This window comes from Lepidochelys olivacea (assembly GCF_965140295.1).
Source record: "Lepidochelys olivacea isolate rLepOli2 genome assembly, chromosome: 24".
NCBI classification, from domain to species: domain Eukaryota; kingdom Metazoa; phylum Chordata; order Testudines; family Cheloniidae; genus Lepidochelys; species Lepidochelys olivacea.
Window position 1 is genome coordinate 10,240,872 of NC_140434.1, and position 71,925 is coordinate 10,312,796.

At 48.3% G+C, this 71,925-nt stretch overlaps 1 protein-coding gene across 2 annotated transcripts; it reads right to left on the reverse strand.

Annotated features, from left to right (window-relative positions):
* Positions 1-3,219: 3,219 nt before the first annotated feature.
* Positions 3,220-58,256, reverse strand: DCAF8 (DDB1 and CUL4 associated factor 8). 2 transcript variants are annotated; one of them, XM_084613291.1, is made up of 14 exons: positions 58,195-58,256; positions 57,203-57,273; positions 36,958-37,028; positions 34,738-35,411; positions 33,346-33,486; positions 31,405-31,499; positions 29,521-29,631; positions 26,174-26,246; positions 25,172-25,229; positions 24,503-24,610; positions 23,886-24,016; positions 6,264-6,383; positions 4,906-5,022; positions 3,220-4,464 (listed from the first exon to the last, which is right to left on the reverse strand). In XM_084613291.1, the coding sequence occupies exons 3-14, from the start codon at positions 37,004-37,006 to the stop codon at positions 4,351-4,353; spliced, it is 1,791 nt and encodes a 596-aa protein (XP_084469417.1). In that variant the 5' UTR covers positions 37,007-37,028; positions 57,203-57,273; positions 58,195-58,256; the 3' UTR covers positions 3,220-4,350. The 2 variants fall into 2 exon arrangements, with proteins under 2 accessions (XP_084469417.1, XP_084469416.1); XM_084613290.1 differs by having other exon boundaries at positions 58,101-58,241.
* Between the last annotated feature and the right edge of the window lie 13,669 nt (positions 58,257-71,925).

A 71,925-nucleotide genomic window follows, 5' to 3' on the forward strand; every position in this document is an offset into this window, starting at 1 on the left:
GGACAGCCACTGCCTCACTCTGGGGCTCCTCCCAGCCCTCTCGAGTCCTCTTCGGGGCAAGTAATCGTTCACACTCTGTGCCCAAGCAGGGCCCAGCCTGAGGGGGCCCTGAGCTCAGCTGGGGCAGGGACTGGCTCTCGCTCTGGGTGTCTGTGCAGGCCCAATGGGGCCTGGATCTCACATGGTGCCTCCAGGACAGGGTGCAATAATGAAAGGGGAGAGTCAATGGGCAGTGAGGTTACGCCCCATACACAGTAACGCTGAGCCTCTCCAAGCTGCCTAATGAACTCCTCAGCCCAGCATCCTGGCTGATGTGCATACAGGTGGTCTCATTACCCAGAGAACCAGGGGACCCACTGTGTGGACATTGGATCCCTGTGGCATCCTGGGGCAGGTAGTTCCAGAGGTTCCTATGAAACAGGCCTTTCCCCGTCTCTAGCGTCTGTAACTCTTCCCATCTGTGTTGTGTGCTTGGGTTTTGCAAGTCCCTGCAGCACCTGGCAAGGGGATCAGCCCTGTCCCTCCCCTGAGGCCGGGCTGCCTTCCAGAGCTCTCCTTGGGCAGGGGAGTGCTGGTGCAGGATGACCCAGCAGAGCTGCATTCCCAGGAGACGCTCCCGCTGTTTAGCAAATCAAAGGAACTAGGACAAAACAGCCACCCAAGCAAAACCGGAGCAGGAAGGAGGAGGGATGGCTGCAGCAGGAGGCAAAGGGACAAAGCTGAAAGGCACCAGGGAACGTGCCAAGGGAAAGGCAGCGGAGGCTGTGTCTGGAACAAGGCACGGTAGCCGCACAGCTCCCATGGCCCTCGGATTCATAGCACGATTAGGATGCCCCCAAAAGGGCTCAGAGCTGGGCACTACCCGCCCCAGGGGAGCTCTCTGGGGGCAGGGCCTGTCTCTTACAGGCTAAGAAGAGTGGGCTCAAGCTAAAGGGAGCCCCCTGTGACCGAGGCAATAGGCAGCACCCCCAGCCCAGCAGAGGCAAGGGCAGGGTTTACAGATGTAACCATGCCCCCAGCTGGGACCACAGGCCCACAGCTCCAGCAGCCCATTAACTCACAGGCAGGAGCAGACCTGAGAACCAAGCAGCCAGCCCCCAGCACTGAGAGTTATTTAGGGGAGCAGTGGTGGGAGGTATAACACCCCAGTAACATGTTTCAGGGCTGCAGGTTCAAGCTGGGGCAGTGGGTGGCTGGGAGCAGGAATTAATTTCTGGTTCTAGGAGCGGAGCCCTAGAGCACCACTGGACATGGCAATAACACGGGTCAACACCTGCTTGTGCCTCAGTTTCCCCATATTTCCAATCATAGTCCAACCCCAACTAAATCATCCCAGCCAGGGCTTTGTCAAGCCAGGCCTTAAAAACCTCTAAGGATGGAGATTCCACCACCTCCCTAGGCAACCCATTCCAGTGCTTCCCCACCCTCCTAGTGAAACAGTGTTTCTTAATATCCAACCTAAACCTCCCCCACTGCAACTTGAGACCATTGCTCCTTGTTCTGTCATCTGCCACCTCTGAGAACAGCTGAGCTCCATCCTCTTTGGAACCCCCCTTCAGGCAGTTGAGGGCTGCTCTCACTTCTCTTCTGCAAACTAAACAAGCCCATTTTCCTCAGCCTCTCCTCATAAGTCATGTGCCCCAGCTCCCAGGCTAAATTCACTGACAGGGTAAAGCACCCAGCCCTGCCACTGCAGAGGGGTGGGGAAGAAGCCAGGAAGGTAGGAACGGCAGAAGCTACGTGCCAGACCCAACAACCCGCCCCCCTCCCCCCCCACAGGCTGGGGGCCCCTAGGTAAGGTAAGGGGAGGAGCGTGTCTGAAGTGCAAGCAGCAGCTGGCTGAGCCCCAAACACTTGCCCAACCTGCATCGAGCCTGCCCCCTGGTAGAGGGGGGAACTGAGGCCGGAGAGAGGGGAGGGGACTTGGGCGAGATAGGAGTGAACAGGGCCAGCCAGGGTGGTACAAGAGACGCCGAGAGGGGGCTGGGGGAATGGCTGACATTTGGGCACTGAAGAGCAGAGAGGTTTTAAGGGGCAGACCATATATTACCCCTGTCTGCATGCAGCATAGGAGCCAGGAGCCCCATTCCCTGTCAGTGCTAGTGAAGTGTCAAGGGAAGTGGGGACTAGCCTAGGAAAGGGGGTTTCAGGCTGTGAGAACAGAGGGGGGTAGGGTCTACTGCCAACCCCAGGAGCCTTTTGCCTGAGAGCAGGGCAGGGTCATGGACAGCTGGAGAGGGGTAGGGGAGAGAAAGAGAAGAGAGTGCAGGGGGACATGGAGCCTGCTTTGTGGGGCACTGGGTAGGTTACCAGTCAGGGACACAGGAACCTTGGGGGCTATTTCTGCCTCCCCATGGTCCCCTACCCTCACACATTATAAAAGCAGAAAATGGTGAGACAGCAGGGAAGCCCTAGGACCTGTGGAGAGGACGTTGCCCACACTGGAGATGCGTAGTGCTTTCAGAGGGACTGGCAAATGCAGGGCAGAAGGAAAAAGGTGCCCTCTTTCCCTGCCCCCATGCCAGCAGGTAAACAGAGACTCTGCCCCTGCAGGAGCGGACAAAGCCCTTTATCTGGCAGGCAGGTGTAGAGCCTGGCAAAGCCAGAAGGAGGGGAAGGGAAGTGACAGGGGCAGGAAGCCCAAGGTAGAGTCTGCCCACACCCCGGTGCACCAGGTGTCCAAAAAAGAAATACGAACACCCAGAGCTCTGCCCGCTGGTCAGGGCCAGGAGAGAACCAAGTAGCACACAGTAGCTGGGTAGCTGGGTTGGAAGGATCCATTGCTCTGGTGGAGGAGAGCAGAAGGTGCGTCTACCACCCAAGAGAGCACCAAGCTCCCAGGGGCCGGTCTGTGCGTACAGACATGCGACTAAGAGGACGTAGGGCAGCTGGGTGCCTAGAAGCACCTCCCGGACGCTGAAGCCGCGTGGCTGCTCTGCTCCCAGCCTGGTGGGGAACTGGCCTTAGGGGGACACTGCTCTCCAAGCGGCTACAAGACAAGTAGAGGCACAGGGCAGGGGCCCAGCGCTGCACAATGGGCCAATCCTGCTCCAGCTAGGACCACAACATCGACCTCAACAGGAGAGCACAGCCTGCTCTGAAACCAAGAGCGGCAGCCATGGAAAAGCTCCAAGCTGCTGAGTCTAGTGTGGTGTAGAAGAGACGCTCACAGACAGACAGTCCTCGTCCCCCCACCACTGCAGCTCAGGCCCCTCTGGCTCTCGCTCAATTTTTTATTGCATTTATATATAATATATATTTAAACTTTTACAATAATTTTAACTTGATAACATCCAAGTTCAGTTTGGTTCGTTTGGTGTTTAATATATATAAAATTAGGCCTCTAAACAGTGATGGGGAACCTCCTGGCCACAGCTCCCAAAACAATAGATTTTCTTAAAAGTAACAGAAAATTAAAGGACCTTCCTTTACTCCCCTCTCCACTAAGAGGCTGATCCTACCACCCTTCCTCTGGCAAATAACTCCCCTCCACTGGAATCTTACCAGGGTAAGGACAGCAAGATCTGGGCCCTAGCTATCTATTTATTTGTCAAGAGGGTCTGGAGAAGGGGTCAAAACCAAGTGCAAATCACTGATATGTACAAACTAGGCAAGCATCTCTTTGCAAACACCCCTGTGCTGGGGCAGGAAGTAGGCATGACAACAGGTTCTGCATGAGTGATCCAAAACACAAGCTCTGTGGAGACGTTCTAGATCAGATATTCCTTTCATAGGAACCACTGGGGTGGGGGAGAACCCAACACAGAAAGGGAGGAAAGTCCCCAGTTTGAGAGAAGCAGAGTCAAAGATCTCTCAGGTGGGGGAAAATCCAAACCAAGAGAAGCACGAGACCGTGCCCCTCAAAGCACAAGCTTGCAGAATGCCTCTCAGGCCTACACCAACAGCTTGAGAGGAAGGGAAAAAAAAGAAAAACAACTCAATGCAGGCTCAAGAGAAGCTCTTGAGAAGAGGCATGCATGGAAGCCAAGCGCACCCTCCTCCGGAAAAATCTTCTAGTACCAAAAGAACACAGGCCTCTCCACAGGCCCCCTTCCTCCAGGCAGTTCCACATGGGGAGACCAGGGGCTAATGCTCTGTCTCTCACTTGCTCTGACACTCCGCCCCCTCCCCTTCCTGGCAAGGGCTCCTAAAGCCCCTAAAGCAAAGGCAAGTCCAAAGTGCAATCTTGCTGAGCTGGTCACCCCAGGGACCATGGGGGGGGGGGAGGAGGAGTTGGGGGTTCCTTAACATTCCAATAAAAAGCTGAAAGTGTTTGTTAGTAGAGATTTTTTTTTTTTTGTCTCCTCCCTTCACCCCATCCTTCCAAGGGGTTCTCTGTCCTCGGTGGCCTCATGAAGGCATGCACTGCACCCGATCTGGACCCTCCTCTTCATCGTCCGAGGTGTCAGAGGAGCTGGGGGACTCATCCGAGTCACCGTCTGTTGCTCCGGGTTCTCTTCGGCGCTGTCAAGAACAAACAGGATGTCAGCCCCGCCCCTTCAACCAGGCCCCGCCCCTTCAGTCTAGAGCTCGGATCCCTTTGCAAACAGCAAGTCCTGCAGCAACTCCTACAGAGGGCAGCCCAAAGTGTAAACAAGCCAAGGAGGAGATGAGTGGGGGAAAGGTTTGCAGGGGAGATGAGTGACAGGAGGCTGTCCCAGCTGTCTGGCCCTTCCCATCCTCAGACAGTTAATGGCTGAGCCAGGAACAGAACCTAGGAGTCCCAGCCCTATGCGCTAGGCACTAGCTTACACTACCTTCCAAGAGAAAGGGCATCCACCTGTTACACGCTGGGAAACTCAGACCCAGTCTCCTGGGAACAGAATCCCCGTTAGTGTTGGTCAAGGACACCCCAGAAAGCCAAGGGGTGCAGGAGGGGCACAGGCAAGCGGGACAGACACCTACCCTGTGATGACGTCTCTGTCGGAGATGGTGCATGAGGAACCACAGCATGTGGCTGTCAAACAGGTCAGTGTGATGCAAGCTGTCCTCGTCTCGCTCCCGCTTGTTCTTCTTGATCACCTAGAAACAAGAGCACCAGAGAGTGACAAGACAGCAGCTGCAGTGCAGAGATGTCACTGCCTGCCATCGCTCTGACACCAGATCAAGCCTGTTTATTCTGCGACAGAGTTCGACCCACCAAGAGAACATCAGGAGTCATCAGCTTGAGCAATGTGATCCAGAAAAACAACGCCAGGGAAGGAGAGCAGCCAGCAGCCTCTGTCCTTTGGGTGCCACCTAAGCTGCGGCTGGGATCCAAGTAGGCAGTGCCTTATGGCTGGGACTCTCCCTCCCTGGCGGAGGATGCTATCCACGTGCAGCTCCTAGGTTGCTGCTAGGAGAGCAGCACCAGCTGGACAGAGGACTCCACTTCCAAACTCGACTCATAAAGCTTGGCTGGGAGGCAAGAGAAGTGCAGCTATCCCGGGACAATTCCTTTCCTAGCTCCTTTCTCCAGCCCCCTCCCAGCAGAGTATAAGGGCAGCAAGGCAAGAACAACTGAAAAGCAAAAGCAGTCTGGCCCGAGCAGACATGGCCCTGATATTATCACAGTGCTCTCCAGTCAGAGCTCCTGAAGCCCTTCACAGCATTAGACCAACGACACACAAGGAGCTCCACCTTGGTGTTGTCAGCAGCACAGGGCAGGTTAGATTGGCAGTGAAAACACACCACTGGAGACGTAGGGAATAGAACGGAGCTCGTCTGATATGCATAGTCCAGGAGCTCAGCTCAAAGATGGGATCTGTGACCAAATGTGGTCAGGCCCTTTGGTTCTACCTGTCCCCTAAGCGACTGCACTTCCCACAGTGAAGCCCCCACAATACATGTATGCTGAAGAGCGCCAAAGCCACTCAGGCCATCTCAGCAGTTTTGGGAGATCTCCCATCCAAACACTGCCCAGGTGCTGCTGCCTGCTGGTACCTGACTTGGTAGCTACTTAGCTGTCGCCCTCAATACTGACTAAAGGGACTGAGAGCTCCTAATGTAACAGGTGCCAGGGGCAGATGGTGATTTGGAAAGCAAAGGAATCACTTAAGAGATTACAAAAGTGACAGGGGATGGATCACTTGATGATTACTTGTTCTGTTCATTCCCTCTGGGGCACCTGGCTTTGACCACTATTGGAAGACTGGATACTGGGCTAGATGGACCATTAGTCTGACCCAGTAGGGCCGTTCTTATGACAAGTCATCCCAAGAGCCAGGCAAGCAGCACACTGGCACCCAGAGGCATAGACAGCACTAGTTAGAGCCAGCTCTCACCTCCTTCAGTCCAGTGAGCTCAGTGGGCGCCTCCGCGGTCGGTGCCCAGATCTTGACATCATGATCCAGCCCGCTGGTGGCTAGGACAGGGAGGTGAGGGTGAGGCTCCAGGCAGTTTACCTGCAATGGAAACAATCTTGCAGTGAGAGCAGGCTCACGGGAAAGAGTCAGTGAAGGCAGCCCGGCAGACCCGTGAAGCACAGGACGGAGGCAGATGTCTAGGCGCAGATCAGCCCAGCACACTCTATATTAGAGCCCCCGGGTCTACTCTTGGCCCTGCCACTGGCTCAGTGATGGTGGGCAAATCACTTCCACTCTGACTTGGTTTCCCGATCTGTAAGCTGGGGACAGCACCGCTCAACACTCTGCAGTACGTAAAGCGCTTTGAGATCTACAGATAAGCTGCTAAGTATTTTGCACAGTTCTGAGTACACTCTTCAGCAGAATGAGCCCCACAGTTACAATCTAAGGTCTAGATTCTACTCCCACCTATGCTACAATCCTGCCCCATGACCCTGGCCAAGCCACCTGACCTCTGTGCCTCAGTTTCTCCATCTGTCCTACCTCAGAGCAGCATGAAGCTTGAGCCATTAATGGTTTATAGAGTGCTGAAGACAAGGAAACTGCCTGAGTTCTCAGCCCTACACAGGCATAACCAAGTTATTCACTCGCAGCAGCGTAGAGCTGTAGATGGCTGACTCACAGGTTTGGTGCGCTGTACCAAGGCTGTGTCACCGCACTTGATTAGCAATAAAGAGGTGCTGAAACAAATGCCTCTGATGTGGGAAGCAGCAAAAGGCTGCTCTGACTTTCTGCTGGGATTAGTCAAGTGCCATCGTGAACATTATTTCTTGCATGACACCATGGAAGAGGGGCCCTCAGAGGAAGCAGCCACCACTTGTGGATCTGTTTGTTTCAGACCCATTCCGGGGGGGAAGTCTGTAGTCTAGTTTCTCCTAGAGCTGCTCTAGCTGAGTGTAATGAACTCACACTTCCAGACAGTGCACCCAAAAAAAGGGTAAGCAGCAGACAGAACCAAGAGTGAGCTCAAGGGGAGTTAACGCTCGCCAATTAAGTTATACCCAAACCGTTTGCTACATCTTAAATAATTCATAAGATGACTGAATTCAGACAAGCAGGCATCCAAGGTCACATGTTCCGTGAGTCTAATGTGGTGACAAAGAAGGGAAAGCTAAAACCCAGAGGAGAATATTCAACACGCCAGTGAATTAGCTCAAGAACAGGGGAGGCGAAGTACACATTGAATAGCACATTGAAGTGTAAAAGGCAAAAGCTTAATAGTTTCATGAAAGTTGCTTGGAAACGAGTCTTCAGTCCAGATCCCTGGATTCAAAATTAGGTTATATGGAGATAGCAAAACACATCTGCTTATTAGATAGTTCGTTTAACCCTAAGTATTAAATACAGAGTATGTCCAACACTAACTAAAAAGTGGAACCAGCATTTTAGTCTAGATGGAGAGATGTAGCGATAACACCTCATTCAGTGTAAGTGACAGATGGGTCTCTCAGGGCAGGTCTTCACTACCCCGGGATCGGTGGGTAGTGATCCATTTATCGGGTCTAGACGAGACCTGATAAATCAATCCCTGAACGCGCTCCCTGTCGACTCCAGAACTCCAGCTCGCGAGAGGCGCGGAAGTGGAGTCGACGGGGGAGCAGCAGCAGTCAACTTGCCGCCGTCCTTACAGGCGGGTAAGTCAATCTTAGATATGCCGACTTCAGCTACGCTATTCGCATAGCTGAAGTTGCGTATCTTAGTTCGACCCCCCCACCCCAGTGTAGACCAGGGCTCACTAGACCAGACAGGCCCTGCTTGTCCACAGATTAGTGTTGCTAGCTGGGATATTGGAAAAAGCTGAGGTGTACAAGGCAAGGGCTAGAAGAAAGAAAGGCAAAGCTCATCTACAATAGGATTTGCTTTACCCAAGAGCCTCATTCGGATTCAGAATCCACTACACACCCACTTAACACATGCCTGCATGAGTACAGGACGCATGGTGGCTCTAACACAATACAATCCACATCCAGCCTGTTCACCGGGAACCTGCCACTGCACACGGTCAAGTGGTGAAAGCAACAACCAAGGCTCTACTTTCTAAACAAGTAAAAGCTAGTTTTAACAACATGCACCTCCCGAGATCTCCGAGTGCAATACTGAGCTGGTATTGACCAGGAAGAACTAGAAATGGACACCTGCACATTCACTACAAGGGGTGATCTCTGAAATTCATTCACAGTCATCCCATTGAAAACACACGTTTTGTGTTTCAGTGAAATCAGACACCTGAAGTAGGCCTTTACAGGTAGGAAAAAGCACCTCTTATTTTACATCACTCCTATGATTTACTGCATCTGTAATTACAGCGCTAGTAATTTATTACACCAGTAATAAAACACCTGACATGAACAAGCCAGTTTTATCAGTGACAGACTTTTTGATTAAGCTTCCGTGATAAGTCAGAGAGCATTCCAAACACAGTCAGGATTCAATGTTTCTATGAGTATTTCATACACGGTTCAATGCACAGTATCTTCCCGACAGCAAAATGTACTGTTCCAAAGAACAGTGTTCACAGGGAGTGGAAGAAGGTCCATCACTTGGGACGCATAATACAAACTTAGAGAATGCAAGATAAAGTGCCTTGTAGGGAATAATCCTGTGCAGACTGAGGAGAAATGAGCTTGCCCTCCACCCCATCCACCCATCGCCAATGGGTGTGATTCAACTGCATGGCCTTGCCCTACATGGGTTCTGTACCTTCTCCAGCATCCCACAGGTCAACACTTAGGACATGGGAACTCGGCAATGAACCTGAAGTGACTGGCTCAGCTAGTGCACATGAAAATACTTGGTTATAGCACATACAGAGGGCCCTGACAAGTCGCTTTTCCCTCTCTTGTGCATTTTGAGAACCAGTGAGGAGCAAAGAATTTATTGTTTGGGATACACAGTGCTGGAGGCCCAGTCAGACACATAAAACAGAGGCCTGGCAATTAACCATAAACCCTGAAACGCATCCCAGCTACGTAGATGGCTAAGCCATCCAGAGGATAAGGCTAGAGAGATCAGTTTTCAAAACCCTGGCATTTGCACTTACTTCCAAGAATGCCCATAAGCAGGAATGATTGAGGGAGGGAAGAACAATGAACAAGAGAGCTAAAGGGAAAGCAAGACGCACTCCTGTCTCCCACAGCTAGCTGCCGCTCCAATGTCACAGCACCATTCGCTAGCTGACTGGATTCCCAGCCAATAAACCCCATCTGTAGCAAAGCAAGTGTCTGAGGCCAATACAAAAAAATATGGCAGGTGTGTGGCACTGAGAAAGCGGACCACGAAAACGAGTTTAACTATAACCCACTGTATTGCTCAGTTACCCCTGGAGGTCTGGCTTTAATTCAATATACTACTTGTGGACACTGCCAAACAGAGTGAGCTGTTCTGATCAGCTCCTGGTAATAAACTCCTACAACACCCCACCTCCCTCATCGCACTTCACAATGTAATGGCATGACGTCACCTCCCTCCTATGGAAAGCCAATTTAAAAAACAAACAAACAAAATCTTTGCCAAGGACTACAGCTGAACTCTGACGTGGGACCCAAGGAAACAACTGGAAGCCAGGATACCAGTTCCCCTCATAATACTGAGGCCTTCTCACTCAGCACAAGCTTGAGCCATCCAAGGGCTCTAGACTGAACAGGTTCTCAGGACAAGGCAGGCAGCCTAGTGCAGAGGCAAAAATCATGGAGCTGGGAATCTGGCTGCCTGGGTTCTAGGCTTGGTTCTGGCACTTACTGACTGTGGGACCCTGGACAAGTCACTTTTCCTCTCCTTTGTAAAATGGGGATAACATATACCTCAAAAGAGACCTTGGGAGATACGGTTAACATGCACAGTTGTGAGGAAAGGTGCTATCTACTGCAAAGCATCCATAACCTATGAAGGTTGGGTGTGTACTTTCAGGCTTTTAGCCTCCAGTTCGGAACCGTTGCTGGGTGTCCTCACAGCCCGATGGCTGTTATCCTCTAGTGCCGTTACGATGTAATCTACTCACAAATCTCCCTTTCAGAGGAGAGGTATTGCCCAACTGTGTATCTGCTCAGCACCAGTTCTCATTGCCATTATAATCCAGCCCTGCAACAGCAGGAAATTAGCATCTCTCTTGGCTCTGGATGGGAGCCTATGCAGTGTCCTAGGCCAGGCTTGAGTAGAAGCCAGGATCAGATCCCCATGGAATTTCAGGGAGAATAAAGAATGCAGGAAGCAGGAGACCCCTAGTACCACCAGAACTACATCTCTGTGCCATCTGACCCTGCGTGGTGCTGTCACATCTTAGGCTCACTGTGAGGATACAGTAGGAAAACAGGTTTCAGAGTAGCAGCCATGTTAGTTTGTATCTGCAAAAAGAAAAGGAGGACTTGTGGCACCTTAGAGACTAACACGTTTATTTGAGCATAAGCTTTCGTGAGCTACAGCTCATTTCATCGGATGCATACAGTGGAAAATACAGTGGGGAGATTTATATACACAGAGAACATGAAACAATGGGTGTTACCATACACACTGTAACGAGAGTGATCAGGTAAGGTGAGCTATTACCAGCAGGAGAGCGGGGGAAAAAACCTTTTGTAGTGATAATCAAGGTGGGCCATTTCCAGCACTTGACAAGAACATCTGAGAAACAGTGCGGCGGGGGAATAAACATGGGGAAATAGTTTTACTTTGTGTAATGACCCATCTACTCCCAGTCTTTATTCAAGCCTAAGTTAATTGTATCCAGTTTGCAAATTAATTCCAATTCAGCAGTCTCTCACTGGAGTCTGTTTTTGAAGTAGGAAAACAAACACTCCTCAGCTTTCATATTGCTACCACCAGATGCAGCTCCCAGCACAGTACAAGATCAGTGGTACTGGAGACCACATGGGCCTGAGCAGCACTGGGTTGGAACTGGACAGCCATGAAATCGGTCTCCTGGTGCTAACAGGGTCAGTGCACCAGAACACACTGCTGAATGGATGAGGGGGTGTTACACAGGCAAAGGGAGGTGGTAAATAGCAGCCCAGGAAGCTACAGCTGGTAAGGGCAGCGAAGTAGCCAGGAGGGTAAGCTGTGGCACAGAAGCTCATGGGAAGGGCAGCAATTGCCTTGTTAAAAGAGCTGCTTTTGGAGGTTCTAGTTATATGGGGTCTTTTGTGCGGAAAGTTGCCAGGACACTAATCAAGCCTCAGCAGCCTGCGAGGCGGATAATGTCTGACTCATCCAAGTGGATACAGCAAAATCTGTGACAGAGCTGAAAACAGGACCCAGCCCCCACTACCAACTCCCTTCCTACCCACCAGGAATATCCAGAAACTCAAACACTAAACAGCAGCAAATTAGTGCTCCCATTGAGATGGCCACACTGGATTCTGCTCTTCAGTGCTAGGTTCGGCTGCTTGGGCTCAGAGCTGAAGGGGGAAGAAGCACGTAGACCACCAGTTACCACATCATGGGGTGAACACACTCTCCAGTGTTAAGCCCAAGAGGCCAGTTACGGCAGCCCGCCTAATACTTTGTCCAAAAGCTACACAGGCTAGAGCGAAGAGAAAAGGGTTTGGGACCCCAGGACTGGTCCTGCCTCCACCCCCTTCTCTAAGGATTATGATGGCAGCTGCACAGCCCTTCAAGGGTATATTCACATCATGAGGGTGTTTATACTGAAGCCACCACCTGTGACAATCTGGTCACCTGTCCTTGTAGCCAAAACAGGGAAGAGTTTCTCTGACATGGGTAAAAACGACCAATGAAACCTTGTGAAAGGGCCAGTCTCACATCCAGTGTGGCAAGCCAGCACTACTTTGATGGGTCTTGCGCTCTCTCTTCTTGGGGAGGGTTCAGGGCACCATTTCTTGCCCCTGAACTGAGGTATTAACTGCCCCACTAGTGTCCTAGAAGAGGGGAGTAGAAAGAGAGGGACCCAGGCCTGCCCTCTACTCTGGGTCCCAGCCCAGGGGCCCTAGGGATGGCAGTAAACTGCTTGACCTAGCAGTTCCTTCCCCTGGACTACTTCCCCCTCCTGCCCTTCAGCTTGTGGGGCTTCCTGCTCTCCCTCTGCACAAACCAGGCATCCCTTTACCTAGGGTCTTGGTCTTCTTAGCCCACTGCAGTACTTCTCCAAACTCTCCTCTGCTTCCCTCCATACTGCTCTCTACTCCAACACCAATCCACTCTGATTCAACTCCTTCCCTTGTCTGACTGAAGCAGGTTTTATCAGGTGACTGGCTTTAGGTGCTTTAATCTATAGCAAACTTTATTCCCTCTACAGGGAATAGGGCTCCCTTCTAACACTCTCCTGCTGCCCTCTGGGCCATGCTGTATCACTTATTTCCCCCCCTCCCCCGCACCCTCCCTGTTCAACACCATGGGGTTGGGCTACTTGGGACGCGAGGCAGTGCTGTCGTGATAGGCCATCAGCGTTGCCGTATTGGCTTCCAGCCCTATGCTGTACCTGGAAATGGAAGGGCTGCAGGGATAGGAACCACCTAGTCACTCTTGCGTACTTCTCCTTGTTTCTGTGCATCCACTGGAGTGGGTCATGGTCTGTCACGAGGGTAAGCCACCGCCCCAGTAGGTAGTAGCGGAGAGTCTCCATAGCCCATTTTACCGCGAGACACTCCTTTTCAACAATGGCACACTTTTGTTCCTTGGGGAGGAGTTTCCGGCTGAGGTACAAGATCAAGTGTTGCTCCTCCCCTACCATCTGCGAAAGGATGGCTCCTAGCCCTACCTCCGAGGCATCTGTTTGTAGGATGAATTCCTTCTCGAAGTCTGGGGCTATGAGCACTGGATGGCAGCAGAGGGCGGTCCTTAAATCTGCAAATACTCATCAGTCCACTTTACTATCTCGGGGCCTTGAGCCTTTAACAAATCCATCAATGGCCCTGCTCTTCTGGCGAAATGAGAGATTAATCTCCGATCATATCCTACTATCCCTAGAAATGCTCTGACCTGCATTTTGCAGACTGGTCGAGGCCAACCTTGTACTGCCTCCACTTTGTTCTGTTGGGGTTTCACCAAACTTCTCCTTACTACATACCTCAGGTATCTGGCCTCAGCTAGTCCCATCACGCATTTGAGAAGGTTGGCAGTGAGGCCGGCCTTCCGCAGGACATCTAGCGCCACTTCTACTTTTCCGAGGTGCGTTTCCCAGTCAGGGCTATGGATGACTATGTCGTCTAGACAGGTGGCAGCATACTTGGCATGGGGTTGCAGCAATTTGTCCATAAATCGTTGGATTGTTGCAGGGGCCCCACTAAGTCCGAAAGGGAGGACAGTGTATTGGAACAGGTCATAGGGTGTAGAGAAGGCAGTCTTTTCCTTGGCATTCTCGGCCATGGAAATTTGCCAATATCCTTTGGTCAGGTCTAGAGTGGTTAGGTATCAGGCCTTGCCTAACTGATCAACTAGCTCGTCAATGTGTGGTATCGGATAGGCATCGAATTGGGATACTTCATTCAACTTCCAGAAGTCGCTGCAAAATTTCAGGGTGCCATCAGGCTTGGGGACTAGGACAATAGGGCTGGACCACTGCCTGTGGGATTCTTCAAAAACCCCAAATTCCACCATCTTCTTCACTTCTATCCTAATTACCAGAAGCTGAAAGGCAAGAATTCACTATGGTCTTATCGTCACCCTTACTCCAGGACTGGGTACAATATGATGTTGGACCAGTGTTGTACGGCCCGGCTGTATACAGAACACGTCCTGGTTCCGTTGGATCATATCAATGACCTCTGTTCGTTGTTCTGGAGTTAACTCAGAAGATATCTTCACCTGCCCCTGTGGGTTGTCTGTCTGGGGTGGAGCTCCCAAATGACCAGGCACGTCTCTCAGTCACGCCAGGGCTTCAGTAAATTGATGTGGTAGATTTGCTCGACTTTGGCGAACTGACCTTATAGTCCACCTCCCCAAATGGCTTCCACTATTTCATATGGTCCATGCCAGCTGGCTAGGAGTTTGCTTTCTGCTGTCGGTACTAGTACCATTACCCGTTCCCCCAGCTGAAATCTGCGTACTTTTGCCCAACAGTTGTAATATGTCCGCTGGGCCTCTTGTGCTTTTTCCAAATGTTCTCATACTATAGGGGTTACTCGAGTTATTCGCTCTCTCATCTGTGTCACATGCTCAATGACATTCTTTCCTGGGTTGGGTTGTTCTTCCCAATCTTCCCTGGCAATATCTAATATTCCACGTGGGTGGCGTCCGTATAGTAGTTCAAAGGGAGAGAAACCAGTGGATGCCTGGGGGGGGGACTTCCCATATAGCAAACATTAGATACAGCAAAAGGGCATTCTAGTCTTTTCCGTCCTGTGCTACCACCTTCCGGATCATACTTTTAAGGGTACGGTTAAACCGCTCAACCAGTCCATCTGTTTGTGGATGGTAGACTGAGGTCCATATGGCCTGGATGTGGAGTAGGGTACATAAGTCTTTCATTAATTTTGACATGAACGGGGTTCCTTGGTCTGTCAGGATCTCCTTAGGGATGCCCACTCTGGCAAAAACCTGGAGTAGTTCTTTTGCTATTGCCTTGGACGTGGGGTTTCTTAAAGGAATGGCTTCTGGATACCGCGTGGCGTAGTCAAGGATGACTAGTACGTTTTGGTGGCCCCGTGCCGATCTTTCCAGTGGGCCCACTATGTCCATTGCTATCCTCTCGAAACGGACTTCAATAATAGGCAAAGGTACTAATGGGACCTGCAAGTGAGGTCGGGGGCTACGCAACTGGCATTCAGGGCAGGAGGTACAATAGCACTGGACCTCTGCACGTATTCCTGGCCAATAAAACCTTCCTAGGATTCTATCCAGTGTCTTGTCTACTCCTAGATGTCCCCCAAATAGATGGCTGTGAGCTAACTCTAGCACTGCCCTTGTATGTTTCTGTGGGACTAAGAGTTGCTCTACTACTTCCCCTCGTATTTGCGCTATCCTGTACAACAGATCACGTTTGAGCACATAATATGGCCTTGGGCCTTTGGTCTTTCCTTCCACAGGTACGCCATTTACTTCTACTACCTCGTCCCTCACATTTGCATATAGCGAGTCATTGGCTTGGTCCTGCCTGAAATTCTCACGTGTGGTACCAATCTGACCTAATTCCAGAGGGTCTGTTTCTACTCCACCCCCTAGGTTGCCCCTACTTGGGCTAGGAACTGCCTTGGAGTCCTCAGTGGCCTGAATCATCTCCTGGCCTCCTGAACGTGTTCTCCCTTGTTGGTAGGTGGTTTTCTGGTTCTCTGCTAGAATCCTGGTCCCTAATCTTTTATCTGTCGTCCTTTCCTGCCTAGACTTTCAGGGTTTTCCAGGGGATGAATAACTCTGGGGCAAATTTGGCAAACATCAGGGTGAGGCTATCTGTAGGTGCCTCCGTCTTAGCCCGGGGCTTGCTACCCTCCCCTGGCTCTACTGGGGGGAGTAAGCTCTCAAACCTGGGGAAGCCCCTACCAATTAAGACAGGGTAGGGGAGCCTGGGGACCACCCCTGCAGTCACCCTGGTAGTATTCTCCGGGATCTCAATCTGTACTGGGATTGTGGGGCAGAAATTTACGGTGCCATGAACACACGTTACCCGTGTTTTTGGCCCGGGTTAGTTGATCTTGCCCCCACCAACTTCCGAGACCAGCGTGACAGCACTCCCGGAATCTACTAATGCTATGGTCTCAACAATAATTCATTTTTACTGATCTTGTATACCCATGCGAGGTCATTGAGACCCCTACCAGGCCAATTAGGCCACATTGCTCCCTGTGATCCCCAGATTACATTGCATAGGCTCTTCTCCGTTGGGGCACTGGGCTGCTATATGCCTCAATTCCCCACACTCGTAATACCGCCCCCTTATTCCAGTTGCCACCCTCTGCCTGGGGCTATTTGGCTGGCTCCCCCAGTCCTCTCTTCCCAAACTCCCAGGTCCCTTCTTGGCCTTGGGCCGTTCCTCGGTGTCGTTCCTCCCAGTGATGGTTCTCCTGGAGCTCTCGACAGTCCGGGGCTTTGGGTTTGGGACTGGCTTCCTGGTTTGCTGTGTCTCACCCCCTGGGGTCTGGAACAGTTCACGGGCTGCCAACTGTCTTTCCATGAGGGAGACCAACTCAAAGGTGGAGGGGTCATTCTGGCCAACCCAAGCCCAGAGGCCTGGTGGTAGCCCCCTCATATCCTGGTCCAGTACCAGGAGCTCCATCATCTTCTCAGAGCTGAGGGCCTCAGGGCGCAGCCATTTCAGGTCAGGTGGATCAGGTCAAACAATTGAGATCGGGGTGTCTTGTCCCCCATATACTGCCACTCATGGAGCCTCTGGGCTCGCAATACCTTCGTTACTCCGGATCTGACCAGGATCTCTGCCTTCAGCTGGGGGTAATCTGCTGCAGTCTCTGCAGCCATATCATAGACCACCTTCTGGGCCTCCCCACACAGGAACGGGGTGAGGATACCAGACCACTGATCTCGGGGCCAGGCCTCCCGCAGGGCTGCTCTTTCAAAAGCCAGGAGGTATGTCTCCACAGCATCCTCCTGTGTCATTTTCTGTAGGCAGTGGCTGGCTCGTATGGTCTGGGTCCTGTCGCAGTTGTGGTTCAGCTCCATAAGGGCCTTCATCTGGTTCATCAGCTCTTGCAGCAGGGCTCGGTCCCGGGCAGCCTGACTCAGACGAGTAGTCTCCTGCTGCATCCGAGTCGCCTCCTATTGGGCAGTTGCTTGAACCCGGGTAGCCTCCTGCTGGGCTGCGGTGGCTTGTATTAGGTCCTTGACCACATCGTCCATCTTAGGGACGGGAGGGTTTTGGCTAACCCTGGCTTAAGTCGCCAGCGTGTAGATCCCACTCCTGACACCACATGTGGCAAATTGCCGGTACTACTTTGATGGGTCTTGCGCTCTCTCTTCTTGGGGAGGGTTCAGGGCACCATTTCTTGCCCCTGAACTGGGGTATTAACTGTCCTAGAGGAGGAGAGTGGAGAGGGAAGGACCCAGGCCTGCCCTCTACTCTGGGTCCCAGCCCAGGGGCATTAGGAATAGCGGTAAAGCGCTTGAACTAGCAGTTCCTTCCCCTGGACTACTTCCCTCTCCTGCCCTCCAGCTTGTGGGGCTTCCTGCCCTCCTTCTGCACAAACCAGGCATCCCTTTACCTAGGGTCTTGGTCTTCTTAGCCCACCGCAGCACTTCTCCAAACTCTCCTCTGCTTCCCTCCAAACTGTTCCAACACCAATCCACTCCTGCTTCAACTTCTTCCCTTATCTGATTGAAGCAGGGGGGTTTTTATCAGGTGACTGGCTTCAGATGCTTTAATTTATAGCAAAACCTTTCTTCCCTCTGCAGGGAATAAGGCTCCCTTCTAACACTCTCCTGCTGCCCTCTGGCCAGGTACAGAGTGCAAATGTAAAACTGGTGCCTGGACCGTTCTAACACTGTCTGAAACAGCTAAAGCCACCCTCCCCATGCAGCTGCACAGCCTGATCAGCGATAGCCACACCTTACCTGAAACACACTGGATGGGACACTATGAAAAGTTCAGGACAACATGCTTTTGTTGGCAGGCCGATGGGTGGCTGTTGTATTGTCACCCACTGGGCACTGCAGGACTGGCAAGTGATTCATCAGCAACTTACCGGTGTCCGATTGCGTGCCAACAGTGGGCATCTTACCATCACTGCAGTGTATGGTCCCACAAACTCCCAGGCCAACAATGCATGAAATACAAGTTTTAGTCTGAGAAGAGACTTCGTCATGACTTCAGCGCACAGCTAGGAAAGAATGACAAAGGCAAGTATGCTCAGGAAGTTTGGTATTGGGCAGAAGACCAGGAACAGGCAGTGATGCTGGAATCTGCAGCTGCCAATGATAGTGGGATCTCTCATTTGCTCTTCTGTCACCCAGCGATTCACAGATTGAGCTACTCCAGCCCAGATGGTTTTATCAGGACTGCTCCCGATCATGTCCACCAACAGTTAACAAGCTCAGTGGTCATGGATGTGCAAGTTTGCAAAGGTGCTGCAACTTTGACACTGACCATTGACTTCTGCTGGCAAAAGTGTGCCTCTGACTTCAAAGACAGCAACAGATAGGCCAAAATTAGTCTGATTCAACTGAAAGCTCTCACTGCAACCAAGCTATCAGATGGCTCTCTGTTCTTAACTGCCTAACGCCAAAGTGTTAGAAACAGAGGTCTCACTCCTTCTGTCTGATAAGGAATGGCATTGTTTCAAGTCATCAGTGCTGACTGCTGCTGCTCAGTGCTTGGGTCTCAGCCCTTCAAACATCATCCCTGGATCCGTGAGGAAATGCTCAAGGCAGCCATAGCTAAGAACAAAAAAAGGCTACAAAAGCAAAGCCGAATGGGTTTGGCTTTTGAATGTCATGTCATTCTGTCAGAAAGATCAGGAGTGCTGGTGGTCAACTCAGGCAGTTTGGAACAAGCTGCCACCATTGTGATATTTTGCAGGAGGTGGCAGCACCGGCTTGTCCAGAAGGATTGGGATGCAAGTATCAGCCCAAGCCTTCAGAAATCAGCTGCTTTGACAGGAAGATCATTTCAAGATACTCCTTGATGAGCGGCTGCCTGCAGCCGCTCTTCAATTTGAAGGGCAGAAAGTTCTGGTAGGGTCTCCATCCTTCAGCCAAGAAAAGATTTGGATCACAGTCCACAGGCTGAAGCGTGGGAAGGGACCAAGTGTTTTCAAGATCATCCCTGAGCTGCAAGAGCATTGTACTGTGGCTGCATAGGCTCTTTGTGATCACCTGGCTGCACTAATATTCCCAACGACTGAAAGGAAAAGAGCAATGAAGTATTAAGCTGTTGCGGACCCAGGGAAATTCTTCACTTCCATGTTAAGGTCTGGAATCAATGGTGCACTTTGTGGCAAAGGCCGGGAAGCTCAGTGTGGCTTTAGACCTGGTGGTTCCACTCTTGACCAGAGATGGCTCAATTTAATAAGCTGTGTGCAGCACTTATTAATAGACCTCCATCAGGCCTCTGATTCTGTGCATTGAGCAAGCGTGTGGGATCTGATGAGGCGTCTGGGCATCCCTGGGAAGACAGAGCCATTAACAGAAGAGCTCTAACACGGAACAGAAAGCTGTGTTTGAGTCAATGGCAGATACACGGCACAGTTACCTATCTCCATGGGAGTTTGCAAGGCTCGGTTCTTTAACCATTCTTGTTCAATATCAGCATTGATTGGCTGATGGATAAGCTTGAGGAGGCCGCTATTGGTAGCACTGACTGCTCAACACCATTCTACGTCAAGGTCTTGAATACACTGATGACATTGTCCAGTTGGCTCTGGTGGATCGCTGTAGCTGATGGCTGATCCAATTGGGCAAGCAGCAGCGTGCATTACTCAGGTTATTAATCCAAATAAAACGAAGTCCCTGGCTTTTACCATCAAGCAGCATCCAGCTCTAGATTCCAACCAGCTCTAGATTCCAACCAGCTCTGTAGTAAACGGTCCATGGCAACTCTCAGATACGTTGTTAGTGTCAGTTTTGGAGGATGGTGTAAAGATGTGGACACTTGTAGAACAGCAGCTGCTGCCATGTTTTGGGTCTTTCAGAGGCCTCTGTGGGAACGATGCGACACCTAACTTGCCATGAAGCTGTGGATCTACAGAACCACGGTCATATCAACGTAACTGTATGGAAATGAAACGTGTGCTGAGGAAGGGTGAAGAACACCAGGCTGATATTTTCAATTCTTGTCGTTTTTGCAAGCTGCTCCATATTAAAAATGGTAGGACAAGATCAGAAGTGAGGCTATTTAAAGCCAAACACAAACCATCTTCATCAGCACTGGTTCTGTTCCCATGCCTTTCCTTGGTATGGATGTATCAGAATGGAAGATCAACGAATTCCAAAACATGTTTATCATGGAATGCCACTAAAAAGGCCTGCAATCACATGGCACCCACAGTTTTGATGGCACAATAAGCGTGCCAGAGATGGACTCACATGGAATGTCCAGCCAGACCACCGTAAGGACCTAGAGAAGTCGATATAGGTGGTGCTGCCCCATGTATAGCAGTGAAGGCTTGAGGGAGAGTCTCCATATTTGCAAGACAGGAAGCAATAGAGGACTGCCCAGGTCTGTAAGAGTTCCTTAGTGAGAAGCTGCTACATAACTGCAGAGTATTACTATGTGGGTCTCACACCAGCAGCCAAGCAGCGAAGACCATTCCCAACAACCTAGGATAAATTAGGCTGGTGCTCTGTCTTTGCAGTAAAGTTAGGGACAGTCAAAGCAACACTCCAGGGAGAGAAGGTGAAAGATTCCTTGTAATTTACAGCCTCAAAGCTGCCACTTCCACTGAGGATTAGAGGTTCTCAGGACTTTCTGTCCCGCTGGTTAACAAAACACTGACGAGCCTCCCACTGGGTAGGAGCTTGGATCGATTCACTGGCCAAGACAGTGCTAACTGGTAGCAGAGGAAAGACCATTTTTAAACAGAGTTGGTTCAGCATTGGAGCAAATAGTTCAGAGCTCCTGACAGGAGCAGATTAAGGTTCAACATGGACAGACCAATAAAAATCACAGGAGCTTCCAACCACGGTTATGGAGGTTTTAGGGTTTGTTTGGTTTTTGCAGGGCTGGGGGGTGACCTGCCCACCCTTACTGCTAGAAAGCAACATGGTGTTGCTAGAGGTGTTCTGAGAAAGTATTCTGGGGCCCTGTTCAAAATACAGAACCCACAGAATCCGCTGTGCTCTGCTTGATCAGACCGCTAAAATTAAGTGCTGATGAAAAGTGATAGATTAAAGCTCCCAGAAAGCAACAGGGAGGGACCTTCTCCTAGGCTAAGTGTCACCCCTAAGACTGGCACTAACTGGCCCTTGTTGCCATTCCTGTTCAAGTACCACTACCAACCTGCTTCCTGCACGTACAATGCAGCAAAATAGATCTAAAGTCGCCAGTAGGAACCCCTGGTTTCCTTAGCCATCAGCAGAAGCCGTATCAGGCTCGAGAGAATCACAAATGGAAGGACTGCAGTAGTGGCAACCCTGCAGGAACAAGCCTGTGTGTTGACTACAGACTCCTTCATAGCTAGGACATCTGGCACTATGCAGCAAGGCACAGTTTGAGCTCCAAAGGCTGGTATCAGCCCTAAATCCCAGAAAGCCCAGGCTCAGTCCTCCACTGGAACAGTTATGGCCCCTTCCTACCTCGGCTCTGACTCACAGCAACGACATGCTAATAAACTTGTCTAGTGAGCTGGGACTGAATGACTGAGCCAACGGGGCACAATGTTTATCTGCAACCACAGCAATTTGCTAGGCCCAGGGAACAGGAACTTGTTCATAGCTGCTGCTGCCGCCTTACTCCCTGATGCCACCGTCTCTCCATCTGGCCATGCAATTACAATGTTCATTGCCTGTGGTGAGGTACAGCCAGGATTCCAATGCTCCCTGGAACACTTTTGCTCTGAAAATTGCATGTTTTCTTGAGTGGTTCCCAGTGACCCATGGTTAAACCACGGGATTAATAAGGTCGCTGTAAATGCAGCTCTACCAAACCGCCTCTGAAACAGAACCCACTGACAGAGGAGTTACATAGGTTTTGGGCAGATCTTCGCAGGTTGGCTATTGGGCAATAGGGTGGAGATAGCATTTGAGAAAGTTACTGCTGGTAAACGTCTCATACTCCTGGTTGGCGAAACAGTCCAGGTAAGTCTCTCTAAGCGTAGTTACCTCAATTACTACCAGATACGCAACTTTTAAATATTTCAGATTTTTCCCCATTGATGCAGTTGCATGTCACTCCACTTGACTCCATTCAACATTCGCTCACCGAGCCTCAGGCACGAGCCCCACACAGCTGTCCTTGGGTTGCAAACACCAACAAGCTAGCTAAAATACATCCCTCAAGACAGGAAGCTTGTGTGGGAAATGAAATGGATGACATTTGACTTCACAGGCTGTGGTAAGGGGGGGGTCTAGTGAAGAGGACAATGGACTGGGAGTCAGAAGACCTAGGTTCTATTCCCAGCTCTCTAGCTTGCTGGGTGAACTTAGGTAAGTCACTTCCGCTCTGGACGCTGGTTTCCCTGTCTGTAAAATGGGGACAATGATACTTCTACTTTCTGAAGCACTTTAAGAGCCACAGAGGGAAAGTGTCAAGTGATGAAAACCTAGCTGCAGGGGCGTGTACAATAGGAGGTGGGGCCTTGCTCTTGCATGCGGGGATAAGATTTTGTTTGGAGGACGGGAGGAAAGGTCGGTTAATAACACATTAGTCCAATAGTCAACATTCTGGGCTATGTCAAGCACGTGGGGCAGCAGGTTCTATCCCCCACAGCCAGAACTACTCCATGTCCCTAGAACAGCTTGAGTGCCTGGTTTGAATGGGACCAATTCTTTCACATCCTAGTCCCTAGAGAAAGGAGGAGCAGGAATCAGGGCCAAAGACTTTAAATCATACTATACCAGTGATTTACAAGCTTCAGAGGACTTCTTGACACTGCCACCATGATCAGTTCAGGAGTACCTGTTTGGCCTTTATTGGGAGCATAGGAAGAGAATGAGTCTTTCCCGATCTAGCTGCTCTAATGCATTGTGCCACAATGTAACGTCAGTTCGGAAGCAGTGCTGATGGGCTCTTGGGAGAGCTTCTGTCAGATGCTCTGCACGACATGGCCTGGGGGGAGGGAATGCTACTCAGTGATTCACAGGACTCTAGCAAGAGAAAGGGTGATTAGAAGGGCAACAAAAGCGATTAATAGTATGAAACAGCTTCCATATGAGGAGAGATTAAAAAGACTGGGACTGTTCAGACTGGAAAAGAGACGACGGGGGGGGGGGGGGGGGGAAGAGGACTGAGGGCTAGAACATCGTGAGGAGAAAGTGAATAAGGAAGTGTTATTTACTCCTTCACATAACACAAGAACAAGGGTCACCAAGTGAAATAGGCAGCAGGTTTAAAATATACATAAGTACTTCACACAAACGTACAATCAAGCTGTGGAACTTGTTGCCAGGGGATGTTGTGAAGGCCAAGACTATAACGGAGTTCAAAAAATTAGGCAAGTTCACGGAGGATAAGTCCATCAATAGCAATTAGCCAAGATAATCAGGGATGCAACCCCATGCTCTGAGTGTCTCTAGCCTCAGACTGCCAGTGCTGGGAATGGGCGACAGGGGATTGATCACTTGATTACCTGTTCTGTTCATTCCTTCTGAGGCACATGGCATTGGCCTCTGTTGGAAGACAGGATACGGGGCTAGATGGACCATTAGTCTGCCCAGTATGGCCATTCTTATGTAGAGGGTCAAGAAGCTGCATTTACTGTTAAAATTAGCATTTTTACAAATACCTTAGAGTGCTTCACAGAAGTGGACAAATACCCCATTGCGGGCCCAGTGGCGTGCCTTGTACATCAGTGGCAGAATTAGTTATAAAACCCAAATCTCCTAATTCCCATACGGCCCTCACCAGTAAGAAGAGAATCCATGAATCACAACTCCCAACTCGCTATCTAAAAACTCTATCTAATGCAGTGGGAGCTCAAAGGATTTTGGACAAGAGATGGCTTTGCAGCACGGCTGTGGAGTCTGGCACATACAACAGAAGAGGGCACTCACCACTCCTCCTTTATCACCCTCCATGAACTGCACAATCTGGCAGGATGACTTCTCCCACAGGAAGATGTGTCCACAGTCACTGCCACTCACCACGAACTCACTCTTCGGGCCGTAGAAATTAACACCCTTCACTGAAAGGAGAGAGAGATTGCAAGCAGAGAGCTCAAGGACAGCTCTGAAGTCCACACAGCTCTCCCTGTGAGATTTTGTTTACTTTATACCCAGCTGACAACAAGTTTCCAAGGTTACCAGCACAGATCTGTTCATCCCCCCCACATACACGCTCACGCTGTACAAGCCCAAGAGTTGATTTTAACATGTGAATTTGGTGCTTGTGAAATAAGGGACTAAGAACGAGGCAGTAACAGGCACGGACCTTATTCCTCACGCAGCTCTACTGATGCCCTGCAGTTCAAAACTGCACTATCCACTGAACCTCTTCAGAGTGGAGATTGCAGATTTAGTGATCGTGAAAGATCTCAGTTTAAAAGCCTCAGAGGTTTTTAATGGCATAAGCATCCCTGCCACTTTAGAGGCCAAGGGGTTTGTGCATGCTCATTAGTGAACAATATCAGGGAGGAAGGAGACAGGGGTGCCCATTAATGGCTTGTTCTTACCTGTGGCATTATTGCGATGTCCCTTGTATCTCTTGATGTACTCTGCCCCGTCGCTGTGAGAGGAGTTGAAAAGATAGATGTCTTCATCATTGTAGCTAGCCAAGAGGTCTGCCACAGAACAAGAGACGTGCACACAGGATCATTAGCCTCTGCCTGTGGATTTTAACATGCTAGACAGTCTGCCCTGCAACAAAGGCTAGGACGGGCAAGCGATAGGGCAGCTTATGTCAGCAGACCTCCCAGGACCCCCCAAAGCAGACCGCACTACAGCCCAAGAGCCAGGGCTGATCTCAGAGCCTCGTAAAGAAGGTAGGCCGGTGTCCTTCCCATTTGACATTCAGGGATGAGGCAGAGTTAAGTGACTCATCCTAGAGCACAGAGAATCTGACTCAACTGCACACAAAACCTAGATCCCAGAAGTCCCAGGTCCTTACTGCAGTCACTAGCATACAGGGCCTGCCCCCAGGTAGCAGACGTCTGTGGCTGTGGGGTATGTTTCTTCCCTCCCAACATTTGTTCCTTAAGGACTACACACAAGAAGTCCAAACAGGAAGGCTTCCACTCAAGGACACGATATTCCCACTGCTCAGCGCCTTACTGAGCAGGAGCCCACGGGAGCAGAGGGAGGTGGTGGCAGTGATGGCCCTAAAGACATAGGGCTCTACATACCTGATCCATCATGGCTGTACACGAGACAGGTGATGTTAGCTTTGGACTCGCTGTTTACCTAAAAGCAAGGGGGAGGGACCAGACAGCTCTAGTCAGACTTCCTTTGCTCCCAAAATGCTAATTCAGTGATGCAGTTATGCTCACCATACTCTATTATGGTGGTGCCTGACAGCGACTGGCTGTGTTCGACAGATTTCAAAATGGGGCCTGTTTCTCTCCAGACCTAGGCAGCCCATCTTTGTAACATTTCATACAGCGTTAGAACATTCGAAGGGTGAAACACGCCAGGCAGTCTGTTGGGTTTTGCTCCATAATGTTCAGATAGGAGGTCTCTGAAACTGGACTCTGGGTGTAACTTTTTCTTGGCAACCCTACTTTTCCCCATAAGACTCTACAGTACAGCGTATCCTGAGTAGATCTGGATCAACACTTCATAGATTTAAGTGTCAGATTTAGGGGCCCTTTTCTGCTGCTCTTCACATAACTGAATGGTTATGTGCTGTGCACGCAAACCTGATTGGTTGGGGCGGAGAACATGCAAACTTCATTGATAAGGGCTGGGCACACAATACCTTCTCCATCGGAGCTGTGTTTTTCTGTCAATTTTCTCCTACATAGTTGGGTTCATGCACAGCTAGTGGAAAACATTTTAGTCACCAGCAGCTGCACCTCTACCCACTACAGATGTTCACGCCCCCTCCAAGCCCAACCCCCAAATCATTAAAAACCTAGGCGACCAGTATATACAAGCTTCTTTGCTGTAAAGCAATTAGGGTTGCTACATGCCCACTCACCCCAAGCCTGGCAAACCCACAAGAACAAGGAAATGAAGAGTTAGACACCAACAGTACATACCCTCTCCTGACCCACATTCCCAGGCCACACCTGCAGCATATAGGGTGTACAGGATACTGCAGGCCACGGTTGAGGAATAACCCTCTAACCCTAACCCCCGTAAACTGGGGGAAGGAATTCCAATACACCATGAAAGCAGCTTCCTACCAGGTGGTGAGGACAGAACTTCTTAAGCACGCCATTGTTTTCATTTTCATCTATTTTCCGCTGATCATAAATCCTAGATGAAGACAGAAAGCCGGTAAGATTAATGCCAAATTCAAACACACAAAGCTCTTGCACGAATTAAGTGCTTTTCTGCAAATGAGTTTTCAAGTGCCCTACAGCTTCTAACTATGCAGATTAGACGTATCCAAGTCACTTCACCCTCAATTAAATGCACCACCTCCGAGATGGAATGTGGCAGCTGTTTAAGACTGCAGTCAACTGAAACTCTAGAGGGAACGTAGATAAAATGCAAATATTAGAACTGGGATTTGGCCATGATAGAGGCTGACACACCAGCTCTTGTGAGCACAGCCATGTGATCTTTAATGACAATGAGAGGTTGGGGCCTTAAATCTGAGTCTCATCTGATAGAAGGCAACACCTGCAGCTTACTGTCTCCTTACATCACGCTGGAGCAGTTACATTTGTACCAACTATACCCCAGAGAGTTTTAGCTAAACAGCAAGATAAGGGAGAATGTAGGGAGAAGATAGGCAAGGGAGAAAATAGGTTTTCAGCTGAGATTTGATGCAACTCAGACACCATGTGGCAAGAGACAAGATTGTATCTCCTGCCAGCTGGCAGAAAGGGAAAAGGCTCTTACCCCGAAAAAGGGGGACAGAGGTGGCTAGTGCTAGTTGAGCAGGTGAAGGGAAAACCCCTGGGTTGTGGAGTAGGTCTGGGGCAAGCAGGAGTGGGGAGCCTGTGGAGGACAGGATGAGGCTGTGTATAATTGTGGAACAAGGTTTACAACCAACCAACCAATAAAACCACCACCACACAGTCACCAGGGCCAGCTGGTATCACACAAGAGTTCTGAAGGAACTCCTATGAAAATGTAGAACTATTAACTGTTTGTAACCTGTCATTTACATCAGCCTCTGTACCGAATGAAAGAAAAGGAGTACTTGTTGCATATTAGAGACTAACCAATTTATTCGAGCATAAGCTTTCCGATGAATGCATCTGATGAAGTGAGCTGTAGCTCATGAAAGCTTATTGTCAAATAAACTGGTTAGTCTCTAAGATGCCACAAGTACTCCTTTTCTTTTTGCGAATACAGACTAACACGGCTGCTACTCTGAAACCTGTACCAGATGACTGGAGAATAGCTAATGTGATGCTGAATTTTAAAAAAAGCTCCAGAGGCGAGCCTGGCAAGCCTAACTTAAGTACCAGGCAAACTGATTGAAACTATACAAAGAACAGAATCAGACACACATGAACACGATTTGTTGAAGAGTCAACACAGCTTTTGAAAAGGGAAATCATGCCTCAATCTCAAAGAATTCTAACAGGAGTCAACAAATTTGAATAAGGATGATCCTTACACAGTGTACTTAGACTTTCAGAAAGCCTTTGACAAGGTCCCTCACCAAAGGCTCCTATGCAAAGTAAGGTGTCATGGGATAAGAAGGAAGGTCCTTTCATGGATCATTAACTAATTAAAAGATACTAAACAAAAAGGTAGGAAGAAATGGTCAGTTTTCAGTGGAAAGAGGTAAATAGTAGGGTTCCCCAAGGATCTGTACTGGACCAGTGCAGTTCAAGACATTCATAAATGATCTAGAAAAAGGGGTAGACAGTGAGGTGGCAAAGTTTGCAGACGATATAAAATTACTCAAGGTAAGTCCAAAGCAGACTGTGAGGAGCTACAAAGGGATCTCCCAAAACTGGGAGACTGGAAACAAAATGGCAAATTAAATTCAGACTTGCAGATGAAAGCAATGCACATTAGAAAACAATCACAGCTCTACATACAAAAAGATGGGATCTAAACTAGCTGTTACCATGCAAGATCTGGGAGTCATTGCAGACTGAGCAGATGTTTTCAGAGAACAACATGCAGCAGCAGACAAAAAAACCCTAACAGTGTTATGAATGAGTAGGAAAGGGATAGATAAGACAGAAAATATTATGCCACTAAATAAATCCATGGTATGCCCAAACCTTGAATACTCTGTGCAGTTCTAGATGCCCCATCTCAGAAAAAGAAACATTAGAATACAAAAAAGTACAAAGAAGGGCAACAAAAAACTAGGAGTACAGAACAGCTTCCATACAAAGAGAAATTAAAAAGACGTGACTATACAGCTAAGAAAAGACAACTGAAGGGGGAACATGAGAGAGGTCTATACAATCATGAAGGGTGCGGAGAAAAAATGAATATGGAAATGTTATTTACTCCATCCCATAACACACGAACCAGAGATCGCCCAATGAAATTGATGGACGATTTAAAACAAAAAGGAAGTACTTCTTCACACAGCGCACAGTCAACCTGTAAAACTTGTTGCTGGGGGATAAGGCAAGGGCCAAAAAGTATAACTGGATTCAAAAAACAAAACCACCACCACACAAACAGGTAAGTTCATGGGGATAGGTTCATAAAGTGCTATTAGCCAAGATGGTCAGGGATGCAGCCCGGTACTCCGAGTGTCCCTAAACCTCTGACAGCTAGAAACTGGGACTGAATAACGCAGGACGGATCACTCAATAAAATGTCCTGTTCTGTTGACTCCCTCTGAAGCATCTGGCACCGGCCACTATCAGAATATGGGATTCTGGGCTAGATGGACTATTGGTCTGACCCAGTTTAGCCGTTCTGATGCTCTTAGGGTGAGGCTGCATGTAAACAGGCAGCTTCAAGTGTTACACCGAAGTTGCACACAAAAGCGAATGGGAGTTCTGAGCTGAGGCGGGTTGATTTGTGCTCATGTGCAGTGAAAGCTCTTGGAGAGATTTAGATGAAGGGAGTAATAGTCATACAGGCTGGAACTCGTGTTTTAAATACAGAAGATTCAAAATACTTGAGTATGAGAACATAGGAACTGCCAGATCTAATCAGTGATCCTCCTAATCCAGCACCTTGTTGGACAGTGACTAGAAACAGATGCTTCCGAGGAAGGCACCAGCAGACTAATAATAGAAGAACCAGCCTGTAATGGCAGCTTGCTTTCAACCCATCAGGAGAGGTTGGTTTATGCACCATAGCACATGGGTGTATAACCTAGATACAACTGTAGATATCATCCAGATTAAAAAAAAAAAAAAAAAAAGACTAATCCCTTTCTGACTCCTCCTTGGCCCCAGTGATGCCCTGTGGAAGCAGCAATGCCCATGAAACACCACACAGTGTGTTGGAAAACTATGGAAGGGATGTAGTTACAGGAGTCTTCAGAGCTGCTCGGCTTTCTCCAGGGCACTGATCACACGCCTAAGCCAAATGCTCTAGCCCAATATGGAGCAGTGACTCTGCCTCTCATATCTTCTGGAGATGGACTTACCTGACAAACTGATCCCTGCCGCCCACAGCAAAGTGGTGCGTATTAGAGGGATTCACATAAATGGTGTAGAGACCCACTTTCTTTTCTTTCTCCTTTGTCACAACCAGTTTCCTTTAAAGAGGAGGAAAATAAGATCCATGTGTTAACAATGTCCAGATGGGAACTGCAGGCATATCTCTAAGCTCACTCAGCAGACAGATTTCTCTTTTTTACTCTTAAAAAGTGAGTAAGAAACAAGTCATTTCTGGCTCAAACTGAAGAAAGCACATGACTGATTTTATGCTGCTGTTCCTAGTCAACACACAGTGGAGTGAAGTCATTTTCTGATTTTTTTCCCTTCGAAACAGAATTTAATAGAGGGGATGTGAAGCGTTTTGCTACTTGTACCAGAGGCTGATGCATCTGTACAATTGGTAATAATGTACTGCAAGCTAAAGGGCACTAGACTTTATCCAAAAGCAGAAACACCTGTGCTAAGGTTATTCTAGCCAGAAGGATAAGACTCAAACTTTTTTAAAAAGCTACACAAGTACAGGCCTAATATTTAGGTTTTGTAGAAACTAGTATGAATGGAAATGTTTCATGATATTTAAGTGATGACAATTCAAATCATCTCCTGGCGTGTTAAATCCAAACAGCAGCATAGACACTATTTCAGGAAAACTAGACAGAAAACGTAAAACTGACCATACCTAGCTTCACTGACCATGCAGCTCCATTTTAGTATTATTTCAGTTGTAATAAGCAGAAGGTTTTAAAGGTTTAAGATCTAAGATTTTTGTTTTAAACAATGTCCCTTTAATCTTTGCTCCATAACCAAAGAAGATGGTTTTAAAATTGTAGGCAATCTAGATGCGACGTATACAAACTAAGAACAGTCTATGTAAGAAGACACGCTCAGATGCTGTTGACTTTGAAACCCTTCATTTTAAATCAGATCTTCAAAAAGAGATTCTAGTGCTTCAGAAAAGGACTATTACTAAACTAGAAGCCTGCTTTAAAAGCAACCTGCGTATTTTGGAAATTTGTCAAAAAAGGACAGTGCAACATGTGATATGAGGTTAAAACCTTAAACAACCTGCCAGTTCAATTATGATTTTTCAATTAACTACAACAGAGTGTAGCAAGAGGCTCACACTAAAAGCTTCAAGTGCAAGACTGATTAATTACTGCACTTCAGACCCTTCACTAAACAGACTGGTTAATGGAGTATCTCGCACCTGTAGAAGCCTCTTTCATATTCAGTCACATTGGTAGGTCTTGAAGAAAACAAACATGCAGTTCAGCCCTGGACTGAGCCTTGACAGCAGCCACAGTACAGGTGCAAAGACACTGCAGCGTGAGCTTGAGCTTCTGCAGCTATCATGACAGAGGGAGGGAGCCCCTTGAGGGGGGAAGGGAGGTCAGTCCCAGTGGCCTAAATTCAGTGAGGCTGACAAATGCAGACAGAGTGCCAAATTCATGTCATGTGGGCCACCAAACATCTGCCAGAGAATCAGAAAGCAGCAGGGAGGACTCAGACCAGTCGTGTAAACACGGTCTATCCGGGCCATTAACAAACACCTTGAGCCTTCCAGTCCAAAGGGGACACACTGATTTAGTCATTAAAAGATTCTTTACAGCAGAGTAAACAGTTTGCTTAGGCTTACTTGAGAGCAATAAAGTTGGCTGTCTCTAGGTCAGCCTGATAAAACCCTTGCACATCAGACAACTAGCAAAACATACAGGCCAATTTAAAATGATCCACTACACATTTCACCAAGGTAATGTTCTGGCATACAGCAGAATGTCAGAGGCCTCAGGAACCATTAGGAGGTTCAAAACCTCATTGATTCACCAGGATCTCACAGCAATCAACAGCAAGCGTCAAGGAAAGATACTTACGAAGCAGGGCGGTCTTGTCTCAGGTCAATGGTGAAGACCACAGCATCTTCGCCAGCTGATAAGAAAGTGCATGGAGAATCCGGCTCTAGGGCCAACTGGAAGATAAATGCTTTGGGATTGGCTCCCTTTTTAACCAACAAGTGGGACAAGACTCCTTCCCCCCTGTATACCCCCCTCCCTTCCTCCTGAGATTGGAAAGCACTTCAATGACTAAGCCTCACAAAACCTGTGACAGGCTGATGTATGATTTTTAGTCTGTCAGTAGGACTGGGACAGGTGCATCTGCCTTGAGACTGAAGAGGGGAAAAAGGGCTCTGAGACTGCACCCCCTGCTTCAAAGAAAGCAGAGCTGGCCACTTGGACCCACTTTGCAGTGCGTTCTGGGACACGGCAGGCTGAGCAGAGCCAGAGGGGGGATTCAGTCAGGTTGTTAGGGCAGTTAAGTCACATTTTGATATCTGTAAGGGAAGACAGGCGGAAGGAGGTCAGTTTCAATTTCCTACGCAGTTAGACACACTGGGTAGGTTTATTCTTAGCACATCACTTAGATGGGACTGCAATAAGACGATGCACACTCTTCACTGCCTGCCCCTCCTGTATTAAGAGGCCGCTGGTGATTATTTCAGTAGTGCCCAGAGGCTCAGATTGATATGCTCGGTGCCTCTGTCTGTGCAGCACCATTGCTGTCCTCAGGAGTTCACAACTTGAGATTAGGTCTCAGTCACTTGCTTGCTCCTCTGTGACCAGTTGTGCAAATGTAATCAGCACTTTACGTTTGACGAAAATGCTTCTTGAAAGAGCCACTGAGGTCCGTCCTGTCAACATTTCCACACCTTGCCCAATTGCAGGACACAGTGGTAAACGTACAGGTGCCTGTGCTATAGACCAAGCAGACTGCAGCCCATCCGGCCTTCGTTGCCGATGACACAACTCATTAGTCAATATCCTGCACCGGACTGAGCAGCCCCAACTTGGATTGAGACAGAGCATGCTGGGATATGCAGTTTTCATGGGCCGCAGGCCATGCTATAGAACTCCAAATGCTGCATTTGGCCTACACTTTGACACCCCCCCAGGATAAACACACTCCTGCTACAGGGACCATAAAAACTGGTGTAGCAACAAGCCTCATAAAATCCAGAAGAGAATTATTACTAGGCAGCCTCTGGCAGGGGAGGAGACCAAAGAAAAGGCACAACTCTTTAATTAGGATTGCAAAGTACTTCAGAAGCACTCCACAGGAGATTAGATGCTGGGCAGTACAATCACAGATTAAATTCAATGTAGGTAAACGCAGCAACGCAAACTGAAAGGCTCCAGGACAACCTGTACTTCCTGCATTGTTCTGACCTCAAAGCTAGGAGTCCTAGCCGGCACCAGGGACTCATCTACTTTGCATGCAGGAGCCATCAAGACAGAAAGATGTTCGAGGTGCATTGAGGAGGGGCCAGAGTAGGTGAAAAGGGAGGACCTGTGACCCTGTGCCATAGTGTGCTCCACAGAGAGCCCAGGAGGCAATCCTCAGCGCCAGGCGTCTTCAGAGGAAAGCCCTGGACAATGAGGGAGTCCAAATCTTACCACCTTTGAAGTGCAACGTGAGACCCATCTCCTTGGGCAGGCGTTCCCTTAGCAGTGACTGGAGAAGGGACGGGCCAGTTCTCAGAGACACGCAACTGAGTTAAAGGAACACATCAGCTTCAGAGGAAACCTACATACCGAGGGAGGAGGAGAAGGCAAAGGCCTTTCAAATCATGCTTTAATTTTAGATGGAGGTTTATATACACTGAAAATAGGGGATGGAGAAGGGTACTGCCTGGTTCCATGGTCAAACAGGGATAAGCAATTCCTTTTGACACCTAATGTACGGGAAGCCTGGCTGCTACGGGCCCTATCCATCCCTACGCCCTGGCACCAGACAGAAACAGTAGCTAGTTTGCTCACCTTATGTGAGGCTCCCTTGTGCTGTGCCACGCGCTTGGTGTTTCTGCAGCACTGGGTGGCAGAGAGTTCGGCTACCCGGACTTGGCCATCCCGAGCGCACATGGCTAGAGTCGAGTCGCCACTGTTGGGGAGGAACTTGGCCTGGAGGAGAGCAAAAGGAGATGCTGCGTTCCACTGGAGGTGAGAACAGCTGCCCTCCCACAGTCCTTGGGGCTGGAATCCCACCCACCCTCCACCACAAATGCAGCAGCATAATCCATGGACTGAGCATATAGGCAAAAAAACAGGGCGGCCCAAGCTGTAATGCCACCTCCGATAGCAGGTCTCTGGCGCTCCATGCCTCAGTTTCTCCATGTGCAAGTAGGATAAAGACTAGGAGGACTGTCGTCCTTCCTGGGAAGGGGGGATGCAAAGGCTGGCTTGGAGTCTATACAGTACTTTGAACAGGGTTTGAACAATTCTACCAGCAATTCTATCCTAGCCAGAGAGATGCCCTGTACAGTGCAGTGGCAATGCCCTGGCTGAGAAGCCCAGCATTACCTCCATCTCAAGCAGGTATGGAGAGGTGGAGATGCAGGGATGCCCACAGGTTTGCACCTGGACTTGGTCTTTCCTATTAGCCTCTGGTGAGCAGGTGGGATAAAACATGAAGTCCCTTCCCCACAGCAACCTCTGGCTGCTAGAAAGCCAAAGTTCTCTGCTCTCCCTGGCACTCCAGAGCCTCCTGCAAGCATGGGGGCTGCTTCCCTAAGGCCCTTCTCCACAAACAGCTCCTGCCTCCATCACTGCTCCCAGCTTCCCCTAAGGAGGGGCAGCAGACTGGACTGCCAGAGTATCTCCTGCCATTCAGAACCCCCTGGGAAGCAGCTCAGAGCAGACTCAGTTGAGGTGCTATTGGCAGACTTTGCCTTTGGGAGGCTCTTCATAGCTGTACAAGCCAGAGACGCTATGAAAGCTCAGTTGGGCTGGCACTGGCTCTCCCACTTGCCAGGGAAAGCTCGGCTGACTTGCCGGGGCTTTGAAAAAAAAAAAAATGCAACGTATCTACTGCAGTCTCCAGCACCTACACCCTTTACAAGAGGAGCAAGAGGGCTCATAACACAGCAGGGAAGTTAGCATTCTCCCCAGTTAACATCCGGGAGAAGCTGAGGTACAGCGATTAATGTAGAGTCTTCCAGCACGTCAGTGGCAGAGGTGCAATAGGACCCTGGAGTCCTGGCACCAAGACACCTGCTCTGGCAACACACAAACATGGTCAGTTCCTTTCACCCCTTTACAAACGTAGCAGAATAACTCAGCTCTTGGCATCTTTCTAAGTGGAGTGGGAGACGCCCCTACCAGCCCCTTCAGCTACCCGCTTCTCCCAACACACTCAGCCCCTCCCCCTCTCACCTGGAAGACGTTGCTCTTGTGGCCGCTCTCAAACTCCAGCACCGGCTGCCTCCTGACCCAGTCCCAAACCACCACCTTAAGGTCATCGCTGCCGCTGGCCAGCCATGTGCCACGCTGGTTAAAGTGCAAGGTATTGACACAGCCGCCATGCCCCTCTAGGCCGTGCTGGAGGTGGAAACGTTGCACAAAGACCCTGGCCCCGCAGGCCTCATAGACAAAGCGTGAGCTGAAGCCCAGCTCCCTCTCCCGGAGGGCACGCACAGCCTGCCAGCGGGGCGGAGGAAGAGCAGTGGTCTCCGAGGACACCCAGTCCTCCAGCGCCCGCTCATCATCCGAGGAGTCTTGATCGTGGTTGGCACGTTTGCGCTGGGCACGCCGCCGGGACCGCTGCTGCTCCTCTTCCTCCTCCTCCTCCTCCTCCGAGTGGGACCGGTCATGGGCCTGGTTCTCCTCATTGATCGAGTAGTGGCCTGTGTCATCCATACTGTCAGAGTCCTTTTCCTCTCCCGAGCTCTCTGTGTCTGTGTCCCGGCTCTCTGTGCTGGTGCGGTTGGGCCCTACGTCGTCCCCAGTGAGGCTCAGGCTGAGGTCAGAGGCCTCTACTTCGATGCCTGAGGAAGTCTCTCGCCCCTCCTCTGCTCCAGACATTTCTTCGGGGCTGCTGGATAAGCTCCCTGCACAGGACAGACCATGTGATTTATTCTAGGGTAAATAACTTCACATCTCTATAGCATCAAAGGATTCTCATGTACCCAAAAGCACCACTGAAATGCAGTCACTTCCAGGGTAGAGGCCAGCACAACAGAAGGGGGAGAAAATTCCAGCCAAATCCCTACTCTTACAAAGGGCCATGGGATCGCCAGCGTATACACAGAGTGACCAAGACGTGGAGTTACAGTCTGGTCCACAGACCCAGAACCATTTATGTCACATCTAGCTCCCTGAAAGATTGAACTTTCAAAGCAGTGGTTCTATTCGAGGAACCCCCCTGTATTTTACACCTGATGTTTAAATCACTGGGACATCCCTCTGGGTAACACTAGCTCAGGAACAAGCCTCTGGCCAATTGTTTCACTCCCATGCATTACATTTTTAATTGCAGCTTCATTCAGGGATCCCATCTCCCCCGGAGCATACAATTAACCCTCTTCCTCTTGCATTTATTAACAGGCTCACAGACTGCTATAAACAAGCTCAGGATTCTGTAACCTCCACTCATTTAGCAACAAATGAAATCTGCCCCACGTTGCAATACCTTGCACAAGGGTTTTAACAAATCTCTACTCCCATGTACAGAGGAGCAGGGTTTAGGCAGATGTAGGACGTTACCTGGCATTTGAATCAACAGCTAGCTTTGCCATGCTTCTGGGGGAGGGGGGGTTCTCTACAGCATTAGGCAACAATCTTGCTTACACAGACATACTCCTCTTCTTCATGACAAAGGCTATCTGAAGGCCAGTTCTGCTTTTTAAGGGTTTCTCTGCCGATCCTCCTCCACCTGAAGATGATCCAGCCATCATCTGATTCCAGGGATTTTGAAGGAGGAGACAACAGTGGAGCAGATATTAGGAACAGAGGGCCTAATGCTGGGTCTCTAGAAGCCAATGGAAGTTGTGTCACGGACTTCAGTGGAACCAGAAATTGGTCCAGAGATCCTATTCTAATGCAACTTTGTTAGTGAAGTGATGGAAGAGAAAACACGGATATACGGACAGAATGAGGGTCCCCCCCGTTGCAGGATGCTTAGATAGGACATTTGTTTCCCCCATATCACTTTACAACAGCTTATGTAGAGCTAAGTGAACAATTCACAGGGTAAGTGATTTGTTTGGCAAATGTAGCCTCTTTTGCTGCTCATAAGCAGACTACCATTTTTGTGGGTGTTCACTAACCAAAGCTATTCAATATCTTGTACAACCAAACCCGCCAATGGAGGGCCAGTGAGCACTCTAATCACATTGTGGAACGCTTCAGAGAGGAATTTGTTTGGTCACCATGTTCATTTCATTTAATGAAATGCATTTTGGTGCCACAGCCAATATTTGCTTTGTACCAGAATTGACACTAAAAGCTCTTCATCTGAAGGTTTACAACCGGCAAATTTAGAGGGTTGTGAACGTGCTCAGATCAATCACTAAATGATCCCAAATTTCTTGTTGTTCACTGAGCCCTAGCCTTAAGCGCAGACAACTCAAACGGGTCTTCACCCCCTACCCTTACCATTGGCTATGTCCGTTTTTCCCTCCGTGCTACTCCCCTTATCCGACATCTTGTTTTTGTTCAGGGTGAACCTGCAATTGAGAGATTAAAAAAATGAGAGCTGGCAACAGCAAGAGGAGAGATCCCCTGAGACTGTTTCGTAAAAGCCCCGGCTTTCTAACACAGACTTGGTCCAGGAAGAACGCCCCCCTTCGCAGCAAACTGCAATGGCTTGGCCCAGTGTACTGAGAAACAGTACCCACCTCCCAAACAGGGAAGAACTGCTTAAACGACACTGGACTGTTTATCACAGGACATGTACTATCAAATGCATCATAAAATGGCTAGAACCCTAACATTTTCTCTAAGGCTGCTAGAGTTAGATTAGCAGAGATCAAGATATGGCTGGTGAATCTTGCCCATATGCTCAGGGTTCAGCTGATCGCCATATTTGGGGTCGGGAAAGAATTTTCCTCCAGGGCAGATTGGAAGAGGCCCTGGAGGTTTTTCGCCTTCATCTGTAGCATGGAGCACGGGTCACTTGCTGGAGGATTCTCTGCTCCTTGAAGTCTTTAAACCACGATTTGAGGACTTCAATAGCTCAGATATAGGTGAGAGGTTTTTTGCAGGAGTGGGTGGGTGAGATGCTGTGGCCTGCATTGTGCAGGAGGTCCAACTAGATGATCATAATGGTCCCTTCTGACCTTAATATCTATGAATCTATACCCAATGTGCTAGTTTCAAATACACTGGGGGAGGAAGCCACATTTCCCCAATAAATGCCTCCAAATTCCATAGCTCCTTTTACCTCAAAGGATCCCAAACTCATCTCCAAGCTATCCAGGGGGACAACTTTGCTGGCCACTTCTGGGATGGAAGGTGACTATGCATTATTAAAAACGGCAATATTGGATAGCAGTTTACTGTCTACAGAGGACACTTCAGAAACATAATGCCATCAGTCAAGGTGGCATTTGGCCACAACATTGGGGCCATCATACAAAGTCTTTGGTAGTCCTATCACAACTTGTTAATATCCACAAGTGGTCAGGAGCTCAGCTTTATCTCTCCTCTGATATGTGATAACTGGAGCATCACAGTGCACCCTTTACACCACGTTGGGATATGGGTTCAGAATACCTACACTTACTTCTAGATGACCTAAATATTCCTTGGGATGTCTCCCACTCAAATACTGACCCTGTTTAGTGCACAAGATCAGTGGAAGATACATCATAGTACAGTTATGGCTGCTACCATTGCAGTCCAAAACTAACAAGCATAACTTCTGCAATGCTCTGGTTCTCAGGGGACAATTCTTCCCCTCTGCCCCCGTCCAACCATTTCCACGTCTGTACAGTCCTCCAGCTGCATTCTTCCATGAATACTGCCTTGACCCAACAGAGAAGCGAAGGCCCCATGACCCAATGCACCTGCTTAATTTCTTAAAGCCTTCCACCATATTTCCCTATGTGAACCCTCCCTAGTCTCTCCACCTTGGTCCTCTGACTCCCCTTTCATTTGTACCTTGTCACAAGGCAAACTCTTTCCATCCAACTCCTGATCCCCAGCTACACTCAAAGGAATGAGGAGTTCTTGACATTAGCTCTGCAACAACAGCTACTCAAAATCCATCCATAACTGAAGAGACCACTTTCATATGCCCATATCACAAAATTAAGCATGTTAGATCTGAAATACAGCTGAGGAAGGGTAGCTTTGAGGTGCAGTAAGTGCCGACATCACAGATTGTAGGGTCAAAAGCTAGTCAAGAAGCTTTTTTACCTCAAATCACAGATTTCTAAACACCTTCCTATGCACGAGGTGCTTCCAAACCTCAAACGCTCTCAGTAATCATATAATCATAGAATCTCTGGGTTGGAAGGGACCTCAGGAGGTCATCTAGTCCAACCCCTGCTCAAAGCAGGACCACTTTTTGCCCCAGATCCCTAAATGGCCCCCTCAAGGATTGAACTCACAACCCTGGGTTTAGCAGGCCAATGCTCAAACCACTGAGCTATCCCTCCCACCCAAATGTAGTGGGAGAACCGGGCATTCCCACTGAAAGGCCCACTGCTCTAGAATTTAGCCCCCTCACTAGTCTGGAGTCCAAGATGACCTTCAGGACTCATTTATACTCCCATGCTTTTCCCAGAGCACAGGGGAACTCCAGTGCACTGGAAGCTTATCTGTGAGGTTGGAAGCTCCCTCACACTTACTGCCATTGCTCAATTAATTGAACATTTTAATTTTACATGAGCACATGATCAATCCAAAACAAAAGAGAAATAGTGCTCTAGCATTTCCAGCTCCCTCCATTCCAAGGGCATTGTGGAATAGATCTTTAGTTACCCCACAGTGACATTCCATGGGATCTCATGCTGGCAACGGCTACTTTTAGTTTCCTTAAAGCAAATCTTAAGCCCACTCACCCAAGCATATCCAGAATCCCTTCAAAACCCAACAGGAAAGTTACCAAGGTAGTAGCTATGCTATCCTGTCAGGGTTCTTCCCCCCCACCCCAATTCCTGAATTAAATATTCCAGCCTCCTGGTTTCAGCCAAGTGTTTTAGTGTTAATTCCCTGAGGGGAAAATGATTTTTAATCGTTAAAACAAAAACAAAACAAAACAAAAAAAACTTAGTCTAGCACCCAGAGCTCTTCCCATGGCAGAGAAATTTCAGTTTGCAGCCTGCTAGAGGCAAAGGAGCTATTCAATATTAATCTTTCCATCGAGCCACAATTAGTAAAACTGCTTTTAGGCATTAACTTCAAAGCAGACTGTATCATATTTGTCTACACCACAGGGATATCTCCCTCCTGCTGGATTTTAGTGATTTTTTTAAAAATAGCATTGAGTCTCTTATTTTCTGAAGAATCGAGAAAAGGCAGTATTCTCTTTACTATCGGCCATTTCCAGTGCTGTTAATGGAACCTGTAATTAATGCAGCTCTGTGCACTTCTCTACTTTGTCCATCAGCATCAGTGATGCCTGAATATGGCACCACAAAAAATATTGCACATTTTCTGCTTCGGCAATGGTTTCACAATGCTGTGGGAATCATGTCAGTTAGCCCCTGCTTCCTCCTCCGCAGCAGCTCAGATATAGTTCAATGGGACACCCTGCAAAAACAGTGGCACTATTTGCTCAGTTGATAAACTCCCCTACAACCGCCAACAAAAAACGATCTAGGTCACAATTCCAATCAAAGTCAGAAGTGACAAATGTTCTTGCCAAGGTGGATCATTGATTTCAATGGCCTTGATTTAAATTGTTCCACCCTGGGTACCGCCACCTGCTGGCAGCTCTGTGGCCCACATAGAGTGAGTGGATCTCAATCCAGATCTTGGGAACACAAGTGGATCTTTGCACGCTATCAGTTTTCAGTTGGCCTGATCTGTAGTCTCAGCAGAAAAGGCAAAGATTAGATGGATTAGAGAGAACAAACTCCCATCCCATCCAGCCTACATCCACGAGGTCACACCTCTAGGTCAGTGCTTAGACACACTGATAGGGGAGGGTCAGGGCAGCATGAACTGGAGCAAACACAGAACATCAGTTTCCATAAATTATCCTTCACAAGCATGAATTTCACTAGATACCCCTAGGGCCTTCAGATTATTTCTTATACTAGTGCAAAAACACACACTGTACCAAATTCTGGGACTAATCTATGTGAAAGCATCTACTAGATGTCATCAATACACATATAAATGGTCAGTTTTCAGAATGGGGAGAGGTAAACAGTGGTGTCCCCCAGGGGTCTGTACTGGAACCAGTACTATTTAACATTCATAAATGACCTGGAAAAGGAAGTAAACAGTGAGGTGGAAAAAATCTGCAGATGATACAAAACTACGCAAGATAGTTAAGTCGCAGGCAGACTGCGAAAAGCTACAAAGGGATCTCACTAAACTACTGGGTGACTGGGCAATAAAATGGCAGATGAAATTCAATGTTGATATATGCAAAGTAATGCACACTGGAAAACAATCTTAACTGTACATATTAAATGATGGGGTCTAAATTAGCTGTTACCATTCAAAAGAGAAATCTTGGAGTCCTTGTGGACAGTTCTCTGAAAACATCCACTCAATGTGCAGCAGCAGTCAAAAAAAGCTAATGGAATGTTGGGAATCATTAAGAAGGGGACAGAGAAGACAGAAAATATCATATTGCCTCTATATATAAATTCATGGTATGCCCACACCTTGAATACTGTATATGGTCGCCCCATCTCAAAAAATATACTGGAATTGGAAAAGGGCAACAAAAATTATTAGGAGCATGGAGCAGCTTCCCTACGAGGAGAGATTAATGACACTGACTTTTCAGCTTGGAAAAGAGACGACTAAGAGGGGATATGATAGAGGTCTGTAAAATCACGACTGGGGAGGAGAAAGTAAATAAGGAAGTGTTATTTACTCCTTCTCATAAGACAAGAACTAGGGGCCTCCAAATGAAATTAATAGGCAGCACGTTTCAAAAAACAAAAGGAAGTATTTCTTCACACAATGCACAGTCAACCTGAGGAACTCATTGACAGGGAATGCTGTGAAGGCCATGACTATAACAGGGTTCAAAAAAGAACTAGATAAATTCATGGAAGATAGGTCCATCAAAGGTTATTAGCCAGGATGGGCAGGGATGGTGTCCCTAGCCTCTGTTTGCCAGAAGCTGGGAATGGGTGACGGGATGGATCACTTGAGAATTTCCTGTTCTGTTCATTCCTTCTGAGGCACCTGGCATTGGTCACTGTCAGAAGACAGGATACTGGGCGAGATGGACCATTGGTCTGACCCAGTGTGGCCGTTCTTATATCACAGTAAATTCTGCCCTGATTTATACCCCTGCAGCTTAATGAAGTCAGTGAGATTTCAGAGAGTGCCAGGAAGGGACAGAATTTGGCTCAGTGGATTTTTATAGCAGTGAAGTATTACCCAGATTACTCTCAGTGAGATTGAATCACAAGGGCAATATTTCAAACTGATGTCAACAAAATAAACAGATTCTGGTCATTTTAAATAAAGAGAAACAATGCTCTGCTTCTTCCCCATGTGCTCTTTAAAGAGTAGTAAATTTAGAAGTCACTTCTGTCTATGCATTCTGAATGGTGACTTTCGATTTTGGGTAGCACAACTTGAGACTCCAGATTTTCAGAAGTGGGTGCTCAGCACTTCGTAAAAAAAAAAATCGGGTCCTTTTAAAAGTCTCAATTTGAGCATAAAAAAATTAGTCACTTTCAAAAAGTTTCGGCTGTTTTTTCTAATCCATTTTCCTTGTTTGCATGGGGTGGTTCCACGCAGGATAGGCAGGAGAAAAGCACACTAAGAGAAAAACCACACAAACACACGACGACAGCAACTGGCAGGGCAGGTGTATGACAACTATTTTTAATCTAACCAGATTTCAAGCTGACGGTGTCGCTTTTATTGTAACTTTCTGGATATATGATACATACAAGGATTACGTTAAACCACCAGAACAATCTTAGCTGGAAGTTTTTTTGGAGTGGGACTCGACATTGAAACTGTTAATGATATTCTCAAGCAATGAGCAGATTGGAAAGCCAGTTAATAGCTTATCTCCAATTCCACTTGGTGAACATTACTGTGGAACCTGGCAGTTAAAGTTACTTCAAGAGGAAAGGCAATCATTACTGGGTAATTAATCTGACTCCTTCTCACTCACCCACCCCAGGGGATTATAATCGAAATTCAGTTTTTTTAAATAAATTTTCATTTTATTTTTCAGGAATTTCATGTTATTTTGTTTTATCCATACTGGGAAGAGGGGAGAGAGGGAATGGGGACAAGCCCATCCTGCATTCATCCCCTAGTGACAGCTCCCCACTTCCGTCATTGCAACCTGGCACACCAGGGCATATCACAGCTCAATTTTAGCAAGACAATGGAGGGACAGCTTGGCCAAATTTGGGTGGTGCTGCAACCCAGTGTGCCAGGTCACAACACCCACTGCACTGAGGCAGGCCTAGTCCCATGGGACAAGAGCCACAGGAGCTGCCGCTGTGGGGTACTTAAAACTTTGTTTTTTGTTTTATTTTGTATCTGCTCTAATTATAAACCTAGCTAAGAAATAAGGACACAAGTGGAAAACACTCAGCTGCCTAGCAAGGAACTTCTGAGGAGGAAAGATTTGCTCCCTCTTGCCTCTCCATCTCCTGCTTCCTCTGGCAGTATTAACTCAGCTGCTGTGAAGATGAAAACAGATTGTATCCATTAGCCACCTCTTTTACATTTAGGTAGTTGAAGGCGTTCAAAGCGAGGCCTCTCTAAACTGATTTGTATTTAAGGCAGGCTGGATTCTCTCTAGCTGGAGAGACTTTGTGTCAGCCTGTCTAAAATGGGCTATTAGCTATCTGATTCATACACAGTTAAACACAGTTTAACTTGACAATGAGATTACAATGTACTTAGACTAGGAACTCCTTCGGGCAGGGTCTGGGTGTACAGAGCTGAATACACAACTCAGTAATAATAATAATGGAGATTAAACAGTAGCACTCAACAAAGATCAAGTAGGAAAGCAAACTATAACTTTTGCAGAGGAGGGCCTAGTCTGCAATCCTCGAGAGGGGCAACTAAAGATCTTTTGCCAGTTCTACCAAATCCCTTCACTAGGGTATTCCTTGGCTGTCCTCCTTGGAAGCAATCCCTATCCTCTTCTGGGCCGACTGACCCCTAGGCACCTGGCATGAACCCTATCTGCCCAAGTTATGCTTCTCCTTCCTTGAGCTGCTGTACTAGATGTGAGCTGTTTAAAGCATGGAGCACTCTCTGAGGGCTCGTGGCAGGGCAGTGTCAGTGGAGGGCACTGGATGTCAGTCTACCTTGCCTCCCAGATCTGACAAAGCCAGGGCTTGCTGCATCTTTTGGCATGGCAGCAAGAGGTCGGAGAGGAGAGGAGAGGTCTTTTGCTTATGGTGTGAAGGTAAGTTTGGGCTCATGTTGGGAAGGACAGACATCTTGTGCTTAATATGTAGATGTGAACATCTTATAAACAAAGAGAGCAGATCAAAGTCTTCTCAGGTCTACAAGGGACTTTACTCCAAGTTATTCCAGAAAGTAGATCATTAGCAGGGACACACTTTTGGTGGAGCCTGCAGAAAGGAATGGCTTTAACGGATGCCTAAAGACATCATCTGTCAGCATCAGGGGGCTGCTACTCTTCATTTAACATGCTGGCACTTTTATCTGTTATGGGCAGGTAGCCATCACATTGGAAAGATTTAGTGATGGAAGCTACTTTACTTACTTCTCTGTAGTACACAATTGTGTGGAATACAGGTTTGCTCTACGGACATTGAGATGGACACAACGGCGCCACATAGGTCACCCCAAATGAGTGTCAGACCCTTAGACACATGCCATCATGTATTCTATTTAAGCCACACATTCTATAGGAAGTTTTTACTAGCACTCATTTTCACATCCCCTCTGTAAAGCTAGAGAGGGATGCCTTTGGACCACGAGTCCAGCTCCAGAGGCATTCGTGGGAGAAGACAGCCACTCTAGTTCTAACAGCCTCTGAAAGAGCTTTTCAGTATGCAGAGTAATGTTGTTCAGTCCAGCCTGAAAAGGGCATAAACCAATGCCTTACACCACTGCAAGGAAGGGGAAGTGGCCATTAGAAGACATAACTGTTTGTGAAATACAGGACCAGAGACAGATTCAAGGTTTAGGACTGAATGCTACCCATCAGTGGCTTGAGTCAGTGGGGATGGGCAAACAGACAGGTGAAATGGTTGACGGTGCATGGTCAATATAGTTTACCACATGGTTCTTGTCTCCACATGTGGTATAACCACTTTTAAGTCCCAATACATGGTATAATCTCCACTCTCACTTCCAGGTGATCAATCAAGTTTTACTCAAAGCTCTGTTAGTTGCACCTGAGCCATGTATAGCCCCTTCCACTCAAGGCCCTCAAAGCAATTTACAAAAAGCAGTCTTCACTAACACCTGAGCTCCCGTATGCCCACCCATAAAGAGAGGGCATCACTCTCAAGGCCACAACACCCAGACAGCAGAGCTGGAAATAAAACCCAGTCAGGCATCAGGAGGATTTCTATGTTCCAACTACTAGAGAACCATCCCTCCCCTCACATATGCAAGCTGGTGGCTCAGACATATCTGTGCTGAGGCAATGGGCAGAGGATCTGCCATGGGGCTGCCTCTCCCTAGTTTCATGGGGTGCACTGGGCTGATGTAAGACCCCTTTTTGGAACCATACTTCTTAAAGTGGGTCATTAGAGCTGCAAGCTCACAGCACTAGCCCAGCCTGCACTCCAAGCCTGCTCTTCCTCAGTTCACAGGACTCATGGTTTCTCCTGGGGTCTCCTACCCCAGCTGCCCCTGGCTGGAGGCACAACCCCTCTTTATTACCCTATGGAGCCGTTACTCCCACCTTCTCTGATCAACTGTCACATTCCAACCACAGCAGAACCTTTGCACTCTGATGCTCCATCCGGTTCCCAAAGGCCACAATACTATATGCTCACGCTGTTCTAGCCAATCCGCCCTCAAACTAATCCCATGGAGCAGCGGGAAGGTGCAGCATTCAAGCGCCTTTTCCCAGGAAAGGGAAACAGATTGCTCTGAAGTGTAGCTCTGCAGACACACAGCCAAGGTAAAGAGTCCTGACCCTGCTCCAGTGACCATATGGAGAGAAGGGTGATAGAGGATGTCAAATATAAAAGGGAAGGGTAATCACCTTTCTGTATACAGTGCTATAAAATCCCTCCTGGCCAGAGGCAAAACCCTTTCACCTGTACAGAGTTAAGAAGCCAAGATAACCTCACTGGCACCTGACCCAAAATGACCAATGAGGGGACAAGATACTTTCAAATCTGGAGGAGGCAGGGGGGGTAACAAAGGGTTTGGCTGTCTGTGGGATGCTTTTGCCAGGAACAGATCAGAAATGCAAGCCTTACAACTCCTGCTAAGTTAGTAAGTAATCTAGCTAGAAAATAAACTAGATTTCCTTTTGTTTAATGGCTGGTAAAATAAGCTATGCTGGAGGGAATGTATATTCCTGTTTGTGTGTCTTTTTGTAACTTAAGGTTTTGCCTAGAGGGATTCTCTATGTTTTGAATCTGATTAGCCTGTAAGGTATTTACCATCCTGATTTTACAGAGGTGATTCTTTTACCTTTTCTTTAATTAAAATTCTCTTTAATAACCTGATTGATTTTTTATTGTTCTTAAGATCCAAGGGTTTGGGTCTGTGTTCACCTGTACAAACTGGTGAGGATTCTTATCAAGCCTTCCCCAGGAAAGGGGGTGTAGGGCTTGGGGGAAGACGTCTCCAAGTGGTCTCTTTCCCTGTTCTTTGTTCAAGACGCTTGGTGGTGACAGCATAGGGTTCAAGGACAAGGCAAAGTTTGTACCTTGGGGAAGTTTTTAACCTAAGCTGATAAGAATAAGCTTAGGGGGGTCTTTCATGCAGGTCCCCATATCTGTACGCTAGAGTTCAGAGTGAGGAAGGAACCTTGACAGAGGAGGAAAGCTGCTCAGGTCAAAGGTGACTACCAGGATCCCTGGCCTAACAAAGCAGTTAGAGAGAGCACTGTTTCCTACCTCTGACTCTACCAAAGGACAGCTGTAGCCTCTCAGGGGTTCAGGAGAAAAGAGTTTGAGCCTAGATGAGCAGAAGCCAGCAGGGGGAAGAGAGTTGGGATAAATGCAATGAGATGGCCCAGAAAGAAGACAGCCAAGGACTAAGGCCAGATCTACACTACAGACCTATATTGGGATCACTATATCGCTCATAGGTGTGGATTTATATCAACCTAACCCCGCATGTAGACAGCACAATGTCAACACGAGAACTTCTACCATCAACATAGCTATCACCTTTCGGGGAGGTGGATTAACTACGCTGACAGGAGAAGCTCTCCTGCCAGCATAGGAGCATCTTCACTTAAGTGCTATAGCAGCATTTTAAGTGTAGACCTGCCCTAATCCTCAGGGGGTTCTCCCGCATTGGGCAAGAAGTTGTAAACTCTCCATATACAAAAGAGAAGCAGCACAGAGTAAAAAGCTGGGAGGGAGGTAGGTATTTTAACCCATTTTTCCCCATTAGTCCTATTTAATAGCCTCTTTTATACAGAGTGTGTCTACATGAGACTTTTTATTAACATCACTGAGTAGCTAACATTTCTAAAGGCTAGTCTGGATATTCCCCAGCTATCAGCGTTTGTAGTTTGCCCACAGGGATCAGCTTAGGGCAGTGGATCTCAACCTTTTTTCATCTGTGGACCCCTAAAAATTTTCAAATGGAGGTGTAGACCCCTTTGGAAATATTAGTCCACAGACTAGAGGTTGAAAACCACTGTTCTGGAGTAATGACAAGCTTCTTCTGATCCCTTAGACAGAGTCTGTGGACCCCCAAGGATCTGTGGGCCACAGGTTGAGAACCACTGGCTTAGGGTAGACAACCATGTATCCTTGGAACAAACATTTGGGAATGTCCGGACTGGCCTTTACAAAGGTGTTCACTCCCCTGAGTTAACTGGCATCCAGAGAAAACAAGCCTCCAGGGGAGAAAGAAATTACTTCCCTACCTAATGGAACGCAACCACCTCTGGGGTAAAACATGGCAGCTGTTTACCAATCTACAGCAACACTGTAGAACAGCTTGAGGGAAGGAAAAAGAAAAGGAGTACTTGTGGCACCTTAGAGACTAACCAATTTATTTGAGCATGAGCTTTCGTGAGCTACAGCTCACTTCATCGGATGCATCCGATTCATTCATCCGATGAAGTGAGCTGTAGCTCATGCTCAAATAAATTGGTTAGTCTCTAAGGTGCCACAATTACTCCTTTTCTTTTTGCGAATACAGACTAACACGGCTGTTACTCTGAAACCTGTCATTATTGAGGGAAGGAGGCAGTCATATTCACCTGAAATTGCAGGGAGAATACAATTAGCAGCTCTGGTCTTTAAATGCCACACTGGGATTAGAAAGATTTAAGTGATGAAACTGGCCATGAATCTGGGAAAATATCCTGACTGTGGAAGAAAGCATCATGGGATCTTTGTTATCCACCAACTCAGGTCTCACTGGAATGAGGGCAACAGCTCCTTACACCTAGGATGCTCACTCGGCCAATGGAGTAAAGTATAGATCCAACAAATTTATCTGAGCATAAGCTTTTGTGAGCTACAGCTCACTTCATAGAATATCAGGGTTGGAAGGGACCTCAGGAGGTCATCTAGTCCAACCCCCTGCTCAAAGCAGGACCAATCCCCAATTAAATCATCCCAGCCAGGGCTTTGTCAAGCCTAACCTTAAAAACTAAGGAAGGAGATTCTACCACCTCCCTAGGTAACGCATTCCAGTGTTTCACCACCCTCCTAGTGAAAAAGTTTTTCCTAATATCCAACCTAAACCTCCCCCACTGCAACTTGAGACCATTACTCCGTGTCCTCTCCTCCCACTGAGAATAGTCTAGAGCCATCCTCTCTGGAACCACCTCTCAGGTAGTTGAAAGCAGCTATCAAATCCCCCCTCATTCTTCTCTTCTCAGACTAAACAATCCCAGTTCCCTCAGCCTCTCCTCATAACTCATGTGTTCCAGACCCCTAATCATTTTTGTTGCCCTTCGCTGGACTCTCTCCAATTTATCCACATCCTTCTTGAAGTGTGGGGCCCAAAACTGGACACAGTACTCCAGATGAGGCCTCACCAATGTCGAATAGAGGGGAACGATCACGTCCCTTGATCTGCTCGCTATGCCCTTACTTATACATCCCAAAATGCCATTGGCCTTCTTGGCAACAAGGGCACGCTGCTGACTCATATCCAGCTTCTCGTCCACTGTCACCCCTAGGTCCTTTTCCGCAGAACTGCTGCCTAGCCATTCGGTCCCTAGTCTGTAGCGGTGCATTGGGTTCTTCCATCCTAAATGCAGGACCCTGCACTTATCCTTATTGAGCCTCAGATTTCTTTTGGCCCAATCCTCCAATTTTTCTAGGTCCCTCTGTATCCTATCCCTACCCTCCAGCATATCTACCACTCCTCCTAGTTTAGTATCATCCGCAAATTTGCTGAGAGTGCAATCCACACCATCCTCCAGATCATTTATGAAAATATTGAACAAAACCGGCCCCAGGACCGACCCTTGGGGCACTCCACTTGACACCAGCTGCCAACTAGACATGGAGCCATTGATCACTACCCGTTGAGCCCGACAATCTAGCCAACTTTCTACCCACCTTATAGTGCATTCATCCAGCCCATACTTCTTTAACTTGCTGACAAGAATACTGTGGGAGACCGTGTCAAAAGCTTTGCTAAAGTCAAGAAACAATACATCCACTGCTTTCCCTTCATCCACAGAACCAGTAATCTCATCATAGAAGGCGATTAGATTAGTCAGGCATGACCTTCCCTTGGTGAATCCATGCTGACTGTTCCTGATCACTTTCCTCTCATGCAAGTGCTTCAGGATTGATTCTTTGAGGACCTGCTCCATGATTTTTCCAGGGACTGAGGTGAGGCTGACTGGCCTGTAGTTCCCAGGATCCTCCTCCTTCCCCTTTTTAAAGATTGGCACTACATTAGCCTTTTTCCAGTCATCTGGGACTTCCCCCGTTCACCACGAGTTTTCAAAGATAATGGCCAATGGCTCTGCAATCACAGCCGCCAATTCCTTCAGCACTCTCGGATGCAACTCGTCCAGCCCCATGGACTTGTGCACGTCCAGCTTTTCTAAATAGTCCCTAACCACCTCTTTCTCCACAGAGGGCTGGCCATCTACTCCCCATGCTGTGATGCCAAGCGCAGCAGTCTGGGAACTGACCTTCATCGGATGCATTCAGTGGAAAATACAGTGGGGAGATTTATATACATAGAGAACATGAAACAATGGGCGTTTCAGATGTTCTTGTCAACTGCTGGAAATTGCCCACCTTGATCATCACTACAAAAGGTTCCTCCCCTGCCCGCTGGCTCTCCTGATGGTAATAGCTCACCTTACCTGATCATTCTCGTTACAGCGTGTATGGTAACGCCCATTGTTTCACGTTCTCTATGTATATAAATCTCCCCACTGTATTTTCCACTGAATGCATCCGATGAAGTGAGCTGTAGCTCACAAAAGCTTATGCTCAAATAAATTTGTTAGTCTCTAAGGTGCCACAAGTCCTCCTTTTCTTTTTGCGGATACAGACTAACACGGCTGCTACTCTGAAACCTATAGATCTAAGGAACTCTTCAGTCTCCAGAGAGTTGGGGGAACCGAAACGTTAGGCTACTCAAAACTTTGTACTCTACACATCTGAAGGTGGTAATTACACTAGCTTTCAAATGCCCAAGGGCTGATGTCCCCAGCGCCCTGTCAGAGACTTGAAGATATCCCTTCACACCAGCGTGCAACGCCTTCTCGATCCCTGCAACACAGCACGATCCTTCCAGCTGAGTACTGGCTGGACACTAGGAAACCCACCAATGCAACACTCTAAAACCAGCTCTACAGGCAGGAGCTTAAGCGGGCACCTGGGGCCCAGCATCCCAAACAAGTCTTGCTCTCTATTAGTGGAGCCAGAAGGGAAAGCAACTCCTGTTCTGCTCCCACTCCAACACACACACTTCTAACAGCTTGGGATCCCGCAGATTACATGGCTAGACCAGAAATTAGGTGGGGGAAACTGTCATTAAGGGAAAGCACTCACTTGTTCCCTGACCTGACAGGGACTAAGCATACTGTCTCGGTAGATCAGCTATGTATTATTTGCATTCCAGTAGTGCCCAGAGCATCAGATCAGAGTTGGTGTCCTACAAACACACAGAAAGATGCAACTCCTGCCCGAAAGAGCTTACACTCTGGGCCCCCATGTACAGACACCAGGATCCTCAATTAAACCTGAACCACCTACCTTTTAATTACAGACAGACGATCTCCTCTTCCTGTTAAGCTGAAGAGATGCCGTCTCCCCAGCAGGCTCCAATACCACATATATCGCCATACACTAGATTCCACTGCCAGGCAGCAATGCCAGGGCCCTGCCCAGCACAATACCTAGATTCTATTCAAAGCCAGTAAGCCTCCCAATGCAAGGAAGCCAAGGGTCAAACCACAATGTGCAGGAAGACGTTAATGTACCACACCTTGTTCCCCTAAACACTGCCAGCTTTAGAACAGCCTCTGGCTGGGTGAGCCCCATGCAGATCTCTGATGCTGAAGGAACAGTAATTACACAGGCAGGTAACAATGCACATGATGCTGCAACACATGGGAAACTCTTTTAGACATCCCTCCCACACCAGGCCCTCAGTGAAAGAGCATTCACCCTCCAATACCTGCCATCCAAGGATGTGTACACACTCTACAAGGGTCACTGAATTTAGCCCCCCAACTGCCTTGTGTGGCACATATTAGCCCCATTGTACACAGGTGGAGAAAAAGGCAAAGAGAGCTGAAGGGACATGGCCCAAAGTCAGTAAAAGACCCAGAGCATGGAATATCTAGCGTTTGTGTTTTAGACAAGAGATCATCCTTCCTCCCTTAACCTACTGCTTGTTAAAGATGAGCAGGAGTCTTTCACTTCTGGGATGCCCTCAATTCCAGCCCAGCTCCCAGTAAGTGAACCATTACCACTGGATAGCTTCTAGAAGATCTATGTCAAGTGTTGTAAGTTTAGGGTGAATCCATTAAAAACTCGAGGATTCCCCACATCCTGCACTTACACCATGCAGAAGGAATACTGCTATGCTCACCAGAAGAAGGGTTTCCATGTTACCAAATGCTAATAAATGGATCGTGAAAAAGAAAATTAGTCTTGTGGTTAAGGCACAAGACTGGGAGTTGAGAACTGGATTTTATTCCTAGCTCTGCTGCAGTCACCTCCTGGCCCTGTGCCTTGAGCGCCCCAGTCGTCAAACAGGGATGATGCCTAGTTCACCAAGTTGAGGCTTAAGCACTTTGAGATCACCCCATTGAAAGGTGATGGGGGAGATTTTTGAAGTAGTGCGGTGGCATTAGCCACAAGCTCCATTAACTAGAATAGAAGTTGTGGGCTGAAGGCCCCAGTACCACTATGAACAACATCTACCCGATATTTTTAAAATTGAGAAAACAGGATGCAAGGCACGTTGTAAGCTCTTTCCAGAAGGCAGATTCCTAGTTCCAATCAAATGATATTGTGTGCAAGTTGGCATGTGTTCTGTTTTATATCAGACATACTTGCACTCTTCTGAAGTCTACAATCTAGTAGTGTCCAACAGTAGGAAGCCAGTTAGCCCCCACCTTGCAAGTGACGATTGTCACTCAATTACACTTCAGTTGTATGCAATACAAAGTCCAACAACAGGATTAAAATACTGCACACCAACCCATTTTTAAGAGTGTTGAATTGATATTTATAGCTCCTTAGTTACTGAACAATCCATTATTATAATGGATATGTAGCTATAAACACACTAATGGACTAGCTCTGCCAGAACACACAGTATTGCAGCCACATTTGGACCAAGCTGCACAGGCACGATGGCTGTGGAGATAGGGCAGCAGTATGAAAAATGTCAGGCTTTTCTCTGGTCTACTAAAGACTCCCTACCTTCAGGGTCATCCTGATTTCAGTCTGCTTTACCAGACAGCGAAAACCCCATGGGTCTTTGCAGACAGATCACTGTTGTGAACACAACCCTATGTATTGGCATACACTGGATCTCTTGTACACTCTCACCGCCTTGTATTTGTTCACTTGAGGCTCCTATATTTAAGCAGGGTTTTCTCCTAAGTACTGGAGTATGGCAACCTCAGACAGTGCTCCTTTAAGTACAGAGACTGTCATCAGGTGATTTAGGCCCAAAATGTAACTTGATCAAGATCTTACACAGCCTAATAATCCTTTCATCCCAACATGCCACTCTAGGAGTATGTCAAAAAAGGCAGCACTCGGACTCTCAGTAGATAGCTGCAGCTAGCCCTGCGGGGACCCCCACCTTCCAAAGGACACATTCTACTATTGAGCATTCAGTTACATTTCAGATGTGTGAAATATGCGAAACCCAACAACATAGTACGAAAACCACAGGTTTAGGGTGAATCCATTAAAAACTTGAGGATTCCCCACATCCTGCACTTACACCATGCAGAAGGAATACTGCTATGCTCACCAGAAGAGGGGTTTCCATGTTACCAAATGCTAATAAATGGATCGTGGAGGAGAAAATTAGTCTTGTGGTTAAGGCACAGGGCTGGAGCCCCAACCCCATGCCAGCTCTCTGCCATAACTCTCCACCATCATTCTTTTCTAGGGCATAGCTCCTAGGCCAGCCAGCAGAGCAGCTAATGGCATTCCAGCCAGACAGCTACTGTTCATTCTCTTTCCCAAGTTCTCCCAGCTACAACTCATACAACACTGTCCCTCAGTATTACAAAAATAATTCAGAAATAAGAGGGATGGGGATGTCAACTGATATTTACATGATTTTATTTTAATTTCAATGAAAATAATTTGATTGGTCTTAAGCCTTGCCTTAGAGTGATGGGGATTTATACTGTCCTAGTGCATGAGAACCTGACAGTGAAACTGACCAGACTTAATACTTCCATGGATGCTGTTTATTTTAGTTTTACTGCCTACCCAGAGGAGAGAGCACATTAGATGCTTAGGAAATCCTTTTAGTTTTAAAAACTGTACTTCCATGGCACCTTCCATCCACAGATGTCAGTGTGTTGCGGAGACGGATGAGTATCATTACGCCCATCTGTAAGACGGGGAACCAGACGCACAGAGAGGGGAAGTGACTTGCCCAATGTCAGAGCAAGTCAGTGACAGAACTGGGAGTTGAAACAAAGTCCTCTGACTACCTGTTTGGGGCCTCTTCCACGAGACAAATGCTGCCTCTGACACATAAAAAGAAGCAATTCAGTAAACTCAAGGGGACTTTGTTTCTCAACTACAGAAGACCTCTCTTAGTTGAGCCTTCCCAGTAGAGTCTGATCTCAGTTAAGTGATGAGACTTTATCAAAAAGCCTGAAGAGACTGGAAATCCGTTATTGTGTTGATACACATTACTTGAGCTTGTCAGCTCTTCAAGGCAGGAACCACCTTTTTGATGTGTTTGTCCAGCACCTAGCACAACAGGATCCTGATCTACGACTGGGGACCCTAAGTGCTACCACTATGCAAATCTCCTCGTTTCCCCCACCCATCCCAAACACACATTTTTATTTGTTATTTTCTATATTAACTAACCAGAGGTTCAATAGAAAGTCATACCCATGGAAAACCTGGATAAAGGCCACTTACCCTAGTGGCACTAGCTAAATGAGCTGACTGTTAAGCAAAGGTTATGCCAATCCTGTACTGATTAGTCATCAGTCATTGCCATTCACTATCAATATCCTATTTATAACAGGAACATTTTCTAAAGATCTCCAAATGTTAGCAACACTGGAAGCCTTAAGACACGATTCTGCAGAGAGAACTGCATGAGCCCAGATGTCCTCTTGCATGGTGCTCTGTGCAGGACCAGGTTCTCCTGTAGACAGGTTGCCAGCATTTTTAACAGCATATCATACAAGCAGATCGAATCAAGATGGTGTTAGAAACACCAGCAATCTGCCTCTTAGGGCCCCAAATGCAGTTAATATCAAGAGAGCAGAACCAGTTGTATCAACAGTGGGCATGTTTTTAGAAAGGCCCTCCCCATACTAGGGAAGCTATGAGGCTAACACAGGTCCTGAAGATCACACAAAACATGCAGATTTCCGTTAATTGGGATGCACTTAATTGGGAAAATTGTATGATTTTTTTTTTAAACCTGGCAGTGTCCTGAGTAATATATACACACTTTAATTTCGATTCACCCTCTCTTGAGGGGCACACAAATCAGCTCTTGGCTATCTTTTTCCTTAAAAATCGTGTGTGTGTGGGGGGGGGGGAAGAATATAACCCATTAAATGAAGGTTTTCCTTTTAGAGATAAAGCACCTCAAAGCCACCACAAACCGGACACCTTTAAATTACTGCACAATATGCTAGTTCTGAAGCACAATGGAACAGCCTTGGTCAATGACCACCACCACTTTACATGCCATATCCAAGGCACTCAATTCAACTCAATGAGGCTTTGACACAACCAACGTCTCAAGTGTTGCCAAACTGTAAGAGAGAGAGATCCCCCTCCCCCATTTGTCAGAGAGAGAATCAGAACCCTTCACATTCAGGTTCACCCACACCCTGTTTGGAGAGATCAGGGACTCCATTTGGCAGGAGAAGAGAAGATGTGATTTGCCTGACATCACGCAACTGGGCAGCATGATGGCTAATGAAATTCAGTGTGAAACACAAGGTAGCGTACACTAGAAAGAACAATCCTTGAGTTACTCACACATACTATGGGTTATCTACAAACAAGGCTTGAACCCCTTTAGCTGTACATGTATAGTCAAAGCAGTTCAACCCCTTAGCGAGAGCACAGTTATCACAGTATAAAGGTGCTTTATCCCACACCTGGTGGGCACTTAAAATTTATACTAGCATAGCTAGGTCGGGGGGGGGGGAGAAAAAAAACCACACACCATAGCGACAGAACAATGGTGACAAAACCCTCAGTGTAGGGAAAGCTATGCCAACAGCGTGTGCTCCTGTCAGCCCAGCTAATGGGAGGTGGTGTTCCTATGCTGGCAGAACGCCTCCTTCTGTCATTGTATACTGCATCTACACTAGGGGACTATGTCAGCATAGGCTCAGTAATGTAGCTATAGCCTCAGTAGGGCTATTCTCCTTCTCATAGAGATATATTTGTACCTGTATAAATCACTTTTATACCTGCAAAAGAGCTTGTGTGGATACAGTGATTTCAGTGAAAAAAATTCACCCCTCTAACCAAAAAAAAGATTGGCCAAACTGTCAAGTGCATACCAGGCCTTAATTAATTAGCCACTCAGGAAAGAGACTTGGGCATCATTTTTGGACACTTCAACGTGCAATGCTGTCAAAAAAAACAAAAAAAAAAACTCTAGTGTGTACTGACGTACAGGCAACAAGACAGCAAATATCATAAAGCTATTGAGAAGTCAATGGGACCCCCTTCACCTGGGTTACTGTGCTCATTTCTGGCCACCTTATTTCAGGAAGTTCTAAGATAGGTAGGTGAGAGTGATCAGAGGCATGGAAAGATTTCCATACGAAGGGAGAATGAAAAGACTGGGACTCATAAACCTAGTCTATCTATACTTGTAAGCTTTACTAGTAGAACTACGTCACTTAGGGATGTGATTTTGTATTAGCTAGTCATTCAGGTAGAAGACCTAGCATAAATGCAATATATGCACCTATAAAGGTGGCATATACACCGGTACGTTACTCCCTGTTCTCATAGGAGGAGAGTTATACTAGTATCAGTACCTTTATTGCTAGAACTGTGCCCATTTGGAGGGGGAGGGCAGTTGTACCTATTTAACTATACCGGTCTGGTTATAGCAGTGCAGCTTTCTAAAAGTTGACAACTCCTTACTTTAAGGAAGATAAATAAGAAGAGACACGACAGAGACACAAACTAAGAAATAGCACAGAAGGAGATAAGGTAATACTATTTCCCATTTCTAGAGTCATTACAAGAAAGGGATATCCAATTCGGATAAAAGGCAACATGTTTAAAACTTAAAAACAAACAGCACAATTAACACACGGAATTCATTGCCACAAGAAATCACTGTGGACAAAAGCTCAGTAGGATAATAAATAAGATTAAACACTTACATGGATAACATCCAGTTACATTACACAGGATAAGAAAAGGATACATATATATAAGCCCTGCTGCTGCACAACATAAGCCAAATTACTGGGGTTATGGTATAACCCGTTCATTGGAAGTTTCTTCCAGGCTGTCCGTTAAAGGGTTTCTTGCACCTTTCTCTAAAGCATCTATTACAGGTGATGCTGGAAACAGGATACTGAACTAACCTGCCCATTGGCATGAGTCTGTATGGCAATTCCCTTGTTCTTATGAAGAATCAGTGGCAGAAAAGGAAACAGAACCCAGGGGTCCTGATTCCCAATCTGCTGCTTTAACTCCTAGAGAACACTGTCTCAAGCAAATGAGGAGCAGTTTACTAGCCCAGGCTTATCTAGTCACTCACCTTAGAAAAACAACAAACCCCATATATTTTACTCACCAGTCCAAAAAACAAACAAAACCAGAGAAGAATAGAAAAGAAAAGAAAGTTGCTGGCCCCAGGCTAGGATACATTAGACTGAACACAAGACAGTTTTAGAGGCACTCACCTTTCCTACTTCTATCCACCACACAGGCCCAGCAGCACCTGGGAAATTGGCTCTGTAGATTTGCTGAGAGACTGAGAAAAATTACAGTTTAAATTTAAGAGGTGTCATTTATAACTGATCTCACCCTCTTGCACCTTATTACTCTGAAGTAAAGATAGCTCAGACCAGACTTCATCCACCCCATTCCTCCCAGTACATGTATGTTTGTTTTAATTAAAGATTAAATGTAGCAAGAGTATTTCATGCAAGCCTAGAGTGTGGGCTGGCGAGGGCCCGACACAGACACCCTCGGTGAACCCCAGAAAAGACACCTGCTCCCTGCCCCCCAAATACAGTTCACGAGTCTCCCCATACGCCGGGCACCATTAAAGCTAAACCTGGAGAATCAGGCAGGTTCAGCCTTTCTCAGATAGCGGGGAGGGAGCGAGAGCATGGCCATGACCCTGCGGGGCCAGGAAAGGAAAGCTGGGCAGGTGCAGGCTGGGTTGGGTCGCCAGGCACCAGCACTGGGGATGGAAGATCCAGGAGCAATCCCCTAACCACAGAGGACGAGCCCGAGCAGGGGGTGAGGGAGGCCTTGGTTCTAATGGCTGGGAACCCTGGGCCTGCACGGGAGAGGGGAGAAGTGGGTTCAGGGCAGGAGCAGGACCTGTCCTGGGAGGGGGAGAGGAGCGGGACCGGGCTCTGGCAAAGGGTTAGGGGAGCGGGGCCGGGCTATAGGTTGGGGGAGGGGAAGGGGAGCAGGCCAGTCCCGGGAGGGGATCGGGTCCTGGCTATGGGTTGGGGGAGGGGGGCCGGGCCGGGGCCCGGTTGGGAGAGGGGAGCGGGGCCGGGCCTGTCCCGGGGGTCCCAGGAGCGGGGCCCGCTCAGGCCGCGGCTCCGGGGGACGTGGACGGACCCTACTCCCGGCGGCCCCGGGCCCGCTCAGGCCGGGATCCTGCTTCCCCGAGCCGCTCCCCCGCCACCGGCTCCGGGCCCAGCCGCCATCTTACTGCGCCGCCTCCCTCCGCCGGGGACGCTTTGCGGCTCCCGCCCGCGCTTTACGGCAGCGGCGGCTTCGCGACACCCGCTCCCCTCAGGGCCTGGGGATTGTTATTGTAGGGTCGCGGCCGAGGGGGTGGGGCCCGGCGGGGGCCCGTGTGAGGGACGGGTCTGCCCGCGCCAGATCCTCCGTGATTGTAAATTCCCCTCCCCCATTAGCCCCCTGTGCTATTGGCGGGTCCCCGGTATTAAAGACCCCCCCCCGTTAGCTGCCCCTTCTCATCACCTCCGCCTGCAGTGTCGTTGTAGGGCCGCCCCCTCCTCAGCCCCAGGTTTCCAGTGCAGCCTGCTTGGGGGAGCCCCGCTCTGTTATTGTAGGGTCACTGCAACCCGGGATATTGTAGGGTCATTGCTCCTCTCCCTGACTTCAGCCTCTTCCCTCGGGAGACCCCCTCAGCTGTGCTCCCTTGGGAGCTCAAGCCACCCAGCACCCTGTCCCCATCCATCCCACGGGTGGGCGGCCACCCCCCTTTCCGCCTTGGACTGATGCGCTGGGCTAGGCCTGCTGCTTTGTTATGGGGCTGCCCGTAAGCCCGGGGCTGCCCGCGCTGCTTTGGGACTGGGAAGTGCCTCACGTGGGGGCAGGGCAATCATTTCTCACGCCACCAGAGTTTCTATTTTTGTATGTTGGTGCTGCGAGCAGGGCCTGCGTTTTCACTGACTCCCTCCACCCCGGCATGGCCAATGCGGTAAGCAGCAGGGTGGCTGCCCTCCCTGCCGCCTCCCGTGCTTTGGACCCAAACAACTGCTGATTGGGTCAATCACAGGCCAGGCCTCCCCCAAACAGACTCCCACCAGGAGGCCAGGTACACGCCATAGGGCTGCACCCTCTGCACTGGGATCCCAGAAGGGATGGATCAGCCCCTTCAACCTGATCCTTTCCCTTTCTACTCTCTTTTCCCCATGATGGGATCCCTGACCCTCTAGCGTCGGACTTCCCCGCATGACAGCCCCATCTGGAAGGAGCTTGGGGCGGTCTTGGCTGGTGGGCTCGAGGGGAGGCGCCTGTCATGGATCCACAGGTCCAGTGCTCTCATACGGCTCTGGAACAGTCCCTGGGAGAACGCCTTCAGGGCGTCAGCCCCTTTAGGGTCACAGTCTCTCACTAGAGTAAGCCTCTTGGTTTCACTGCTTCCTGGGAATGAACATCAGAGACTTCAGCACCCCTGCTTCAGGACCCCAGAGTGAGGACCCCAGAGTGAGACTTACACACTTAAGTGAGGACCCCAGAGTGAGGACCCCAGAGGACCCCAGAGTGAGACTTACACACTTAAGTGAGGACCCCAGAGTGAGGACCCCAGAGGACCCCAGAGTGAGACTTACACACTTAAAGGGAGCAATCCCCCGCCCTTCCCAGTTTCCTTAATATGGAGTGACTCTTATCCAGCACTGTAAAAGCAGAAGGGTTTATTAGATGTCTGGAACACAGTGTAGAAAGCCCTTGGTTAGCACAGAGAACAGAAAGTTACAGCATAGTCCATCTGGGTTAGTTCACAACCCAGAGCTCTCTTCTGAACCTTTCTTAGTCTATGTTCAGAAGCTTCCTGCTTTCAGCAGCCCACACTTAACCACTCCACCTGAACCTCCTCCAAGCCCTTTGTTCTCCAGCTAGTCACAATCGAGTGGCTTCCTGCAGAGGATGGGCCATTCACGGTCATTCAGTTGGTAGGATACCAAATTGTCTTCCGGGACTCTCCATGGTCCTGGGCCCCAGATAGCTGGATGTCAGTCACACCTGTATCTCTGCAATGAGTAAACAATCTTTCCCCCCCATCTAGTTAACCATGTAGCTCATCGGGGAAACTGAGGCACACAATACTCATCCAAAATATTATGAAAAATTCCCACTCCGCCACAGGGCCACAATCCTGGAGCCAAGAACAAGAGATTCTTGGGGAGGCAGTGTGATGTAGTGGCTAGAGCACTGGGCTGGGACTCAGGATACCTGAGTTCTGTTCCCCACTCTGCCACTGATGCTGCTGGGTAATGCTGGGCACATCACTTCTCCTCTCTGTGACTCAGCTGCCTCCTCTGGAAAATGGGGATAGTGAGACTGACCTGCTCTCTAAAGCACTTTGAGATCTCCTGGTGAAAAGTGCTAGATAAGAGCTAGGTGTTATCACCAAATAATAACGTGTTTTAATTTGATTCAGTCACTTGTTGGGCTGTGGCCTCTGCTGCTTCCGTGGCTGTGATCTTCGAGTGGCCGTGCCCACTGGGGCCTAGCGCCAACTATAGTCTCAGGAGTCTTGTGATCAGAGAGATCTCCCCATGGCTTTGACCTCTGCAACACAATGCCTGCTCCCTCTCCCCCACACGCTAGGACTTCGAAATCGGTATTCCAACATCTCTCGCCTTTCACTGAGGGGCAGAGAAAGCTCTTTTGCTGCTCTAAGGAAACCTCCTCCTACAAATACACAGGGAAGAACAGGCTCGATGTCCTTCAAGGAAAAGTCAAGCAGGGGAAAAGTCATGTAAATAAGTCATAACATCTTTCCAAGAATACACACTCATTATGTAGTACACTCTTTCAACCCCTTAACCTGATTTGACAAATATTAACATGCACTGGGCCACATACATTTGCAATCCAGATCTAAGCTTTGGATCTGTTCGGCACTGGTGAGGCCACACCTGGAGTATTGTGTCCAGTTTTGGTCTCCCCACTACAGAAGGGATGTGGACAAATTGGAGAGAGTCCAGTGGAAGGCAACGAACATTATTTGGGGGCTGGGGCACATGACTCACGAGGAGAGGCTGAGGAAACTGGGGTTATTTAGTCTGCAGAAGAGAAGAGTGAGGGGGGATTTGATAGCAACCTTCAACTACCTGAAGGGGGGTTCCAAAGAGGATGGAGCTCAGCTGTTCTCAGTGGTGGCAGATGACAGAACAAGGAGCAATGGTCTCAAATTGCAGTGGGGGAGATCTAGGTTGGATATTCAAAAACACTATTTCACTAGGAGGGTGGTGAAGCGCTGGAATAGGTTACCTAGGGAGGTGGTGGAATCTCCATCCTTAGAGGTTTTTAAGTCCCGGCTTGACAAAGCCTTGGCTGGGATGATTTAGTTGGTGTTGGTCCTGCTTTGAGCAGGGGATTGGACAAGATGACTCCTGAGGTCTCGTCCAACCCTAATATTCTATGATTCTATGATCTTCCACTTTGCTGCTGGTCCACGTGCTGCAACACTTGCGAGGTGCATGGGCACTCTTTTCCTTTTTGAAAAGGGCAGGACACCAGTAACCCCGGGGGCTGGCACAAGAGGGTTTGGCTTTTAAATCCCTGCAAGTCCTGCAACAACTTTGATTTTAGGGACAGCGATAAAACAGCAGTGAAGACGTTAGGCTAGATCCTCAGCTGGTCAAAAACTAGCCCTGCTCTGCTCAGTTCAATAGAGTTACAATTGCTAAGCATATGACCCTTTGTCGGGAGGCTGGGCAAATAGACTCTTTCAATCACTGAAAGGCTTCACAGACACAACCCAGCAGCAGGGCAGGTTTTAGTCGAATGCACGCAGAGTTTGCTTTTCACTTCCGGTTGTGATTGTTAAATGTACTAGGAAATAAAGCTGTTTCCAAGGAGGATTTTTAAAAAATAACAAATGATGAGCCATGAGACGAGCTGTGCCCTGTGGATATGGGCCATTTCACCCATTCAGTGAGGAAGTGCCGAGAGTCCTGCCTGCTTTGCCTGTGACACCATTTCCCAGTGCCATTTCCACTGCTGGCGAGTGGTCAACTGCAAACAGCACAAGAGAAGTGTATAGATTTCAGGGCAGATGGGCCTAGCATGCGCATGGGTCAAGAGCAGCACAGATGGCTCACTTTTGGCTTTGCTGTGCCTTACCCTTGTAGTGCAGCAGCATCCCTCACTGCCTGTTCTTTCACCTCTTCACTGTCAGTGCAGGGGAGGGGGTTAGACAATGCTTCTCCGCTGCGTGCTAAGAAACAGTCACCCTCTTGTTATTCCAGTTTTATGCTCTCAAGAACACTCCAGTGGTGAAGGTGTGACCATCTAATTCCTGCCTCTCATCCCAAAGAGTAAAATCACCTTGTATATGGAGGATGTGTCGTGCATGAAAAGAACTCACAGGGAATCCCAACAGTATAAAGCATTGCTCATTTAGTTAGAGTCATTGGCGTCCTGTTCCAGTGTCATAGAATCATAGAATATCAGGGTTGGAAGGGTCCTCAGCAGGTCATTTAGTCCAACCCCCTGCTTAAAGCAGGACCAACCTCCAACTAAATCATCCCAGCCAGGGCTTTGTCAAGCCTGACCTTAAAAACTTCTAAGGAAGGAGATTCCACCACCTCCCTAGGTAACGCATTCCAGTATTTCAACACCCTCCTAGTGAAAAAGTTTTTCCTAATATCCAACCTAAATCTCCCCCACTGCAACTTGAGACCATTACTCCTTGTTCTGTCATCTGCTACCACTGAGAACAGTCTAGAGCCATCCTCTTTGGAACCCCCTTTCAGGTAGTTGAAAGCAGCTATCAAATCCCCCCTCATTCTTCTCTTCTGCAGACTAAACAATCCCAGTTCCCTCAGCCTCTCCTCATATGTCATGTGTTCCAGTCCCCTAATCATTTTTGTTGCCCTCTGCTGGACTCTTTCCAATTTTTCCACATCCTTCTTGTAGTGTGGGGCCCAAAACTGGACACAGTACTTCAGATAAGGCCTCACCAATGTCGAACAGAGGGGAACGATCACGTCCCTCTGCTGGCAATGCCCCTACTTATACATCCCAAAATACCATTGGCCTTCTTGGCAACAAGGGCACACTGTTGACTCATATCCAGGTTCCCGTCCACTGTAACCCCTAGGTTCTGCAGAACAGCTGCCGAGCCATTTGGTCCCTAGTCTGTAGCAGTGCATGGGATTCTTCCGTCCTAAGTGCAGGACTCTGCACTTGTCCTTGTTGATCTTCATCAGATTTCTTTTGGCCCCATCCTCCAATTTGTCTAGGTCCCTCTGTATCCTATCCCTACCCTCCAGCGTATCTACCTCTCCTCCCAGTTTAGTGTCATCTGCAAACTTGCTGAGGGTGCAATCCAGATCATTTATGAAGATATTGAATAAAACCGGCCCCAGGACCAACCCTTGGGGCACTCTACTTGATACCGGCTGCCAACTAGACATGGAGCCATTGATCACTACCCGTTGAGCCTGACAATCTAGCCAACTCTCTATCCACCTTATCATCCATCCAGCCAGCCTTTATTTCTTTAACTTGCTGGCAAGAATACTGTGGGAGACCGTGTCAAAAGCTTTACTAAAGTCAAGGAACAACACATCCACTGCTTTCCCCTCATCCACAGAGCCAGTTATCTCGTCATAGAAGGCAATTAGATTAGTCAGGCATGACTTGCCCTTGGTGAATCCATGCTGACTGTTCCTGATCACTTTCCTCTCCTCTAAGTGCTTCAGAATTGATTCCTTGAGGACCTGCTCCATGATTTTTCCAGGGACTGAGTGTCAATAGCATGGCCAGACAGAGAGTGGGAAGACTTTCCCAAGTTGCAAGAAGGGAAGCTGGGGAGGTGTGCTTCTGGCTCACAGTGGTTTTGAAAGCCCTTTGCCTTCGCATGCTGCACATTTTGGCCAAGCCTCCAGTCAGCGTGAAAGCTCCACTCCCAGGCTGTGGCAGGGCCAGGGTAATGTTCATAAAGGCAGGGAACAATGAAGTGGTGCCTTTAAAGGGAATTCACCTTTATAGATTCCAAGGCCAAAAGGGATCATTGCGATCATCAGACTGACCACGTATAACCCTTCAGCTGTTCTGAAAAACCCAACCAGGATGTTGGCACTCACTTAAAGATATTTATGAGATTCTTTAAGCATTTTGCTGATACTTGGCACCACTCGGGAGAAGTTCTTTACCCAAAATGATTTCCAGTCATTTGTGAATTAATTCCCTCCCTCCCAGGCAGGATGTGAAGCTTATTAGCTCTACTGTTACTGAGGGAAGAGAGAGTAAGTGGAGTGAGGCACCTGCTGCTCCCATCCACTTCATCAGCAGCTGTGGGGGCTTGGCCTCTCAGGTGGTGGAACAAGTGGAACCTGGCTCTCTCATCCCCTGCTTGCTGCAGTAAGCGTGCTGCCTGGCTCGCGCTGCTCACCAAGAGAGGTCAGTGCTGAGGTGCTTTACAGGCTGACTCAAAAAGGTGACTGGGCCAACAATGGTGGAAAACGCGGCCTCTCTTGCAGCAGAAGAGGCCAGGCAGAGCTGGCGATTCTATCTGATTTCACAACCTTGGCATGGTCCGAACCTAGAGGGGAGAGTATCGAACAGCCCTTTTTCAGGCCAATGCATGCCCCAGAGCATCTCTAGGGGGCACTGTGTTGCCAGAGGTAGAATCTTTTGTCCTGACTGCTGCTGGTCATGTCATAGAATCATAGAATATCAGGGTTGGAAGGGACCCCAGAAGGTCATCTAGTCCAACCCCCCGCTCGAAGCAGGACCAATTCCCAGTTAAATCATCCCAGCCAGGGCTTTGTCAAGCCTGACCTTAAAAACCTCTAAGGAAGGAGATTCTACCACCTCCCTAGGTAACGCATTCCAGTGTTTCACCACCCTCTTAGTGAAAAAGTTTTTCCTAATATCCAATCTAAACCTCCCCCACTGCAACTTGAGACCATTACTCCTCGTTCTGTCATCTGCTACCATTGAGAACAGTTTAGAGCCATCCTCTTTGGAACCCCCTTTCAGGTAGTTGAAAGCAGCTATCAAATCCCCCATCATTCTTCTCTTCTGCAGGCTAAACAATCCCAGCTCCCCCAGCCTCTCCTCATAAGTCATGTGTTCCAGACCCCTAATCATTTTTGTTGCCCTTCGCTGGACTCTCTCCAATTTATCCACATCCTTCTTGCAGTGTGGGGCCCAAAACTGGACACAGTACTCCAGATGAGACCTCACCAATGTCAAATAGAGGGGAACGATCACGTCCCTCGATCTGCTCGCTATGCCCCTACTTATACATCCCAAAATGCCATTGGCCTTCTTGGCAACAAGGGCACACTGCTGACTCATATCCAGCTTCTCGTCCACTGTCACCCCTAGGTCCTTTTCCGCAGAACTGCTGTCTAGCCATTCAGTCCCTAGTCTGTAGCTGTGCATTGGGTTCTTCCGTCCTAAGTGCAGGACCCTGCACTTATCCTTATTGAACCTCATCAGATTTCTTTTGGCCCAATCCTCCAATTTGTCTAGGTCCTTCTGTATCCTATCCCTCCCCTCCAGCGTATCTACCACTCCTCCCAGTTTAGTATCATCCGCAAATTTGCTGAGAGTGCAATCCACACCATCCTCCAGATCATTTATGAAGATATTGAACAAAACCGGCCCCAGGACCGACCCTTGGGGCACTCCACTTGATACCGGCTGCCAACTAGACATGGAGCCATTGATCACTACCCGTTGAGCCCGACAATCTAGCCAACTTTCTACCCACCTTATAGTGCATTCATCCAGCCCATACTTCCTTAACTTGCTGACAAGAATACTGTGGGAGACCGTGTCAAAAGCTTTGCTAAAGTCAAGAAACAATACATCCACTGCTTTCCCTTCATCCACAGAACCAGTAATCTCATCATAAAAGGCGATTAGATTAGTCAGGCATGACCTTCCCTTGGTGAATCCATGCTGACTGTTCCTGATCACTTTCCTCTCATGCAAGTGCTTCAGGATTGATTCTTTGAGGACCTGCTCCATGATTTTTCCAGGGACTGAGGTGAGGCTGACTGGCCTGTAGTTCCCAGGATCCTCCTTCTTCCCTTTTTTAAAGATTGGCACTACATTAGCCTTTTTCCAGTCATCCGGGACTTCCCCGGTTCGCCACGAGTTTTCAAAGATAATGGCCAATGGCTCTGCAATCACAGCCGCCAATTCCTTCAGCACTCTCGGATGCAACTCGTCCGGCCCCATGGACTTGTGCACGTCCAGCTTTTCTAAATAGTCCCGAACCACCTCTATCTACACAGAGGGCTGGCCATCTCTTCCCCATTTTGTGATGCCCAGCGCAGCAGTCTGGGAGCTGACCTTGTTAGTGAAAACAGAGGCAAAAAAAGCATTGAGTACATTAGCTTTTTCCACATCCTCTGTCACTAGGTTGCCTCCCTCATTCAGTAAGGGGCCCACACTTTCCTTGTCTTTCTTCTTGTTGCCAACATACCTGAAGAAACCCTTCTTGTTACTCTTGACATCTCTCGCTAGCTGCAGCTCCAGGTGCGATTTGGCCCTCCTGATAACATTCCTACATGCCCGAGCAATATTTTTATACTCTTCCCTGGTCATATGTCCAACCTTCCACTTCTTGTAAGTTTCTTTTTTATGTTTAAGATCCGCTAGGATTTCACCATTAAGCCAAGCTGGTCGCCTGCCATATTTACTATTCTTTCGACTCATCGGGATGGTTTGTCCCTGTAACCTCAACAGGGATTCCTTGAAATACAGCCAGCTCTCCTGGACTCCTTTCCCCTTCAAGTTAGTCCCCCAGGGGATCCTGGCCATCCGTTCCCTGAGGGAGTCGAAGTCTGCTTTCTTGAAGTCCAGGGTCCGTATCCTGCTGCTTACCTTTCTTCCCTGCGTCAGGATCCTGAACTCAACCAACTCATGGTCACTGCCTCCCAGATTCCCATCCACTTTTGCTTCCCCCACTAATTCTACCCGGTTTGTGAGCAGCAGGTCAAGAAAAGCGCCCCCCCTAGTTGGCTCCTCTAGCACTTGCGCCAGGAAATTGTCCCCTACGCTTTCCAAAAACTTCCTGGATTGTCTATGCACCGCTGTATTGCTCTCCCAGCAGATATCAGGAAAATTAAAGTCACCCATGAGAATCAGGGCATGCGATCTAGTAGCTTCCGTGAGCTGCCGGAAGAAAGCCTCATCTACCTCATCCCCCTGGTCCGGTGGTCTATAGCAGACTCCCACCACTACATCACTCTTGTTGCACACACTTCTAAACTTAATCCAGAGACACTCAGGTTTTTCTGCAGTTTCGTACCGGAGCTCTGAGCAGTCATACTGCTCCCTTACATACAGTGCTACTCCCCCACCTTTTCTGCCCTGCCTGTCCTTCCTGAACAGTTTATAACCATCCATGACAGTACTCCAGTCATGCGAGTTATCCCACCAAGTCTCTGATATTCCGATCACGTCATAGTTCCATGTCATGGCAGCATGTGTAATTCCGTGGGCAAGTTAATGATCGGAAGGGAAGGGGGGTGTCAGTTGATTCATAAAACTCTACACAATCATAATTTCACAGTGTCTCCCTCTGTGGCATGGCCGGGGCACTCACTGCCCACTCTGCCCCTATTCTTAGCTCCAGGACCCCAGGTAAGGGGAAATTTTGATAATGCACTGTCGCTGGAAATGGGTCGAGTTGGGAATCATTCGAAAGCCCTTTCTCCCATGAACACAGTGGTACCAAACATGAGAAACCTAGAACAACTATGCAAATACACATCCAAGAAAATGTTTAGAAATCAAGAGTTTTTTAAATTATACCTTAACGTGTGTGTCAAACCTGCCGCCCTCCCAAAGCTAAATTGCGGCCCTTGCCTGACAACATCGTGTTACCAGTTAATGCTCTGAACATGATACCAGCATAATTTTTGTAACGGTACAGATTACTATAAGTGGAAGGAGTGCTGAAAGTTGATTTCCATCATCGGCAAAAAGCAACAACGCGGTTCAGTGGTATTGATTACCAGCTTTGTATATGATGTCACAAGAGTTGTAATGAGCGTGATGCTGGCAGGCCATGGGACAACTCATCCAAAGGCCCCATTTCTCAGCCAAACGCTGACAAACACACAGAGCTGGAATTGGTCTGGCTCCCCCGTGGGTTAATATTGTTAAAATAGGTATTAGAGTTATAAAAATATGCTAAGTGATTAGACTTTATTGAAGGCTTGTCAACTGCTGCCTGCATTAATCTCACTTATAACATCCATATCCCCTATTGAAAGATTGGCATTGAAAGCATCTACAAGTCACCAGAAAGGAAAGAGACAAACTAACTAGTGTGAAATCTGAGTCTCCAGCCGGAGGCTTTATCTGCTGCCCCACACAGAAGGCCCAGTGACACCCAACTGTTGTGGAACATCAGATGACAAAAGACTTTATGGGGTGCAAGGAGGGAAAGCAGTCAGCAAAGAGGAGACATGCAAGTGAGTTCCTCCCAAGAGCTGAATTTGCAACTCAAAGTAGAAAGGGGGAAGAAATAAAAAGCCCCAACAAGGAGGAACTGTATCTTTTATGCTTCTTGGACTCTGAGGGTATGTTGACACAGGGACAAAAGACCTGTGGCACGGCCATAGCTGGCCTAGGTCAGCTGACTCGGGTTTGCAGGGCTAAAAATTGCTGTGGAGACATTCAGGCTCAGGCTGGAGCCCAAGCTCCGGGGCCTCCACCCTTGCAGTGTCCCAGAACTTGGTCTCCAGTCCGAGCCTGAACAGCTGTACAACAATCTTTCAGCCCGAGAGTCCAAGCCCTGCAAGCCTAAGTCATCTGACCTGTGGGCTTTTGGTCCCTGTGTAGACGTACCCCGAGAGGCAAGGATTACTAAGCATAAGCGAAAGATCTCCAGGGCTTGGCCTGGGTTAGCCCTAAAGGACATATAGAGCTTGCTTTGTCCTAGAAGCTTCTATTAGTTTTTGAAATTTAAGATTAGAACTCATTTGTGTGTCTATGTTTACCTGCTTTAACCTTGTAAATAACTTTCATTTCATAAGAAAGTAAGAACAGCCATACTGGATCAGACCAAATGTCCATCTAGCTCAGTATCCTGTCTTCTGACATTGAGAAACACCAGGTGCTTCAGAGGGAATGAACAGAACAGGTAATCATCAAGTGATCCATCCCCTGTCGTTCATTCCCAGCTTCTGGCTTTCCTCTTCCTGGTTAATACATCTTTGGATAGTTTATTTAGGATTGGCTACAAACCTTGCCTTTGATGTGAGACCTAAAGTGCAAATGACCTGTCCTTTGGGACTGGATGTAACCTGAATATTGCTGGGATATTTGGGGGTAAGGGACCCTCTATCACAAAAGGTAAGCTTACGTGCATGGTGAGATAGGTCAGAATACCCAAGAGTCACAGAGTACTGTCTGTGACTCCATGGTTAGGCTGTTATAGGCCATGAGGAGTTTACACTTAATAAATAGTTGGTGAATGCTAAGTATAGCATTCACAGCCAATGTGGGGTTTGTGTCCTGCTTCTTCACAGCCTGCCGTGAGGATGGCACTCACACTCAAGTCACTATAGGACAGCTTGAACAGGAGGCACTGGTTAAGATGTCAGCATCCAGCAGAAGTTACTGGAATCCGTCTGCAAATGGTATACACATACCTAATGTACATTATGTAACATGATTAATTACAATCCCAAAGGAATTTATTCCAAAATCCTTGCTTTTACTTTGGTCTTGATCAGTTTTAGGTATCAATGGGGAGACAAAGAGTACTGACTAGTGGCTGAATCTTTGGCAAATACCACTGTGAGGAACCTGGCTAAACACAATGCTCTGTGTCACTTTACATGCACCCATAAACTGAACTTGGCCAGCTTGGAGAGGAAGTACATCAAGCATCAAGAAAAAGTTGAAGACTTTGAGACAAGGCCAGCTGTGGGCAAGACTTGCCTTATATTAGGTCCCACGACGTATCCCTCAGAGCTGTGTTCCTATCACTCAGCTCCTGGGTAGCAGAGGTGGCCGGGACCCTGGGGGCTCCAGCGGCGATTTAAAGGGCCCAGGGCTGTAGTGGTGGCCGGAGCCGTGGGCCCTTTAAATCGCCACCCAAACCCCGCTGCCAGAGCCCTGGGGTAGCGGCAGCGGGGCTCTGGTGGCAATTTAAAGGGCCCTGGGCTCCGGTTGCCGCTACCACCCTGGGCCCTTTAAATTGCCACCAGAGCCCTGCTGCCGGAGCCAGCAGAGATTTAAAGGGCCTGGGGTGGCAGCAACGGCCGGAGCCCCAGGCCCTTTAAATCGCCTTCTGAGCCCCACTGCCAGACCCCCGGGGTAGTGGTGGCAATTTAAAGGGCCCAGGGCTGCGCTGCGGTAGCGGCAGCTGGGAGCCCCTGGCCCTTTAAATCACCGCCAGAGACCTGGCCGCCGCTGCTACCCCGGGGCTCTGCCAGCAGGGCTCAGGTGGCTGGTAGCTCCCGGCAGTGATTTAAAGGGCCTGGGGCTCCCAGCTGCCACTACAGCAGCCGGAGCCCGGGGCCCTTTAAATCTCGATTTAAAGGGCCCGGGCCTCTAAAGGCTCCCCCTCTTCCAGTTGAAGTCGTGCCCCCTGCTCAGGACTCCAGAGTACCCGTAAGTCCTTTAAGTTACTTTCACCCCTGCAAGGGGTGCATTTATACCTGCTATCAATTGGGCAAATTATCAAGCAATGAAATGGCTCCAGGATGATCAAGCACATCCAAAACTACCCTCTCCTATCAGGCAGGGATGGGTCTTGGAGGATGAACTGATCACACCAGTTATGTATGAAACACCATGCACTCCCAAATCAATCCTTCAGCTAATCAAATGCTCACGTGCCAACACCAGATGCTCACCACTCTGCAAAAGTTTGGCCAGCAGCCTGCTTTGTGTGGAGATGTGTGAATATGATGCAGATGAGGATCAGGGTGACAAAACATCTCGTGCTGGTGGCCTAAAGAGGGACAACACTGAGGAATATATGTTTTCACTCCGACATGCTGAGGCTAACTTCCTGAGGATTACTAAAGCCCAGTGTTCCTTGACGTGTGAGCAATGCATCCCTGCATAAAGTAGAATTCAATAAATCCTGCTTTTTAAACATTCTCAAATATACATCTGTGCAATTGTTCTAGGCTTGTCATGGTTGGTACCTTTGTATTAGTGGGAGAATAGGCTTTCGAACAACCCCCTACTTGACCCATTTCCAATGACCTATTATCAACAGTTCTACTACTTAAGGACCTGGAGCGAGGGTGTGGGGAGCGAGTTGCCCCACTGCACCACAGAGGGTAACACACTGAAATGACACCCACCCCCCTTCCATTTCTATCACTAACTTGCCCACGGAATGAGATTTTACTCCATTGTACTCCCAGGCTATCATTAAAGATCCCCACACACCTCTGGGAGCATTGACCAGCCCTGTCCTGTGGGTATTCCTTTCCACATCCTCAAATAGCCCCTGGAGTTTCATCCGGGTATCAGTAATCAGCATTAAACAGGTTTCAGAGTAACAGCCGTGTTAGTCTCTATTCGCAAAAAGAAAAGGAGTACTTGTGGCACCTTAGAGACTAACCAATTTATTTGAGCATAAGCTTTCATGAGCTACAGCTCACTCCATCGGATGCACTGTGGAAACTGCAGAAGACATTATATACACAGAGACCATGAAACAATACCTCCTCCCACCCTACTCTCCTGCTGGTAATAGCTTATCTAAAGTGATCACTAGCTTATCTAAAGTGATTACAATGTGTATGATAATCAAGTTGGGCCATTTCTAGCACAAATCCAGGTTTTCTCACCCTCTGCCCCCCCCCCCCAACTCACTCTCCTGCTGGTAATAGCCCATCCAAAGTGACCACTCTCTTTACAATGTGTATGATAATCAAGGCATTAAACAGGGCGTGACACATGGCTAGAAAGGGTTAAACATCCTGCAAAATAAATAACCCTCAAAAGACCTGTGGGGAGA

Coding starts and splice junctions, on each gene's coding strand:
- DCAF8 (XM_084613291.1), bottom strand. CDS start 37,006: ATGTCGGATAAGGGGAGTAGCACGGAGGGAAAAACGGACATAGCCAAT. Junction 25,230..26,173: donor AGTTCTGTCCTCACCACCTG/GTAGGAAGCTGC, acceptor CCTTGCTTTTAG/GTAAACAGCGAGTCCAAAGC. Junction 4,465..4,905: donor GACAGAGACGTCATCACAGG/GTAGGTGTCTGT, acceptor TGTTCTTGACAG/CGCCGAAGAGAACCCGGAGC.